Source organism: Anthonomus grandis, chromosome 2, assembly GCF_022605725.1.
Source record: "Anthonomus grandis grandis chromosome 2, icAntGran1.3, whole genome shotgun sequence".
Classification (NCBI taxonomy): domain Eukaryota; kingdom Metazoa; phylum Arthropoda; class Insecta; order Coleoptera; family Curculionidae; genus Anthonomus; species Anthonomus grandis.
Window position 1 is genome coordinate 19364297 of NC_065547.1, and position 60948 is coordinate 19425244.

Below are 60948 nucleotides of genomic sequence, written 5' to 3' on the forward strand. Positions count from 1 at the left end.
CAGGTTAAAGAAAATAGAACAATAAATCATTACAGCATTGTCCGATCTGATTCCAATTTAATTTTTGAAGTTCATTTAATGTACTGTAAATTATTTTTGAAATTTTTCCGATGTATTGTTTTAAAAAAAAAAATCATATTTCACACTATTACTGTTATCTATTATTCGAATATAATTTAAATTTACTATTTTGCATATACGAGATAGCCAAATCATGTTTTTTACGGTTTGAACACAACCAGAGTTAAGAAAATATAATAACTAATAGCGCTGACGATTGTTCCGATTTAATTTTAATTCAATTTTTAGATATAATTTGATTAACCCTAAAAGATTTTTGAAAATATTTTAATTTATTGTGTTTAAACAAAATAGTCATATCTCACTCAATTACGGTTATCTATTATTCAAATTTATTTTAAAATTAATATTTAGGTTTTACAAGATGATCCAAATGATCCTTTTTAAGTTTTGGACATTACCAGGTTAAAAAAAATACAACAATAAATCATTACAGCATTGTCCGATTTGATTCCAATTTAATTTTTGAAGTTCATTTAATGTACTGTAAATTATTTTTGAAATTTTTCTGATGTATTGTTTTAAAAAAAAATAATCATATCTCACTCTATTACGGTTATTAATCATTCACATATAATTTAAAATTAATATTTAGGTTATCAAGATGACTCAAATGATCCTTTTTAAGTTTTGGACATAACCAGAATAAAGAAAATCGATTACTATTACCCATAGCTATTGTTCCGATATGATTTCAATTTAATTTTTAGATATAATTTGTTTAACCCTAAGTAATTTTTTTAAAAATATTTTGATGTATTGTGTTTAAAAAAAAATAGTCATATCTCACTCAAGTACGGTTATCTATTATTCAAATTTATTTTAAAATTAATATTTAGGTTATACAAGATGACCCAGATGATTCTTTTTAAGTTTTGAACATAACCAGGGTTAAGAAAGTAGAACAGTTAATCATTATAGCATTGTCCGATTTGATTCCAATTTAATTTTTGAAGTTCATTAAATTATTTTTAAAATTTTCCTTATGAATTGTTTTTTAAAAAAATAATTATATCTCACTCTATTACTGTTATCTATTATTCGAATATAATATAAATTTACTATTTCGCATATGCAAGATAGCCCAAATGATTGTTTTTTACGGTTTGAACACAACCAGAATTAAGAAAATATAATAACTAATAGCGTTAACGATTGTTCCTATTTAATTTTAATTCAATTGTTAGAATATAATCTGATTAACCCTAAATGATTTTTAAAAATAGTTTTATGTATTGTGTTTTAAAAAAATAGTCATATCTGACTCAATTACGGTAATCTATTACTCAAAGTTATTTTAAAATTAATATTAATATTTAGGTTATACAAGATGAGCCAAATGATCCTTTTTAAGTTTTGGACATAACCAGGGTTAGAAAATAGAACAATTAATCATTACAGCATTGTCCGATTTGATTCCAATTTAATTTTTGAAGTTCATTTGATGTACTGTAAATTATTTTTACAATTTTTCTTATGAATTGTTTTTTTAAAAATTTATTATATCTCACTCTATGAATGTTTCTATTATCCGAATATAATTTAAATTTACTATTTCGCATATACAAAATATCCAAACTATTTTTTTTGACGGTGTGAACACAACCAGAATTAAGAAAATATAATAACTAATAGCGTTAACGATTGTTCCGATTTAATTTTTAGATATAATTTGATTAACCCTAAATGATTTTTAAAAATAGTTTTATTAATTATGTTTTAAAAAAATAGTTATGTCTCACTCTATTACGGTTATTAATTATTCAAATATAATTTAAAATTAATATTTAGGTTATCAATATGACTTAAATGATCCTTTTTAAGTTTTGGACATAACCAGGGTTAAGAAAGTAGAATAATTAATTATTATAACATTGTCCGATTTGACTCCAATTTAATTTTTGAAGTTCATTTAATGTACTGTAAATTATTTTTAAAATTTTTCTTATGAATTGTTTTTTAAAAAAAATAATTATATCTCACTTTATTACTGTTATCTATTATTCGAATATAATTTAAATTTACTATTTCGCACATACAAGATAGCCAAATGAAGTTTTTTACGGTTTGAACATAACCAGAATTAAGAAAATATAATAACTAATAGTGTTAACGATTGCTCCGATTTAATTTTAATTTAATTTTTAGATATATATATTTCACAATATTACTGTTATCTACCATTCGAATATAATTTAAATTTACTATTTTGCATATACGAGATAGCCAAATGATGTTTTTTATGGTTTGAACACAACCAGAGTTAAGAAAATATAATAACTAATAGCCTTAACAATTGCTCCGATTTAATTTTAATTTAATTTTTAGATATAATTTGATTAACCCTAAATGATTTTTGAAAATATTTTGATGTATTGTGTTTAAAAAATAGTCATATCTCACTCAATTACGGTTATCTATTATTCAAATTTATTTTAAAATAAATATTTAGGTTATACAAGATGACCCAAATGATCCTTTTTAAGTTTTGGACATAACAAGGGTTAAGAAAATAGAACAATTAACCATTATAGTATTGCCCGATTTGTCTCCAATTTAATTTTTGAAGTTCATTTAATGTACTGTAAATTATTTTTGAAATTTTTCTGATGTATTGTTTTTAAAAAAAATAATCATATTTCACAATATTACTGTTATCTACCATTCGAATATAATTTAAATTTACTATTTTGCATATACGAGATAGCCAAATGATGTTTTTTATGGTTTGAACACAACCAGAGTTAAGAAAATATAATAACTAATAGCCTTAACAATTGCTCCGATTTAATTTTAATTTAATTTTTAGATATAATTTGATTAACCCTAAATGATTTTTGAAAATATTTTGATGTATTGTGTTTAAAAAATAGTCATATCTCACTCAATTACGGTTATCTATTATTCAAATTTATTTTAAAATAAATATTTAGGTTATACAAGATGACCCAAATGATCCTTTTTAAGTTTTGGACGTAACCAGGGTTAACAAAGTAGAACAGTTAATCATTATAGCATTGTCCGATTTGATTCAAATTTAATTTTTGAAGTTCATTAAAATATTTTTAAAATTTTCCTTATGAATTGTTTTTTAAAAAAATAATTATATCTCACTCTATTACTGTTATCTATTATTCGAACATAATTTAAATTTACTATTTCGCATATGCAAGATAGCCAAATGATGTTTTTTACGGCTTGAACACAACCAGAGTTAAGAAAATGTAATAACTAATAGCGTTAACGACTGTTGCGATTTAATTTTTAGATATAATTTGATTAACCCTAAATGATTTTTAAAAATATTTTGATGTATTGTGTTTGAAAAAAAATAATCATATCTCACTCAATTACGGTTATCTATTATTCAAATTTATTTTAAAATTACTATTTAAGTAAAACAAGATGACCCAAATTATCGTTTTTAAGTTTTGGAAATAACCAGGGTTAAGAAAATAGAACAATTAATCATTATAGCATTTTCCGATTTGATTCCAATTTAATTTTTGAAGTTCATTTGATGTACTGTAAATTATTTTGAAAATTTTTCTTATGAATTGTATTTAAAAAAAAAAAATCATATCTCACTCTATTACTATTATCTATTATTTGAATATAATTTAAATTTACTATTTCGCATATACAAGATAGCCAAAATCATGTTTTTTACGGTTTAAACACAACCAGAATTAAGAAAATATAATAACTAATAGCGTTGGCGATTGTTCCGATTTAATTTTAATTCAATTTTTAGATATGATTAACCCTAAATGATTTTTAAAAAAAGTTTTATGTATTATGTTTAAAAAAAATAGTCATACCTCATTCAATTACGGTTATCTATTATTCAATTATAATTTAAAATTAATATTTAGGTTATACAAGATGACTCAAATGATCCTTTTTAAGTTTTGGACATAACCAGGATCAAGAAAATCGATTACTATTACCTATGGCTATTGTTCCGATATGATTTAAGTTTAATTTTTAGATATAATTTGTTTAACACTAAATAATTTTTTAAAATTTTTCTGATGTATTGTTTTAAAAAAAAGTAATCATATTTCACTGTATTACTGTTATCTATCAATCGAATATAATTTAAATTTACTCGTTCGCATATACGAGATAGCAAAATGATGTTTTTCATGGTTTGAACACAACCAGAGTTGAGAAAATATAATAATAACTAATAGCTTTAGTGATATCTCCCATTTAATTTTATTTCAATTTTTAGATATAATTTGATTAACCATTAATAATTTTTTAATATATTTTGATGTATTGTGTTTAAAAAAAATAGTCATATCTCACTCAATTACGGTTCTATTATTCTAATTTATTTTCAAAATAATATTTAGGTATACAAGATGACTCAAATGATCCTTTTTAAGTTTTGGACATAACCAAGGTTAAGAAAATAGAATAATTAATCATTATAGCATTGTCCGATTTGATTCATATTTAATTTTTGCAGTTTATTTGATGTACTGTAAATTATTTTTAAAATTTTTCTTATTAATTGTTTTTTAAAAAAATAATTATATCTCACTCTATTACTGTTATCTATTATTCGAATATAATTTAAAATTAGTATTTAGGTTATACAAGATGACTCAAATGATCCTTTTTAAGTTTTGGACATAACCAGTATAGAGAAAATCTCTATTACGGTTATCTATTATTCGAATATAATTTAAAATTGGTATTTAGGTTATACAAGATGACCCACATGATTCTTTTTACGTTTTGGACATAACCAAAGTTAAGAAAATAGAACAACAAGAAGTTTATTTGATGTACTATAAATTATTTTTAGAATGTTTCTGCTGTATTGTTTTTTTCTAAAAATAGTCATATCTTACTCTACAACGATTATCTATTTTTGGAATATAATTTATAATTAGTATTTAGGTTATACAAGATGACTCAAATGATCCTTTTTAAGATTTGGACATAACCAGGATAAAGAAAATCGATAACTATTAGCTATAGCTATTGTTCCAATTTGATTTCAATTTAATTTTTAGATATTAATTGTTTAACACTAAATGATTTTTAAAAATATTTTGAAGTATTGCGTTTAAAAAAAAATACTCATATCTCACTCTAATACGGTTATCTATTATTCAAATGTAACTTAAAAAATAGTCTTATCTTACCTAAAAATAGTCATATCTTACTCTACAACGATTATCTATTATTGGAATATAATTTATAATTAGTATTTAGGTTATACAAGATGATCGAAATTACTCTTTTTTCGTTTTGGATATATCAAGGGTTAAGAAAAAAGGACAATAAATCCCTAAAGCAATGTCCAATTGGATTCCAATTTAATTTTTGAAGTTCATTTGATGTACTGTAAATTAATTTAAAAAATTATTCTGATGTCTTGTTTTTAAAAAAAATTGTCATATCTCACTCTATTACTATTATCTATTATTCGAATATAATTTAAATTTAGTATTTCGCATATACAAGATAGCCAAATGATCTTTTTTACGGTTTCACTGAGGATCATTTGAGTCATCTTGTACAACCTAAATACTAATTTTAATTATATTCGAATAATAGCTAACGCTATTAGTTATTGTATTTTCTTAATTCTCGTTATGTTCAAACAGTAAAAAGATCATTAGGCTCTCTTGTATATGCGAAATACTACATTTAAATTATATTCGAATAATAGATAACCGTAATAGTGTGAGATGTGACTATTTAGAAAAAATAAATCAGAATAATTTTAAAAATAATTTATAGGACATCAAATGAACTTCAAAAATTAATTTGGAGTCAAATCGGACAATGCTATAGGGATTTATTGTTAGGGATTATTTGTTCTATTTTCTTAACCCTAGTTATGTTCAAAACTTAAAAAGGATCATTTGGGTCATCTTGTATAATCTAAATACCAATTTTAAATTTTATTAGAATAATAGGTAACCGTAATAGAGTGATTTATGACAATTTTTTTAAAACACAATACATCAAAATATTTTTAAAAATCAATTAAGGATAAACAAATTATATCTAAAAATTAAATTGAAATCAAATCGGAAAAATAGCGTTAGCTATTGGTTATCCTATTTTCTTAATTCTGGTTATGTTCAAACCGTAAAAAGAATCATTTGGGTCATCTAGTATACCCTAAATACCAATTTTAAATTACATTTGAATAATAGATAACCGTAATAGAGTCAGATATGATTATTTATTTAAAAAACAATACTTTAAAATATTTTTAAAAATCATTTAGGGTTCAACAAATTATATCTAAAAATTAAACTGGAATTAAATCGAAACAATAGCTTTTGCTATTAGTTATCGTATTTTCTTAATTCTGGTTATGTTCCAACCGTAAAAAACATCATTTGGCTATCTTGTATATGCGAAATACTAAATTGAAATTATATTTGATTAATAGATAGCAGTAAATGCTATAGGGATTTATTGTTAAATGTAAAAAATCATAATTTTCTTTTATTCTTTCGGGGAAAAGATAACAATTAAAAGGTTTGTTTAAATTAACGGATACGTTTTCATCGGTATTTTTGTAAATGTCTACGCGGGCAAAACCGTTTCTTGCGGTACATATCGTTTCGGGCACGTATAAATTATCAAGAGTACCTTCAGGAATGACAGCATCGACAAATTCTTGTATGGTAACAGGAATTTTTGCACTAAGGATTTCGTGTGCATTTATCGTTATCTTGAAACTTGACTCAGGTTCACGATATTTAAAGGGTAATATAAGGTTTCGAGTTAGATTAATGAGTTGTTTATTAATTAGGTCGATATTGAGATGAAATCGAGTTAATTCTTTTAATCCTAAAATTCCATCATAAAATTCATGAAAATCATACAAAATAAATGAAATTGGTTCATTTGTTTTTAATTCGTTAAATGCTGGTAAATCTGCTTTGAAGAGAGTTTCTTTTTCTCCTACACCTGTTTTTAATTTTGAGGAAAATTGATAAATTCTCTCTGGGAAATATTTTTCAGCAATTGAGGGTCTTAAAATGGAAGTATAACATCCAGTATCAATTAGTAATTTCATAGGTGGATTTTTTATTTCTATATAAAATATAGAATATAAAATAATATATTGCCTATTATTGGTTGTTTGAGTGTTTCATAGTATTTCATAGGTTATTTTTGAGGATCTAAAATCGGGGTTTTAGATCGGGGTTGAAAATTTTAATTTTCACAAGATGTTTGATTTTCTTCTAAATCGCAATTTTCAATTGGGTCAATATAACCTAGACAAATAGCATTTTCATAAAGGTAATCTGACTGATAATCTGATGGATCGTATTGAGGATCATCATATTCATGATTTTGGAAGTCTTCATGATTCGAGTTATCTATTTGGAAGATTTCTTGAGACCTAAAGTTTCTATTAGAAGGATCTCTGGGTATCGTATAACTATCGTATCGTATGTACGAGTTGACATGGGCTCAGGTTTATTTTTTGGCCTGTTGGTTTAAACACGATCCTGGGTTTTCCAAATATTTCGTTTGTTGGAAGGGGTCTTTGAGGTATGTATCTTGGTTGAATAGGTATTGTGCCTCTAGGAAATGTTGAAGAAGAATTTTGTTGGAAATTTTGATTATTTTGAGGGTTATTTTGTCTATAATATTGTTGTTGATTATAAAAATGGTTTTGTTTATGTAAATTTGTAAACTGATTTGAATTATTATATTGATTTTGATTAGCGTTATTTTGGTATTTGATGATTTTATTCTTTATTATTGGTGTTGACTTTTCTTGAATAGTTTCTAAATTTAAAGTTTTAGCCAACCTAGCCGCTAATACGTCTATAATGTGTGGTTCACTCATCAATTTTAAAGTTTCGTGCCTGTTAAAACTGATTTGTGCTAGTTATTAATTTGTACTTTTAACTGAATAAAAGTATTTTTATACTTTTTAACGGAATAAAAGTATGTTTTTATACTTTTAACGGAATAAAAGTATCTTATACTTGAAACTAATAAAAGACTAAATATATAAAATCTGGTAATATTATTATTTTAATATTAAATCTTTTAAATCAAAATCATAAATTGTCATACACTTTGTATTCAAGACAATTAAATAAATCAAAAATATATTTTTCAAATCCAAAAATCATAAATTGTCATACACTTTGTATTTTAGACAATTAAATAAATATAAACTTAAAACTACTTTCCACTTGCTCAACCGGAGAAAGAGAAAGGATCTGAGAGGATTGGGTACTTACCCCTCGACGGAGAGATGTCAACCTTTTCCTACTCAAGGTGAATCTCCGTGTCAGCCACCTCTTCTCTGTGCCTTGATTGCCAAATGGTGTCTCGACTGTTCTTCTTCCCGTGGTAGACCACTTCAGGGTTGATTCACAGCTTCGACGTTCGTTTGGAACTGAAGAGTTGAAACTCACGATTGCAGTTACCACGGCGTCCCGATGACGTGAATACTAGATCACACAAACTGCTCCAATCCTACTGACTGCACCAGTTATGTTTCTTATCGTGCGAAGCACGTTTTAAAAAACAGTTTTTATTTGACAATAAGTACAAGCAGCAAGTATGGTACAACGAAGATTAAGGCATAAGGCCGTTACATGATATTATATAGACTTAAACTAGCAAATACAGCGAAAGATAATACAAAGCAACGTTAACATAATAGTAAGCAAATATATATACAGAGTGGTCAATATTGTGGCCATAACTAATGTTTGGTAGTCTTTTTTTCGATAACTGTTGACTTTAGGTATAGGACATGATGTATGAAACATACGTAGAATTCCACGCGAAATTAAAAAATGAAATAAAAAAAGGTGCTTTCATTTGAAAAAATTAAGTTGATGGTCGTAATTTATTTTTGAGCAACCCTGTATATACAAACTTCACGTACAAAAATGCGTAACTTGAAATAAAAATCGACGGGTCCGAGCGTTTTTTTTTCGAACACACCCCTGAATTTTAAATGAACTTAGACATAACTTTTAGGATGCACTGTATGGTATCCATTACAGTGAGAGCCAAAAGTCCGGAATAAATTCATTTAAAATTCAGGGGTATGTTCAAAAAAAAAACGCTCAGACACGTCGATTTTTATTTTTAACTGCGGGTTTTCTTACTATAATTTTATGTATACAGGGTGGTCCAAAAATAGGTTACGACCATCAACTTCAATTTTTGAAATGGAAATACTTATTTTTTATTCCGTATTCTTAAAGAACAGAAAATTCTAGACATATTTCATGTACAATTTCCTATACCTCTATCTTCATTTGTTTTTGAGTTATTGACAGTTGAAGATCGGCATATTTGCACTTTTGACATGTTATAAAATCCAAACGGTTAGACATAGACAAATGCGGTTTTTCACTTTTAATCGAAGCTTTTTTAAAACCATCTGTTGACACTAGCTAGTAAGTGTCAACAGGTACTGAGAAATTTACGGTTGAATTTCTAAAAAAACATTCAAAATATTAATGTATTTAATCAAAAGTATTGTATAAACTTTGAACAAAAAGAAACTATTCTAATCTAGACCGAATTAAATATTCAAATTGAGCCCCATTAACTTCTTGACAGTAAGCGAGTCTTGATTCGAATTCTCTCAGAACGTTGCGTATCATTTCTTGAGGTATTCGTTGAATCTCATTTCTTATATTATTTCTCAATTCTTCTAAATTGTTGGGTTTATTTACATACACTCTATGCTTTAAATAACCCCACAAAAATAAGTCAAGTCGGGGACCTAGCAGGCCACTCCAATTGACCCCTTCGCCCAATCCATCGACCCGGAAATACCTCACTTAAATATTGGCGCACGGCTCTGCTGAAGTGTGACGGCGCGCCATCTTGCTGGAACCAAATTGAAGCTTCTGGAATATTGGGATTATTTGCATTTGGAAACATCAAACATAAAGCGGGAATCAGTTCGTTCCTTAAGAATTCCAAATAACGTTGACCTGTTAAGGTACCTTCAAAGAAAAATGGACCTATGACTCTGTCATTGATAATGCCGGCCCAAACATTCACAGATTGAGGATATTGGGTATGAGCTTCAATCACCCAATTTGGATTGGAGGAAGACCAGTAACGGCAGTTCTGTCTGTTCACTGTACCATTGAGGCAGAAGGTCGACTCGTCAGAAATATTCTACGAGTAAAAAGACGGTCGTTATGGCAGACATTCATTATAGTTTCGCAAAACTCTAATCCACGATCTGTATCATCTTCGTTAAGTTCGTGGATTAATTTTAATTTATAGGGATTATATTTTGCCTTTTTCAAAATTCTTCTTAAAGATGTTTTTCCAACATCGTTATCTAGTGCTGCCTGTCTAGTCGGTGTATGAGGATTTTCTTCAATGGACAAAACAACATTTAACTTCTTTTCCTCGGAAATTGAGGGACGACCCGATCTGGGTCGATCTCTGACCTGACCTAATTCCCTAAATTTTCTTTCTAGTTTGCTAACGGTAGACTGAGATATTATCTTATCAGGATACTTGGTATTAAACATTTCACAAACCTGGTGTTGGGTCCTAATGCGATCACCACATCCTATCATAATTAGTATTTCTATTCTCTCAGTTTCACTTAACTTATTCATCTTTTCAGGCAATATTAAATTTTACAATAAACAAGGATAACACTGCTTGATACCTGTCACTTTAAAAAATGATGACAACATCATTGCAACAATGGATGAAAAAACACAAAAAACAAGGTTACCTTAGTAAGGGTGTTACATAGTTGCATGAATTATTGTATGTTAAGAAATTCAACCGTAAATTTCTCAGTACCTGTTGACACTAACTAGCTAGTGTCAACAGATGGTTTTAAAAAAGCTTCGATAAAAAGTGCAAACCGCAATTGTCTATGTCTAACCGTTTGGATTTTATAACATGTCAAAAATGCAAATATGCCGATCTTCAACTGTCAATAACTCAAAAACAAATGAAGATAGGTATAGGACATTGTACTAGAATATGTCTAGAATTTTCTGTTCTTTAAGAATACAGAATAAAAAATAGGTATTTCCATTTCAAAAATTGAAGTTGATGGTCGTAACTTATTTTTGGACCACCCTGTATACATAAAATTATAGTAAGAAAACCCGCAGTTAAAAATAAAAATCGACGTGTCCGAGCGTTTTTTTTTTAACATACCCCTGAATTTTAAATGAATTTATTCCGGACTTTTGGCTCTCACTGTATAAGCTCCAAATATTAAATTCAAATGAAATTCGAATAATAGGTAAAAGCAATAGGTTTAGATACTCGATTTTTTTTAAACACAATATATCAAAAAAAAATTAAAATTATTTTGCATATACCAAATAAACTCTAAAAATTAAATTCAAATTAAATGTCAACAATACCTAAGCGGTTTAGTTAAATAAGACATCAAAAATTTTAGAAAATTATTTAGCATATACCAAATGAACTCTATAAATTAAATTAAAATCAATTGGCAACAATTGCTAAACGGAAACGGAGTGAAATCAGTTTCGCTGTTCAGTGCAGGAAGACTGCTTTTCTGTATCATCTTCAACCACTTTAGAGTTTCTGCACCAAGAATAAAATAGGTTATTAGATTACTAGGTTTATTGTGGGTAAGGCACCTTAATGGTGCCCCTCCACTGCGACCCTAGGTCTATAGTATCTCTCTCACTCCTAGATGTTCATACTTCCTCAATCAAGCCCGCCCTCTTTAAGAGTTCGATAATTTGACTGGGAGATCTTCAAAGAGAGATCAAAGAGATTAAGAAATATTTTCTTATTCCCAAGAATAGAACAATGGAGCATCAATTTCCTTAATTTCTGTTGGTTGATTATAGCTCAGATTTGGAAGCCTTTATTAGCAGCAAACTTTAGAATGAAAACAACTTTTCAAGGTTGCTAAAGGTTTAGATCTTACGACTTTTTTGCGAAAATTAAAAATTATTTATTAATTAGATTAAAATAAAAATTCTTGGGAGGGATCAGGTGATTAAGTTGAATTATTTGCAAACATTGGTTATGGCATCAGTATGTTACAGCAGGTTTCTTATAAATCCGCAGGTTATTAGGTTTTGCCTCTGCTCAGAGGAATCTAGGTTTTTTCCCTTATAAAATTGAAGACTTTGAATCTATAAAATAATTATTCAAAGTCGTAAAACTTTAGTCCAAGTAAAATACAAGAAATCTTTCGTCGTCATTTAAAAAAAAAAGATGAGAATTTAGAAACTACAAAATCTGTACGAAATTTTCTCTCACAACACAAATAATTTCAGGTTTGATCCAAATGTTTATTTAAAGTAGACTGATATTGATACTGCCAAATATGCATTTTATACAACACATAGGTACATTATCACCTATAGCAGATCGTAGAGGTCAAAGAGGACCCGAATGAGTCGATTCGCCATCGTGCACAACAATTGAAGTTGTGCCCATCCACTTTGTGTAAGATTTTGCGGCAAGATCTTGGCTTGCGAGCTTACAAGATCCAACTGGTGCAAGAACTGAAACCGCGTGACCATTATGCGCGCCTTACGTTCGGTGAATGGGCGAAAAACAGTATTCAGCTTGACCCATTTTTTCAATCCAAAATTTTGTTCAGCGATGAGGCTCATTTTTGGTTGAACGGCTTCGTCAATAAGCAAAATTGCCGAATTTGGAGTGGAGAAAATCCAGAAGCTTTTGTTGAGACGCCCTTACATCCATTAAAAGTCACAGTTTGGTGCGCTTTATGGTCAGGAGGAATCATTGGCCCATATTTTTTTAAAGATGATAACGACCAGAATGTTACAGTCAATGGAGAACGTTATAGAGCCATGATTACCGACTTTTTTGTTCCCCAGTTGAACCGACTTTATATGGCAGGGCTTTGGTTTCAACAAGATGGTGCAACATGCCACACAGCGCGTGACACTATCAATTTATTGCGGGAAACATTCCATGATCGCATAATTTCACGCAATGGACCTGTGAACTGGCCTCCATGATCGTGTGATCTGACACCCCTGGATTACTTTCTTTGGGGATCTGTGAAGTCACATGTCTTGAAAGATAAACCACAGACGTTGGATCACTTGGAAGCAAACATTCGCCGCGTTATTGCCGAGATACGGCCCCAGATGCTTGAAAAAGCCCGATTACGCTACATTCGAACCAGCCGTAACGCTCATATGCCCGAAATCATTTTTAAGCACTAATGGCATAACAATATCTTTTAAATAAAACCAATACCATGTCAATAAATTTTTTTTTATAGTTTTATTTCACTTCAAATTTGTATACCTCTCAAAAAAACACTTTTTATAATTGAATTAGGTGCCACCTGGAATTCGAACACCTTTGCAAATTTTTGCAAAATATCTGTTGTAATGCTGATAGTTATGTACACAATTATGCCACCCTATATATAATATTTTGCTTATGTATATGCTTACTCAGTTATATTGTATTTCATGCTTTATTTGCATTATTTAGTCTATATAATCACTTGTTATATTAAGTTAAGGTAATCTTCGTTCTTGCTTAGAGTACACTGTATCGCGGCTTGTCAAAATAAAAGTTTTTTAAAACGTTATTAACGTGATAGGCAACATAACTGGCGCAGTCGGTAGGATCAGGGCAGTTTTCGATTGAGATTTGCACGTCATCGAGAGGATCAATTGTAAAAACGTGAGTTTTAACTCTTCGGTCCTGATTACCAACGTGGAAGCTGAGATCAAACCTTATCAGAATCTCTGTGAGACGAGAGATCAGTGAAAACACCATTTTGGCAGCACGTACACAGCACCTTAGCAATGCGGGGTTTCAACTGATTGGAAAAAGGTAGGTGACAATTTCCTTTCAAACCCTTTCCCTTACTTTGGATTGAGCGAGTGGAAAGTTAGTTTTAAGTTATTATTAATTTAAACATTTCATTTATTTATTTTTATCTTAACTTAAAGATAAAATTATTTTCATATATTTTATCTTTACCAATTGGTAAAGATAAAATAATGTTTCATTCATTCATTTCATTCAATAATGTTCAATTGAACGTTATTGAAATTACCATTGAACTTTCTTTTGCGCAAATCCTATTGGAATATACTCTCTCTTAATCGTAAAGGAAGAAAGATTCAAATAATTTATTAGTATAATTAATTTTAGAATTGAGTTTATGTTATTTAATTAATAACATTATTTTTATATTACTCTATGAGTGAACCAAACGTTGCGCATTAGCTGAAGAATTTTTCAGAACACTTAAATTACAACAACAAAATTCGCATTTAGAAACATTTACTGAACAATTCGAATTATCTAATACAATGACTACTAGACGATCAAATTCTATAAATTACACTTTTCTAAAAATGTATGTTGATACAATTCACCCTTAAATGGTAATTCTAATACTCTTAACAATTTCATTTCTGCCGCAGATTTTCTATGCGAAACATATGATAACCAAGAAGATCCTATTTTAAAAAATTATCTTATTAGAACTATTAGAATGAAATTAATTGACCGTGCACTAATATTAGTAGGTTGCCGTATGGAATTATTATCCTGGGCAGATATTAGAAATGCTTTATTAGATTGTTTTGGCGATAAACGTAGTATAGAATGCCTTGAACAAGATTTGTTTGTAGCTATCCCAAATAAGAATGAACAACCGTTAGATTTTTTCAAAAAATTAATAGTTTTGATAATAATCTTATGACAGCTGAAACAAAACTTATTCATCTTAGACAATACGATACTATATGCTTAAGAACATTTATAAGAGGAGTAAACAACCCCTTACAAAGTATTATCCGATTAAAAAACCCAGATTGCATAGAAACCGCAATGACAATGATATCAGAGGAAGAAAACTTACGTTATACACAAAATTTATACGAACCATTTATACCGATAAACCATAACAAACAACCAACATTAATGCACAAACCACCAGCATATTCACAGAATAACTCGCAACACAAAAATTATAATATACAATATCCAAATCAAAATAATTTTAGAACCCTAAATAATAATTTTAATCAACAACATAACTATAGACAGAATTTTATTCCACCTAGTTATCAGAATTTCAATCAAAATTTAAGTTTTCCACGAGGTCCAGTTCCAATACAACCTAGGCCAATGCCTCAGAGACCTCTTTCAACCAATCAACAAGTTTTCGGTACCCCAAAGATATTTTCAAACCCACAGGTAGAACACCCCTTGATAAATCTGAGCCAATGTCAACCAGAGAAGAAAAAGAAATTCATTTCATTCTGGCCCAAGAAATTTCATTTCACAAGAACTTTTCCAAATGGAAAATAAAAATCCAGAAGAAAATGTCACAACCAATTACCACCCCAGTGAAGGTAATGATGATTATTATAGAACTAATTTTGAAAATCCTTATGAGACAAATTCTTACCAAATAAATGGAAATAACCCCTGTACATCAAATGACGATTTGGAATATGAAGCAGAATATTCACATGATACTATTGACATAATTGTACCTTAATTTAATTATACCAGAAACGCTCTGCACAGCAGAAAATGGTTTTGCACGTGTTGATATTCAAAATAACACAGATGAAAATATTACTGTTGAATTAATGAGTCCAATTGACCGTAAAATTTTACCAGATTACAATAAAATAATTTCGAATTTTTTCACCTAGACAATTTAATTAATAACAAACCCAGAAATATCCCATAATAATTACACTACATCTAACAGAAATCTTGATATTACCCAATTTATAAGACATGATCATCTTAATAAAGAGGAAAAGTCAAAAGTGTTTAAATTATTCAGAGAATTCTCAGACATTTTTCATAAAGAAACGAAAAAACTATCATTTACAAACAAAATCAAACACGAAATCAAAACACATGATGAAATCTCAATACACTCAAAATCATACAGATATCCTTTCATACACAAGGAAGAAGTTCAAAAGCAAATCAACAAAATGCTGAAAGATGCAATTATAAGACCCAGCCAAAGTCCATGGAGTAGTCCAATATGGATAGTAAGTAAAAAACCTGACGCAAGTGGAAAACAAAAATGGCGAATTGTCAATGACTACAGAGGAGTCAATTCTAAAACAATTGATGACAGATACCCTCTGCCAAACATCAATGATGTATTAGACAAACTAGGAAGGTGTACATACTTTTCCACCATCGATTTATCACCAAATAGAAATGGCATCAAACTATTGAGAAAACAGCGTTCACAGTGGAAAATGGCCATTATGAATACGTAAGAATGCCATTCGGATTAAAAAATGCACCAGCCACCTTTCAGAGAATCATGGACAATGTACTGAAAGATATTCAAGGAAAAACCTGTTTAGTCTATATGAATGACATTATTGTCTTTTCAGCAAGCCTAGAAGAGCACATAGAAAACTTGCATCATGTTTTCCTAAGATTACGAACGTCAAAATTGAAAATTCAACTTGATAAATCTGAATTCCTAAGAACAGAAGTTGAATTCCTGGGATATGTGATAACGAAAGACGGAGTTAAGCCGAACCCTAGAAAAATAGAGAAATCGATCCAGAAATTCCCGATCCCGAGAACACCAAAGGAAATAAAATCATTCCTAGGACTCTTAGGTTTCTATAGACGCTTTATAAACGGATTTGCGAAACTAACAAAACCATTCAAAATGCCTAAAGAAAGGAGCAGTAATAAAACACACCCCTGAATACATATACAAGGCTTTGAAACGTAAAAAAGTTGCTATGTAACGATCCTATACTACAATACCCAGACATTAGAAAACCCTTCATTTTAACCACAGATGCCTTAAATATAGCTGTTGTGGAAACACAACCCATTTCTCTCAAATTATTAATCCTATCTCTTAATCCTCTTTTTCGTTGATTTCTTTGTTTTGTTGTTGTAATAATTGTCACGCTCGCTACCGGCCCCTCCCTGAAAAATCTAAAAATAGATCATAAGCACGGAAAAGATGCAGTTGCCCGCCACTCGCTCTTCGGGTGTAATAAATCTCGGTCACTTGTCCCAGTGACACATTTTTTCTCATTCTCGTTTAGCGGTTAAAAGCCAAACTCGCAATAGAGTAAATACTCATAATAAAAGCAACTAAATACTCTAAAATTTCTAATACTAATTCTATTCTAATACTAAATACTCTAACTCTTAAATTTCTCGCTCTCGCTTAATCTCGAAGCTAAGTCTGTAAACTAGAGTTAATCAGTAATTACGGTATTGTGTGCAATGTGCAGTAATATAAACTATTAGATTATAAGCAATTCAACGCTCTTTTTATTCTTCCATTGAACCAGCGCAATCCCAGTAATGTTTACTCTAAAACATTTGATCCTTCGACCGGATAATATGGAAGAAAATTGTTGCAATTGCTTATAATTTCTAAATCTGTCTTGTGTTGTTCCCGAGAAGCAACGTTTTGACTCGCCGCTGTGCTAGGCAAATGAGTATGAAGTACAATAATTACTGTTGTATGTATGAAGCCCTGTTTATGTTATGGTTGCTGCCCTTCGACATTCCATTTAACTTATGGGTATGACTCTAGCTCCTGTTGTTTGTAGAAGACAGATAAGTATATACAAACTTTCTGAACTGGTGAGTGTTTTTCACTAACATCTATTTAAACAAAAACAATAAATAAAATACTTTTTGGTAGTGACTAAAGTGTTTGTGCTCGTTTTATTTTATTCTCGTTGACTGTTAAGTAAATTAAAGTGATCTCAATTTTGGCCTGGCTCTCTACCAGGACCGTATTTAACAAATTTGTTAAAAAAGTTATATTTTTATTTTTTGACGTAACTCATACATAAATGCATGTACATATTTAGCTTTAGTGGATATTATATAGTATACATTTAGCATATAGAAATTTAGACTAAAATTGTGTAGTTTCCTGGGGGTATTCTCACTCTTATAATTATAGGTCTAGCTCTCGGTTATAGGTCTATGTAAATAATTTTAGTTACTACCATAGTAAGTTTGTTATATTTTAACACAAAATGTCTCTTGAAAAGTTAAAAACTGAGCGCAAAAACAGCAAATCTGGTCTAACGAGAGCCATAAATTGGTTAAGTAATAATCAAGATACAATCACTGATATTAGTCAAGTTCAAATTCGTCAAGAAGGTTTAAAAAAACATTTTGATAGATATAATGTGGCTCAAGACCAAATTGAGGGTTTTCCTCAGGCTTCTTCTACCGAGGAAGATGCTGATAAGGAAAATAGGCTAGAAACTGAAAATAAATTCTATGATACTCTTGCTCAATATGAAAATTGTATTAAAAAATTGTCTGTTTCAACTCTACAAAATGTAAACTTACCCCAGGATACCTCACATAGAATTGCAGGTGTAAAATTACCCCATTTTACCATAGCGCCCTTTAATGGTAACGCTGCCCAGTGGCACTCTTTCTATGAACTGTTTGACTCTTTAATTATTCGAAATGTTAATTTATCTAATGTACAGCGCTTTTTCTATTTAAAATCTTTCTTAAGAGGGGAAGCTTTAAAGTAAGTAGACTCATTGCAAGTAACTAATGAAAATTTTACTACCGCTATTGACATTTTAAAAAGTAGGTATGAGAATTTTAATTGTATTGTTAATGCTCACTTTAGTTCTCTCTTAGATGCTCCTAGCCTTTTTAAATGTAACTCAAAAAATCTTAGAGAATTTTTAATGAACTGTAAAACAAATTTAGAGTCATTAAAAAATTTAAAGCTAACAGAATCCCAGACATATGAATGTTTGTTAATTTATATACAGTATATACAGTATAGTACACGTAGACTGTTCGAGCAACAGCGAGACATTGCAATGTTGCCGAACCTTGATGAATTTTTTGAATTTTTGGATAAAAGGTGTGTCATTTTGGAAAATTTATCAAGCTCTGAAAGTCATAGTAATAGAAGGCAGGATAAGGTTTCTCTTTTTGTGAATAAGCAACAACATTCTCAAATAAATACTTTCTTATGCCCCTTTTGCAATAACAATGGTCATCGAATTTATTCTTGCCAAAAGTTTATACACTTACCCCATTCTGAAAAAATAAAATTTGTTGACTTGAAAAAACTTTGTCCAAACTGCCTCGGAACAAAACATTCAATAAATGATTGCAGTTCTACCCACAAATGTGCTGAGTGTAATAAAAAACATCACACAATTTTACAGAATTACCTCGACAGAATAGTCAAACCAATAATAATTATCCACCCCGACTCCAATATCATAATAATTCTCGAAACAATGTATCTCGTATGCAAAATGAGACCTCTCAATGAACAAACAGTTCAACCCTCTTTTGATAATCAGGTACCCTGTAGCTCAAGTTTCTCTGCCCTTTCCACAAAGAATACACAAATTCTCCTAGCCACCGCGCAAGTGACTTTGTACAATAAATATAATGTGCCTATCCAGGCCAAAATATTACTGGACAATGGATCTCAGAATTCATTTATCACCTCTCGTTTAGTAAACCAACTTGGATTCAAACCCCATAATCAAACACTACACATATCTGGAATATCGCAAAACAGTACTATATCAAGCAAAATGATAGATATTGTTCTTTACTCTAATGTAAGTCAAGATAAATATTTTAAGGTATCTTGTGCAGTATTAGATAAAATAACCCATCAACTTCCCCAAGTTTCAATCCAGGTTGATAAGTTAAAAATACCTAGTGATATTTTTGAAAAACTCGCAGACCCTGGATTTTTCACTCCATCTGATATAGACATACTGGTTGGTGCTGACGTTTATTATTCTCTTTTGTCCAGGGGTATTCTTGAGTTAGGTACTAATTATCCTACTCTACTGAACACGCACTTAGGTTGGATAGTAGACGGTAATGTACCACTATGTTCAGCGCTTCATTTACGCTCAGAGTTACAACTCTCACGTTGTAACTTTTCTCAAGAAATTAATTCTCCTTCAAACTTAGATTTAGACAACAGCCTGTGTAAATTTTGGAATACTGAAAACATTTTTGAAGATATTCCCCTTGCACCTGAAGATGAACAAGCAGAAGAAATATTTGTTTTAAAGACTCAAGTACTAAAAAGTGGCTCCTATCAAGTTGATATCCTCCTCAAGTCGCCAGCTGAGCATCTTAAATTGGGTGACTCATACACTATTGCCGAAAAACGATTTTTCCTTCTTGAAAAGCGGTTTCAAAAGCTTTGTTTTCTCGTTATAAGCAATTTATAGGTGAATGTGTCTCTCTTGGACATGCGCAATACATCCCTCTCACTCTCATTACTCCAAAATCTAAAAGCAAATATTTCATTCCTCATTTATGTGTCATTCGTGAGTCTAGCGCGACCACGAAGCTTCGAGTCGTATTTGACGCTTCCTCTAAAAGTTTAACAGGATATTCTTTGAATGACGTAACACTCAAAGGTGTTACAGTTCAGCCTGAACTGTATGACATCTTATGTCGTTTCAGAACCTTTAGATATGTCTTAACCACTGATATTGAAAAAAATTACCGTCAGGTGTCAATAAACCCTGAACACAGCTTTTTACAAAATATTTTATGGAGAGATAACCCCAAAAATCCTATTAATAAGTTGCATAGAGCTCTCAACGGTAACTTATGGAACCAATTTTGCGCCCTTTGTTTGCACTCGCGTGTTAAATGAAATTGCTCAAATCAATTCACAGAAATTTTTGAGTCAGGTCTCTGAAAAAGTTACTCACAAGTACAACATGAACTTTGATGACACTCCTAATAAAGTATTAGGTTTGAAATGGTATCCAGTTGAGGATTTACTTTGTATCTCTACGCCCCAAGTCCCTCAGACAGATCTCTTAACAAAAAGAATGGTTTTGTCGACTATTGCCCAATGTTTTGATCCATTGGGTCTAGTAAATCCTGTTATTGTCCAAGGAAAAATTTTGATGCAAATTCTTTGGTGTAAAAAGTTGGGACACAATTATCACAGATGAAATTATCATATCAAAATGAAATGATTTTATTAAACACATATCTCTTCTTCAAGGTTTAAAAATTTGTCGGAATTTATTTCTCAATAAAACTATCAAAAATGTTGAATACCATGGTTTTGCAGATGCCAGCTTAGCTGCTTATGGAGCATGCATATATCTTCGTGTTATTTACTCTGACAACACGGTCACATGCAATTTGATTTCATCCAAATCAAAAGTTGCTCCGATTAAGAGTATTTCACTTCCCAAACTTGAATTGTGTGGCATCGTTCTATTAGCTAAGCTTACTCAGAGAATAGTAAAGAGTTTTGAAAAGAATCTTAAATCAAAAATTACCTCTATAAATCTATGGTCTGACTCGCAAATAGCTCTCGCTTGGTGTAAAAGTCACCCTAGTAGGTGGACTGTATTTGTAGCTCATCGAGTATCCCTAGTTCAGGATCTTACTTCTGATTGTGTGTGGCGATACATTAAATCGTCCGAGAATCCAGCAGATATGTTATCTAGAGGACTATTTTCTCAAGACATTTTAAAATCTGGATTTTGGTTTCACGGGCCAAAGTTCTTAAATTCGATGGATTTAAATTTGAAAACCTTTGATACTCCCTCCAAAGAAACTAATCTTCCAGAAGAACGAAAGGTTAATTTACACGTAGTAGAAACCTTTTCGTCTCGACAAAGTGGATTCTGGCATGATTTGTTTTTAAAGTTTTCGAGTTTTTCTAAGCTTCAACGAGTAATCGCATACATTTTGCATTTTATTCATAACTCCAAAAATAAATTAAGTAGATCTGATGGCGCTCTGACAGTCACAGAACTTAGTTCGGTTCTTCAACTAATAGTTCAGATACTTATGAAAAAATATTTTTCTAAAGAAATCTGTGAGCCTAAAAGTAATAAGCCTCTCTCTAACAAGAACTTAATTTTCCTAAAACCCTTTGTGGACTCTTTTGGCATTCTAAGAGTTGGTGGTAGGTTGGATTATGCTGAAGTCTCTTACGATCAAAAACATCCAATCCTTCTTCCAGCAAACGATTATGTCGTCTCTCTCATGCTTTCACGTGAACATAAACGCTTAGGTCACGCTGGGCCGCAAAACGTACTCTCCAATTTCAGACTTAGATTCTGGCCCTTAAATGGCCTGCGCCAAATTAAACGCTTAATTAGGAATTGCACAGTCTGTTTTCGATTCAATGCCCAGACAAATCAGCAAATTATGGCTAGTCTCCCAATAGAAAGAATAACAATTTCACGACCCTTTCAAAAAGTTGGTGTAGATTTTGGATCCTCAAGGCTTCGAAAAGCCAATGTTATTAAAGGTTACATTGCTCTATTCGTGTGTATGTCCACAAAAGCCGTTCATCTTGAGATTGTCTCAAGTTTATCTACTGAAGCCTTTCTAATGACATTTAAACGAGTTATTTCTCGAAGAGGCAATCCCACAGTTGTGTTCAGTGATAATGCAACCAATTTTGCAGGCGCAAGAAATCAATTAAGAGAACTGTACGAGTTTTTCCGAATTGACAAACAATATGATGCTTTGAAGACGTTTCTAACTCAAAACGAAACCGAATGGAGGTTTATTCCCCCTCGATCTCCTCACTGGGGAGGTATCTGGGAGTCCGCCATTAAAAGCACAAAGTATCACCTATACCGAATTATGAAGAATTCTCAGTTTACGTTTGAAGAGTTTAGTACTATTCTTTGCCAGATAGAGGCTATTTTAAATTCTCGGCCGCTTTGCTCTATGTCTAACGATCCCTCTGACTTCTCATTATTGACCTCTGGTCATTTTTTAATAGGTACGTCCCTAACGGCCTATCCTGAAAAGGACTTAAAGAAAATTCCCGAAAATAGACTCTCTTTTTGGCAGAGATGTTCACAGATTCAACAAATTTTTTGGAAACGATGGACTGTAGAGTACCTAAATCGTCTCCAAAATCGACCAAAATGGTTTAGGTCATCCAAAAATCTCGAAGTTAATGATTTGGTCCTCCTCAAAGAGGATGAAACTCCCCCTCTTAAATGGCCTCTAGCTAGAGTGACTGAGGTTATGAAGGGTGCAGATGGAAGAGTCAGGGTGGTTAAACTCAAAAGTACTGACGGATATTATACCAGACCTATCACAAAGGTCTGTCCGCTACCCGAAGAAAACGTTCAAGTTTCTCTTACTGAATCTGATAAATAATAAATTCCTAAATTTTTATTCTTGCTCTCATTACTCTATTGGTCCTTCGAGTTAATGTTACTTTTTATAGTAAATCTCTTAATTCTCTTTTTTCTCTTTTTGCTTTGTTTGAAGCTAACAGCTTCAACTCGGGGGCAGAATGTTGTGGAAACACAACCCATTTCTCTCAAATTATTAATCCTATCTCTTAATCCTCTTTCTCGTTGATTTCTTTGTATTGTTATTGTAATAATTGTCACGCTCGCTACCGGCCCCTCCCTGAAAAATCTAAAAATAGATCATAAGCACGGAAAAGATGCAGTTGCCCGCCACTCGCTCTTCGGGTGTAATAAATCTCGGTCACTTGTCCCAGTGACACATTTTTTCTCATTCTCGTTTAGCGGCTAAAAGCCAAACTCGCAATAGAGTAAATACTCATAATAAAAGCAACTAAATACTCTTAAATTTCTCGCTCTCGCTTAATCTCGAAGCTAAGTCTGTGAACTAGAGTTAATCAGTAATTACGGTATTGTGTGCACTGTGCAGTAATATGAACTATTAGATTATAAGCAATTCAACGCTCTTTTTATTCTTCCATTGAACCAGCGCAATCCCAGTAATGTTTACTCTAAAACAATAGCAATAGGAGTCATATTAGGTCAAGGAAAAATAGGACAAGATCTTCCAATTGCATAGGCATCTAGAACCTTAAACCAAGCTGAATGTAATTATTCGACGATAGAAAAGGAAGTTTTAGCCATAGTATGGGCTACGAAACATTTCAGACCTTACCTATTTGGCAGAAAATTCATAATCATTACAGACCATAAACCCATGCAATACCTCTTCAACCTAAAAGAGCCAAACTCTAGAATGCTACGATGGAGATTAAAATTGGAAGAATTCGATTATGTTAAGTCCAATACAAAAAAGGATCCCAGAATACAAATGCTGATGCTCTATCCAGAATAGAAATTAACATGATTCTCTACTTGGAAGCCCTCGAGACATCACTGAAAAAATCGATCAATACATTGCAAATGAAAACGCTACTTTAGACGATTTAGATCAATTAACAAATCTATTTAACCCTGCTTTTGATCTAGAACCAAAATCGAATAAAATTAAAATTCTTTCTGATATACAAATATTACCCCCTCGTGACCAACGTGGAGACACTATTCACTCAGCAATAGTTGACCCAATATTAAATATACCTATAAGAGAAAATTGTTTAAATACCTACAACCATCAAGTTCTAATTACTCACAATACAAATAAACAATATTGTGCCTTTAAAACAAAACATTTTGAGAACAAAATCAGATATCACCTAACTTTGACTAGCAACTATGTAAACGAAATTGTATACTTTTTCCGAGAATATATCGATCCTAAAGTTCTACACTGCATATTGAACAATCTGAAATTGAAAATTTAGGAAATAAAATAGGAGTAATCATATCTAAAACATTTAAACATAACTCTTAAAATTAATAATCTCCAATACATTCTTAAACGATATAGTAAACGTAGAAATGCAAACGAATTGAATAAATAACCATCACGAGAAAACTTGCCACCGAGGTATTAATGAATGTATGATGTCACTGAAAAAATTATATTACTGGCCCAATATGAAATTAGACCTCACCCAGTATATAAACAATTGTGACATATGTCAACAAGCTAAGTATGACCGCCATCCTCCAAAAATAGAATTTTCACTAACACCTACACCTAGAGAACCTCTAGAATCCATCCACATGGACACTTTCCAAATTTCTAACGTAAAATTCCTAACTATAATAGATGTTTTTTCACGTTACGCCCAAGCTTACCCCTTAAAACCTAGTTGCAACGCAATTACAGTTCTAGATAATTTAGCAATTTTTATAAGTCACCATGGACTACCTCATCAGATTACCTGTGATAATGGCACAGAATTTAAAACTTCCCTATTAATTGATTTTTGTAAACTTCACAAAATAAAAATTCATTCCACTACTTATTCATTTCACTATTTATGCGATAATAGGTTACAACCTCTCTGTACATAGTGTTACTAAACAAAAGCCCTTTGATGTCTTAAACGGACGTCCAAACGCTTTAGACCCTTTTGACCTAACTGATGAGATTATATTAAATAAATATGTTAATGATCGTAAAGACCGATTAAAAATTATCTATGATGAAATCTATAATCAATCTCTCAATACGAAATTACGTTTAAATGAAAAACAAAATAAAAATAGAGAAACCCTCATAGATATCCCATCAGGATCAAAAATCTATGTAACAGATAAATCCGCTTCAAGAACTAAAGATAAAGCGCATACGAAAATAGAATACGTTCAAGAAGATACCGGCAATAAAATCATTAATTAAACAAGAAAGTTGCACATACATCTATGATACAAAAACCTAAAAAACACTTTCTTTTCCCTAGAAATAATGAACCTCCTGACACTTCAGAGGAGCTTCGCAGTTCTCTTACAAGTATTATCGACAACAGTGATAGCGACTAATCCTATTATAACCCCAATCAAATCCCCTTTATTCCCATTTCATCTAGAAAATGTAAGAATTATTGAAAGTAAACATACTTTCCTCCATTATGTAGAAATTAAACCATTAGTTATAGAACTTACTAAACTAGAAGATAATTTTAGAATTTTAATTGCCGCTTGTAATGAAACAAATATTATTAACGCTTTGCTTTTACATCATATTAAAACATTAGATATGCTTAAACATGCTAGCTACTTTATTAATGAAATCAAAACTAAACTTAATAACATTAAACCACATAGCCATGAAAAACGAGGTTTAGGACTCCGTGATGGAGAAAGATATGACAAAGCAATTGAAGAATTACGCTATAGTCAAAATACATATAAAAAATAAATAAATATGCAAATATCATTAACAAAAGACCTAATTAATAGTTACAATAACACCATATATACATTAAGTAAAAATCAAAACTCTTAAAAAAATCATGTTGACCTTTTCAAAAAACAAATGAATAAAACAATTAACGACCTTTCTATATATTTAAAACTTCAAAATACCATAAGTCAATTAATTATAAATTGCCAGAGTTTTATTACCTTTCTAGATAATTTAGAAGATGCGATAATGTTTGCTAAACACTGATCTACACCAATATCAAGAAGAGGCCTGCCCATTGATTGAAGACCTATATGTCTGTCAAAATGCCCTAGGACCCCAAGTGGATGACTGCACTACGTCCCTCATAAGAAAAGCAGAAAACCTAAACTGCAAGCTGCTTAAAGTTAACGTAACTACCCCTATTATGCATCCCATAAATCAGCAATACGTTCTAGCAATTCCTACTAGCACCAAAATAAAAGCACAACAAAGGTGCCAAAACAAGCAAATGTTCTTTATTGATACACCTAGTTTAATAGAAATACCATATAAATGCGGTATAAGCTTGCTACGATCACAATTCTGGAATCAAGAGGATATCCTGAGAATCGAGGATAATATCGAGGATATACTCGTGAAGTAAATAAGTCCTTCACACCCTGACTTTCGGCCCCTATGGTTAATTGCGTCAACAGCAGTTAAGTTTTCAGAGAATGAGTTTGATATGCATCCGAACCATCGTTCACCGGGAGCCCTTGGGACCAGGGGAGCGGGGGATTGTTTTCTTTAAATTTCGTGGTGTATAGTATGAATAAAGAGACTACGTTTTTATCTTATTATCATTATTATTATTATCACGAGGACTTCATATAATTACAATCGAACTTCATTACAGGTAACTTCGTTTGATTTGAACAGAGAACCTATAAGTCAGTAGCAATGTAATTAATGTGGATGTCTTTCTTGTATTTCTAATTCAATTAAAAGAAACAACCTCCATTTTGCCTGGCAGCAGCATCCTCTCTTGCCTAATAAGAAACTTGGCGACCATAGCAAAATCGGAACACATCTGCAAGCTACAAAAAAATGCACACAAAGTATAAATACATTAAAAATAAGTAGACTACATTTTTGAAATATAAAAAGTGGTCAAAAATTGTTAAAGCCAATATTATAAACGTTAACACAACAAAACTCATTCAGATTACTATAAACATTCCCAAGAAGAAAACTGCAGACCCTCTTCCGAAATAGCTTAACGAACGGAGAAAAGCGCTGTTTAATGTGTTGCTTAGCAAATGATTACAGATTTTAATGCTTTTATATACGATTAATTTGTTAATCAAGGTAGAGTGGGGAATTTGTAATACTATATTAGCAGTACTATACAGTCTTCTCCTTTCAAAACAAAGGTGATCCATGTTTTCTTATTCCACTAATGTAACACAAATCTAATAACACACAAAACCAAAAAGAGAGTGCGTAAAGTGCTGGCTACACAAACACCACTTTACCATGAAAATAAGTAAATTAAATTCAACTAAATTAAGAGGTCTTTGACAACTTTTCAGGTATTCTTATATTTTACAAATATATTTATCAAAACTTAATAATTAATACAAGCTTAAACTTAATTAAAGTTATTTAAATTTTCAGTACGAAGTTTACAATATGTAAAATATCTAAAACAAGAGTACTCGTGATACTAAATCTCTTTTATTCTAATTGATCAATTTTTTATGAGAAAAATATTTTTATAATATAATTTAAAAAAAATAATTTAATCGAAGAAAATTTGATCGTCGAAAATCCTGCAAATAACTTATTACCACCTTAAATTCTAAACAAGTCAATTTAATAAATCCAATCAAAAATCAATTAAATCAAAAGATTCGTCAATAATTAATCGCGACATAAATTTTACATTACTTCATTTTCAATCCGATAACATTCCTCATTTTGACGGTTATTCCTAATTACCATACAGATTAATATCTAATATTCTGTGAAAGAAATAATTAAAAAAAACATTAATGCGCTGGGAAAAACGTGTTTTCCATTTTATCTACATTACATTTGTCTTTTACTAAAAAAAATAAAAAATCATCAATCCAAATACATACTATTATGGGACCTGATCTCTTCACTTAATATTGTAGCTCTCCTATCTATAACATATTACCTATAGCCGTAATGAAATATAAAACTTCAGGCGAGAGGTTTTTAAAATATAGTGCTATTTTCCCTTTAAATTACTTATTCCAAGCTATATTGTTCTAGTATTAAGCTATCTGATTATTTCTTAGTTTTCTGTTAATAACAAAATCTAGGGCACAAAACTTCCAAATCCAATTAATAAATAGGAAGCGTGAAAATATGGCAAAAGAAAAAGGGCTATGTGCCTGCAATTTTGTTTATCTAGTGCGCATAAGTATAGTTCAGTTCAAAGATCTATTAGAATCTTTGATGTGGCGCGAATAGTCCGTGTGCCGGTGTTGCTTGTATTGTCACATGGCATGCATGTTTAAATCGCAAAATTCTATGTGGAAAGAGTCATAAAGTAATATTTGATTTGTAAAATTTGACTACATCCGCCCACGTACTATTTTGTTAGACGTCTGACTTCAGTCACTCAAGCGTGAAAATTGCACAGGTTCGGCCCTAAAATTTATTTGTATTTAAAATTTTATGATTCTGGATTTTTGGGTTTAGTTTTATAAAGCTAGAAATTTAGGATAGTTGATAGCAAGATAATATTTAATTTAAAGATAAGATTTAAGTACGTAAAATCAGTTTAATCAAAAATTTTAGTTTAATAAATTAAGAAAAATTTTAATTTAATTTAATGAGTATGAGAGAATAGGTGGTACAAATTACTTACTAGGCCCATTTATTCTTTGGATTAAGGCATTAAAGATTTACCTTTTGACACAAAAGGGTAAAATGTTTTGGTTTGTCTTTAAACTTTATATATTTCCTTTTTTTGGGTATTGAGATTTATTTTTATTTAGTGGTTATTATTAACGGGGATTTCGGCTGCCACATTTAATATATTATTGTTTTTTTTTAATTTCTCTATATTTAGTACCAACATCTTTTGATAAAAAGTAATTATGTAGTCAGAAAAGTGGAACTATATTTTTTTAAATAAACTTTTACATTAAAAATCATCTAGCTGTCTATATCTCGTGTAAAAGACACAAGTTTTACTTATAAAAAACACACTGAGAAAAATCCTGAATATAATATTTATTAATTTGTTTGCCTCATATTTAGTTATTGTGCATAATAGGAGAGATTAGATGAAAATTAACAAACATAAATGCTTATACTAAAGACTAAAAATCTTATACAAAATACTAATTTTAAGTATACTGGATCCTAAAACTACGGCGAGGATACTAAATACTTTTATAAATTTAACCACCCATTTGAATCTGGCCCAAAGAGATAAAACAATTTTCTAAACTCTGTTTTTTGGCTTTGTTCTTTAGGTTCTTAAGGAAACAGTTTCTCTGTGGCCGCTATGGATTCTAACTTCATCTCACACTGAAGCATATGAATACTAAAACAGATTTAAAAAGTGTACACGAGAGGCAGAAATAATATTTACATTTAATTAATAATAATAAATTTACAATTTTTTTTTTTTAAATAATTACAACTCAAATGTAAAATAGCCTTTTTTCTTTCAGTGAATTATAAAAGAAGTAGTCTTGTTTTTCTGGTACAGGACAAGTGTGGCAATAACTGTAAAAAAAATAATTAAACTGGTTTTATAGTGTCTCTGTAAGACAAATCATGGACAAAAACCTGTAAAAACCAAAATTTTAAACTTGTTTTCTTAATAAAAACACTGTTTTTCTTACCATAGGAAAAAAGGGTTTATTCCCAGAGAATCGAGGAAGGGGCAGACTTTTTTGTGACGCCGAAGGACAAACAGGGGCAGTAACCTAAAAAAAACAAAACTTTAAACTTGTTTTCTTAATAAAAATATGGTTTTCTTACTATGGCAAAAACAGGACTTTTTCCCAGAGAACGGAGGAAGAGGCAGACTTTATTGTGTCGCTGGAGAACAACAGGGCAGTAAGCTAAAAAAAAACATAACTTTAAACTTGTTTAATTAATTAATAAAAATATGTTTTTCTTACTATGGCAAAAAAGGGACTTTTTTCCCAGAGAATGGAAATACATCAATCATAAATGTATCATACCATGTTTCAGCTAAATAATATATGGATCTTTCTTCCTCCCAAAATTTTTAAATTTTCTCTAAATATTCTATATGCCACCTGACAATTCCATTACAGCAGCTTTTTTGTTAACCATCTTAAGCTTAAATCCAAGTTTTATCAGGTATCTCCGCAAGGTTGAGACTAAGAAATATTTGTCCCTTGCCGATAAGGTGTCCTTAACCATCTCTATGGTCAGAACCTCGTTTTTGTATTTAGAATACACAACTTCCCTTAGCAATTTGGCAATATCCGTGTCAAATCCCTTTTTTTTCTGTCTCTTATCCCTTTTTTTACAAAATAGCATATTGTACTATAGGGAATCTCTGTTAAAAACGCTGTTTTTTTGTAAAGCACTTGAATCATTTGTGAACTGAGAATCATGCCTTAGATTGTTATAGACAATTAGATAAATTTATTTGGCGTCTGTATTTAAACAATAAAGTTTTAAAACTGCTTGACTTTCTCCTGTAGCTTCTACTTCCCCTGCTACTTTTTGCTTCCTCAATACTAGACAATGAGCTATCAGAACTATGTAAGTCTAAATCACTGTCCAGTCCACTCTTATTGTTTTCATCACAAATGTTATTGTCTTTCTTGTGCGTCCACGGTCTCCATAAGCCCGCACAAACACTTTCCTCTTTATTTGCCAAATTTTCCTGCCTATTTTCCCAGGATCGAAACATTTTAAGGTCTTAGGTATAATACCAAAACAAATCCACAAACACACTTCCTCACAGTAAAAATTGCAAAAAATTTAGACGAATACAGGACAAATTCTCCACTTGCGTGTAAAAAGCCAAACCGGCAAAACCCATCAAATAATAATAACCTCACAATGCCCCCCTTCCCAACTATTAAAGATGATAGATCCATCCTTAAAGATCTCTTTAAAAACATGACGAAAGTAATACAAAAACAGCCCAAAAATTAATTTGAGTACGGCCCCGTAATCCTGAAAATCAGTGGGATAGAGAGATACACAATCACTTGCACAGCTTGCAGTAGGAATCGCCAGAACGCAGGTGTTTTATCTTTGTTTAATAGAGTGGCTAAAAAGAGGTGAGTGTCTGTGAGTGCTGGAAGTGTTTAAAATATTTTGTAATATGCTTGGATTTTAGTCCGCGGTCAATTTTTTGATATTAGTTTCTTTCTAAAAATGGTCATTTTCGAAAGAAAAATAAAAAATAGTGTAAAACATGGGGTTTTACGTATATTTAAAATGATTTCATAAATAAACTATATAAAATTTTGCCATTTAAACATGTATATCATGCGACAATAAATACGACATAGGCGCACGAGTTACATCCCTACTATAGCTTATGCCAGCACAATTTACCACTACTTCTCTATTCGATAAGAATAATTGTTATAAATATAGGTGAGATGCATTGTATAAGGTTTTTTTATTTTCAGTTCAAACCGTTACTGTAATTTTTGTCTGTATTTGTCTAACTTCCAAAAATATAAATGTGTTACATTATACGAGGTATTTCAAATAAAGTTTGTTTTTTTTTTAAACTTTGATGCCCTCGGCCCAAACGTAACTGGCGGGTAGAATTGTGAGACGTTTTACGACGCCGTATACGTGAAAAAACGGGTACTTTCAAGAATTTACTCAAAAAGGGTCCTAAGACGATTTCAAGGTGAAGCCTAGGAGTGAGATAGTGCCGATCTAAGGCGGCTTTTGGGATATTTGGAAGACATAAGGAGAGAAAGTGCCGATCTAAGGCGGCCTTTTGATCAACCAATCACCGGACGACGAGGTAGAAGAGAGTGTCGATCTAAAACATCTATCCAGTCATCCAGAACATCGTTGGACGCCCTTGGACCGAAAAGGCAACAGATAGAAAATAAGGATCTTGAGCTTTAATAAGGAAGTCACCCCAACTATGAAACTATTAATTCTTACCATACTGAAAGTTTTAACATTTTTTTTGTTATAAATATCCACTTTGCACGAACAATTTCGATTGTATTTTTAACTTGGTTCCTGCAAATTGAATATTTTATTTTTATTAATTTTATTTGAAAATATTTCTATAATTATCGCAACAAATTATCAAAGGCATATTGATAGCGGTATTATGTAAATATTTTTGACATTGTATTAACATATTTTATATTTTAAAATTTATATCTATCGTATGTATATCTATATCTATATATTTTATCTATATTTGTATCTATTTTGTACACCTAACGTATGATTTTTCTTTAAATATTTTATTTGCGAATTTTCGTATGTTCCTTATATACTTTTATTTATTTTTGGTATTTACACTTCTAAATATTTTTCGAAGTTATCTTACTTCAAAACTTTTTAAAAATTGAGGAACAAAATATTTTCGAATTTGACGAAGATTCTTTAGTCGAATCTTTAAACGTTTTACAACTAAAAGAACAAAAAATGGCTCCACCCGATAATCAATTATTAAGATATCAATCTGATAATATTCCTAAATTTGATGGAAATCCAAAAAAAACAGATTTATAAGCGCTGTGGAAAATTTACTAAAAGCTTTTCAGGATATTAATAATCCAAATGCATCAATTAATACATGTCTTTTTGACACAATTTTAAGTAAATTTACAGGCAGAGCAGCCGAATTAATTGTCTCACGTAGTGAATTAAATAGATGGTCACTAATAAAGGAAGTTCTATTAACCACATTTTCTGATCAAAGATCAATCGATTGTCTAATCCAAGATTTGATTAATTTAAAACCAAATAAAAATTAAAACCCAATTAATTTTGGCATGAGAATTCAAGACTCTCGAAGCTTGCTTTTTTCAAAATTAAACTCTAGTAATGATAATGCAGACACAAAAATAATTAAAATAAACCATTATGATGAATTTGCATTGAAAACATTTTTAAATGGCCTTCCGTACAATTTACAATTAGTAAATAGATTAAAAAACCCTGATTCACTAGAACAAGCTATGGCATTTGTTAGAGAAGAAGAGAATTTTATTTATTTTAAAAATGTTCAACATAATTTTAATCCTAATAATATAAAATAACAGAGATACAAATAATACACAACAAAACAATAAACATCAAAAACCTCCAGCAACTCATAACACTATTAATAACATGTATACACCTTACATAACTCAATATAATAATAATTAGACCATACTTGCAACACAATCAACAACCCTTTTTACATAACAGATCCAATTATCAACAAAACATGCCACAATACCAACCAAAACAGGGCTATCATAACCAAAACTTTACTCAAAATTTTAATAATCAACAAAGATTTCCTAGACAAAATAATATTCCTTTTCAAACTAATCAAAGATTTGGAACAAACTCCCATCAATTAGCAAGATCAAATTTTAATAAAAAAACAGAACCTATGTATATATATGAACTACTAGTTCTGGAAATACTGTATTAAATAATTTTAGCAAATCAAAAATTGTTTCTTAACAATTATATAATCAAGGGGTATTACAATGAAACCCCAAACAGTTTGTTGACGATAACCAACAACAAAACGACCCTAATTAAGACTTATACTGATTACTATTAATTATACTGATTTAAATTTAGAGATAAATAATAATAATGAAGAATTTTATCAAGAGCCATATGACCCAAATAATATCAATAATGCTCAAAGTTATTCAGTTAACTCAGATTTTGACTATCAACAAACTTTTGATTATCCTTGTCATAATGAAAATTTTCCTATGACGAGCCAAACACCGAATGTGACGTAATAACCCTTAATAACTATAACACTCAGTTACCATATATCTTTATACCAGAAATCAACTATAATTTTCTCCTAGATACAGGTAGCACAAAAATTGACTTTTAATGATTTTTTAATTTTAATTTTTAATGCTAGTTTTTGACCCCCCTGTATCGTTTTTTTAGTTAAATATTAAAACAGTCTTTTAAAGTGGTCCTTCCTCTCAAATAAAACCAAAACTAACCAATAACCTGCCATGTTGCCAAATTTTCAAAATTTTTGAAAAATTAGTTTCTGAGATATCGATCGCGTCTATTCGTTGTGAGACATCCTGTATAATAGAGCCTAGATGTATTCAACAAATTAAAATCCCAGTAAAAACAACATACCCCTCTCAATATGGTATTTTACCTTATCAAAAAACAGATCATGTAGAAATTCCAGAATGCATTATTAAAATTGAAAATAATTACGCTTATACAACAGCTTTAAACCCAAAAAATGACCCTGTAAGTTTAAGATTTTTAGGTTATATCGATATCGAGCCTATTGACCTTACTGAGGTAAACTTTATTGACTACCCTGTATATGAAAACAAATATGACCGTGAAACTAATAACAAGTTAAGAGCCAATTTAAAAAACATAAATTTACAGCATTGTAACATTGAAGAAAAAAATCAAATTCGTAAACTTTGTTTAGAATTTAAAGATATTTTCCACTGTGAAGATATTTCCCTATCATTTACTAATGCTACTAAACATGACATAAAGTTATCAGACGAAACCCCTATCTTTACAAAAACCTATAGATACCCGGAAATCCACCGTGAAGAAGTTAAAAATCAAATTTCAAGCCTTTTAGAACAGAATATTATTAGTGATTCTGATTCAACTTGGTCATCCCCTATTTGGATTGTACCCAAAAAATTAGATCAATCTGGAAAAACAAAATGGCGCATGGTAATAGACTATCGCAAATTAAATGAAAAAACTATTACAAATAAATTCCCTTTACCGAACATTAATGAAATTTTAGACAAATTAGGAAAAGCTTTACGACTTTAGATCTTGCTAACGGATTTTATCAAAATCAAATGCATGAAGACGATATTCCAAAAACCGCGTTTAGCACAGACGTAGGACATAAATTTCAATTTTTACGAAAAGAAGTTCAATATTTAGGACACATCGTAAGCAAAGATGGTGTAAAACCTAACCCCGATAAAATAAAAGCAGTAAAACATTTTCCAATTCCTAAGACCACTAAAGACATAAAATCCTTTTTAGGCTTAGTAGGTTATTATAGAAGATTCATCAAAGATTTCGCAAAAATAACAAAACCAATTACTAAATGTCTCAAAAAAAGACTCAAATATAAAGCATACGCCTGAATTTAAAAATTCTTTTGAACACTTAAAATCACTTTTAATTAATGTCCCAATTTTACAGTACCCTGATTTTTCTAAACCCTTTTTATTAACTACTGATTCAAGTAATTTTGCAATTGGTGCCGTTTTGCCACAAGGGACAATTCCCAATGATAAACCTATTGCCTATGAATCAAGAACTTTAAGTACTTCTGAAACCAGATATTCCACCATAGAAAAAGAATTATTGGCAATCGTGTGGTCATATCAATACTTTCGACCTTATTTATACGGACGTAAATTCTCTATCTATACTGATCATAGACCTTTAGTATGGCTTTTTAATTTGAAAGAGCCAAATTCAAAATTGGTTAGATGGCGTTTACGTTTAGAAGAATTTGATTACCAAATTATCTATAAAAAAGGTTCCCAAAATTCTAATGCCGATGCCTTAATCCCGAATTCATCTAATCAATAATCCAGGCGACAACAATGAAAATATTTTAGACTATTTAAGAAATCTTGCTGAAAATCCAGTAGATAACGAAAACAATGAAAGACACTGAAAATATACACAGTTCTAGTCATCAAAAAATTAATGTAATCTCTGACGTGCGAATTCAGCCACCCGTGGTAACTTTTGACTCAATAGCACATAGTAATCATGCTGATATGGAAAACAATAGTCTAAGCATTGCTGCCGACATAATAAACAATAAACCTTTACAATATCTTATAAAAAAAAATCTTTTCATCCAGATTTAATCGTAACGATACAAAACCTTGGGAAAAATAAAATATATCATGTTGAATTACCAACAAACAGAGGAAAAAAAATTAAAAATTTTATTCGAGACTACATGACATCAGATAGAACATGTAATATTTATTTTTATGATCAAGATCTTATACCTTTATTTAACGACGTTTATTTAACACATTTTCGAGGCTTTAAAATTACTCAATATACCAAATTGGTCAATAATATCTTAGAAAAAGAAGAAAAACAAACCACCGTGGAATAGAAGAGACTTATTCTAGACTTGAAGATCTTTAGTATTGGTTTAATATGAAAAAAGACGTTACCCAATATATCAATGATTGTCATATATGTCAAACTCAAAAATACAGCAGATTTAAATATTATGTTCCTTTAATTAAAACTGACACAGCCAGTAAACCATTTCAAATGTTACATATTGATACCTTTATTTTTGAAGGGCAACATTTTTTAACAATTTTTGATAAATTCTCAAAAGATGGACAAGCATATCCATATGACAAAATGCAAAAGCGGTATGTCACAATTTAGTTAACTTTTTCTCATTTTTCGGATGCAATTTTTCAAAAATTACTAAAAACTCAAAAAATAAAATTTCATTTTGGCACAACCAGGAGACCATGAATCGAATTCCCCTGTAGAAAGGTTTCATTCAACATTAATAGGACATCTCCGTATATTATAACAAAAAGATAAAGATAAGTCAGTTAGTGAATTAATGCCTTACGCAATAATTGCATATAATAGTACGAGGCATAGTACTACAAAATTTACTCCACATGAACTCGTATTAGGTCATACAAATTCTCGTGATCCACTTGATTTAATATCAACGACGTTTTACTCTGATTATGTCACGTTACATAAAGAAAAAGTTGATGCACTGATAAAGAAAAGGAGAGAGTTTTAGCGAAAACCTACGTAAAAGGTGACGAAACTTTTGAATTTAAATTAAATCAAAAGGTCTATAAAAAATTATATCCCAGAAATAAAAATAAACCAAAATTTTCAGGTCCTTTTACAATAATTGAAATTCTAGATCGCAATCGTGTTAAAATAAAAAATGTGAAAAAACCAGATAAGATGGAAATAATACATATTAAAGAACTAAAAAGACCTCTTGTTACAGATGATCCTTCGTCTTCGGCGAATCCCCAAAATACCACAACTTAAATAATAACCCTGGAATTTTACCCTACAAGATAGGAAACGCTCAAAAGGTAACCAACCACTGGACATTTATTGAAATCTTTGACTTGACAAACTTAACACAAGAATATTTTGACATTTGTAGTAAGTATAATCAATTAAGAAAATACATTTATACCTATCCAACTTATAAAAATGAACTAATTAATTCATTTATAATAACAGATAATTTAAAACAAAAAATTAAAGGACAAATTGACCAAATTATCCCTGATAAAAAACGTGAAAAACGAGGTCTAATAAACGGATTAGGCGGTATAATAAAAAGTCTAACAGGAAACCTGGATAATGACGATGCTGAAAGAATCCTAAGGTAAAATCAAAATAATCTTAAAGAATCTCTAAACCAACAAATGACAATTTTAAGCAAATCAATAAATTGCCATAAGTTTGCCAAATTAAATGAATTTCATAATGCAATCTTAAATATTAATGATTTTTTGTCTGAATTGCAATTAGTGAAAAATCACTTAAATTCTGAAAAACTATCCTTCGAGCCTTTAACAGAAACTATATTATTAATAAAAAATACATTAAACATCAGACGCTATGTCAAGAAAACAGAAGTAATATTCATAATAGGAATTCCACTAGTCGAACAAAATAATTACAATTTATACCATCTATTTCCTTTACGCACAAGAAATAGCAATAACCACTTTCAAATAATATAAATATATATTTCAAATAATTTTAATATTTTGTTTAGATAAACAAAATATTAAATATTTAACGGCGTTAGATAAACAAAATATTAAATATTTAACCATCAAAACAATATAATAGTTGCGATTAGAATCATTGCATATTCTAAACAGTTGAAGTAATTAAATTCGACTAGCTGTGGAAATAGATTACGTTTTGTTTTATGTTTTTTTACATATGTAGATGGGTAATAATGTTATCTTCTTTTTAGGCATAAGTCGTAACCCAGAAGATAGGCTTAAATGGTACGATGAGCTGGAAAAAGTGGAGAATGATTCTTTGCTATTAGGAAATAATGATAATATTATTTGCCAACGTGACATTAGCAAGAATGGAACAGTAACAAATATAGCGCTTTCTCAAACTATTGAGGAGGACTGCAAGTTTTCTTTTAAAAGATTAACAACCTAATACCAATGTGTAAGTTTTATTTTGATAGATGGCTTAAATAGACAATCTACTTCAGCAACAATACCAAATATTGATATAGAGCAGCTGGAAAATAATAAGACAAGGGGTATTATCCTACTGATGATAGTGACTCAGACGCTATCGCCACTTTTATCATATTTGATCTCGCACTTTTATCATAAGCTGAACCTGGTACTTTCGCAGACCAACTCGCAGGACGTCAGCGAAAACGGAAAGAATACACCGAACCAAATCTTTGGAAGAAAAATTACCGAAAATGGAAAAGAGCAGCTGGTCAATCATATGTTGATAGAAAGGGTATTGTGCGACCAAGAAAACAATTAAAAATAATTCGTTGTGCGTACCGGTTCTCCTGCAAAAACATAACTAGTGAACAGCAACAAACCTTACTCGAGGAATATTGGAATTATGCCGATGTTACCAGAAAAAAGGATTACATTTGTTCATTGATCAAAGAAATGCAATAGTCAATGTCAATAAAGATTCGGAAGTCGACAAAAAAGTAAGCAGAGCATATTTCTTACCAGATGGAAAAGGAGAAAATATAATGGTTCGTGTTTATCTCTCATTTTTGTGTGGAACTTTTGCAATTTCTAAATGAATAGTCAACAATCTTTTTAAGTTTAAAAGAATCCTACTTAAGAAAAGATAAAAGAAAAGGAACAGCAGCCCATAATGCAACTCCAAAAGCAAAAGTGCAGAAAGTGCGTCGTTTCCTTACCGATATCCCTATAGTACCTTCGCATTACTGTTGTAGACAACGGAGTGCGCGCTTATACCACACACCTGATCTTCCTATCAGAAAATTGTATGAACTTTATAAGGAAGGAGAAGCCTTGCAGGAGTCAAGTACCGTATTTTCCACAGAATATTTAACGACTTTGAGCAACCACTCGCGATATTTCAACCAACGAAAGATCAGTGCTCCTCCATATGTAACGAGGCAGAACGTAAGAAAACAACTGAGACTGACCAGAACTATAAACATCATAGGCAAAGAAAGGAGAATATCGCAATAATGAAAAGAAAAGACAAGAAAGATGCAGAGAATTCCGAAACAATGTTTTAGGCTACCCTTTATTTATAGGCTGCGCTAACTTTTGCTCGCGATACTCAAATTTATTTTTCTAGAAAGCTTTCCCTTATGAACTTTACAGTTTATGATTCGGAAAATAATGGCAACTATGGGACGATACCGGAGGAAAAAAAGGAAGTTCAGAAATTGATACGTGACTATTAAAGTATATTCAAAACCTTCCAAGGGAAATTATACATAGGTATTTGCCAGCAAACACAGTAGAAAATAAAGGTCTTATTTCACCAGAAATTCCTTTTATTATGACGACCGGTTTCACAATATCATCGCATCATCAGGTCGAGGACTAAAAGTAAAAGACACAATTTACATAGATACTACGCTTATGAAAAATTGGTAAAATGCTGAATAAAAACGAATTTTAAAGCGTACTTACATTGTTAAAAACGAGATTTGTCAAAACAAAACAAAAGCACATATAAAACGGTACAGTTAAAATTAAACGAGTAAATCTTATCATAAGATAACAAATAATACACTTAGGTTTAAAACAATAACATCTAAAAAGCACCGTTACAACACAATAGACAAAATGATCTAAAAACTATGATAACCGCCATTCAAACTAATCTGACCAACAGAGTCATCTATATCTAGTTTTCATAATTAAAAAAGAACATTTTTTGCAAACATTGGTAGAGACATCTGTTTAACAGTTTTTAAAAGATATTTTAAAGTTACTGTGGGTACCGCTATCTAGTACCCATTCGGTTATATGATATAAAATATAGATTTCTTTGTAACGTTCTTTCTTTGGTGAAATAAGACCTTTATTTTCTACTGTGTTTGCTGGCAAATACCTATAAAAATATATCCCAGAACATGGACACCGTTCTCCAAACTGGAAATTATACACATTGTACTTTATGTGGAAACATGCGGTGGCCAAAATCGCAGTAAAAATGTATATGCTGCTTTACTTTATGCTGTAAATACTATTAGTGATTTACAAGAAATTGACCTAAACATCATGGAGAGCGTGGAGAGAGAAACGTCATAGCTACCTCCAAGCAGACAGCATCCATGCGACCATTGAAAGAAGCAGAAAACACAAGAAACTGTATTTGAACACGTTAAATTCAATAGCACCGACATTCAATGTAATTGAGTTGAACTAGTCAACAAATATACAAACGACTGTCGATTATCTATGGCCAAAAAAATGGACTTACTAAATCTCATCCGCAAAGGTATAATTCAAGATTCCTTTTCTTTCTTTAATAATTTACCTTCAGCTCGAGGAGTCAGAGGCCAAACCGTATGGAATCTGTATAATAAAGAAGAAAACGTTAACGGTTTTGGCGACTTCTTTGGAGAGGGAATAATAGCTAAAGCATATTATTTTCCCTAAATGAGTTATTTTTGTTATTTTTTCTAAGACTCTTGTTTTATTCTTAGTGATATAAGAACACTAACAAAATAGTTTTTGTTTCGAATAAACTTAATACGGTTTCCTGCTGTATTTTTATTTCGAAAATATTACTTTATTATAAATAACTAATAAAGTAAAGATGTATGTCCACTTTATGTATTGAATCATTCTTGCATATGTGCTATGTCCAACAATTTTGTTAAATAAAAGCCATTTTGCTAGTTTACGTGACTCCGTGTACTCCTCACGTAAAGTAAGTTTTAAAAATATTCCTAAAACATTAAAGTATTACAATAACAAACGAACATCGTATTAGTATCTTAGTTGTTCAAGCTACAAAACAACGATGGACTTGTTTTTTATTTGTGGAGATAAGAATATTGCATTTACATTTGACACCCAGTAGTATAGTAAACACGTTCCTGGGACTGGCTTTTCTTTAAATCTTCTGAAATTTCTCAAGACATGGCAACAGCGCATTAGCATTAGCGTGGCAACACCGCACCACAACTATCCTATTAATTATTATGCATTCCTAAACCGCATTCCTTTTACTTAAAGGTCTAATTACCATACTAACGGGTTTTATTATTTACGTATGCTAATTAAATGATTTACATGTTTTTTTTTTGTCCAAGAGCTCATTTTTTTCATTGAGCCTTGGGAGAGGGACTTTTTGAAGACGCTCGTGAACCAAATATCGAAATGATGAATTGCTATTTTTTTAGCAATAGCACGCAGGTTGGTTTTTTCCCCCAACTACTACACTGACACCAAGATGGTCCATCGTCCGTGTTACGTGTAGGTGACATAATACTGACCCAGTCGGGTCAGATTAAGTCTAAAATTTTGTTCCTCGGGGGCACTTTCTTATTGTAGACGGACTGCATTCCTTTCGGTCAATGCAACTATGTTATTGTTATTATGTAATTGTTCACCACGAATACGGTTATCGGTAGAAAACTGGTTTTATTTTTTATTTTTTTACTGAATTAAATGGAAATAAAAGTCGGTATTATTATAATATTAATTTAATAAATATCTTATTAAAGTAAACGATTTACATTCTGAAATTGTTGTTGTTGTTGGCTACCTAAAATACAGCATTTTAGTTAATATAAATCCAAATATTATTATAATAAACATTTGTGTTACATACATGTAAATATTGATTATCTCTGGCGAACCTAAACTATTTGTTTGTAAACAATTAGTATTTTGATGTTTAACGATTGATGATGCAGTACAGTATGAATTTTCTTGATCTAATTCTCCACTAATAGCTCTCCATTCTTTATTTTCCAATAGAGTACCATTATTGAAACGAAGTCTTAGCTTATAATAAAGGTATGAGTTAATATATGTATTAAAATGGATAATTAGTTTACAAACAATTATTTTTTATATTATACGTAACATAATAGTATTGTAAATAATTAGATATTATTTATGTATATGACAAAAAATAAATAAATTATGCTACTCCAGATGATCCGAAACCATTATCTGCACGTTCAGTTTTTTCTAAAGTTGCAACTTCTCGTAATTTCGGAAAATAAATTTTCTCACATATTAGTTGAGCTATTCGATCGCCAGACTTAATGAAGAAATCTTTCTCAGAATGATTAAATAGGACTATTTGGACTTCTCCGGTATAGTCACAATCAATGACACCACCTAAAAAATTAATCGATGTTATTAAATATTAAAAAGCTTAATGTGAAATATTATTTACCTCCTACATCAATACCATGATTTAAAGCCAAACCAGATCTTGGTGCTATACGACCATAAGATAAGTGTTTCAAAAACAGTCAAGTAGAAATATTTTTATAAGTATACAATTAAATTATATATCCCCAAGATAACGTATTGGTCGATGCAGAGTTTACATTTCTTTTGTCATCATTATGTGGAAGTGCAATTTTTCTTTGGCTTATTGTAAACACTTCATGTTTTTTAGATCGAATTAGATATTCTTTTGCATATGTTTGATTGTGACTAAACAAGCAGTTAAAATAATCTTCGAAAGTGATGTTATTTAATAAAGCTTTAGTAATACCCTTCGCTTTTTTTTACTTCATCGTTATGTATTTTAAATGCGTACATTTTCGACTTTAAACCAACAAATTCACTCATTATTTTACCGTTATTCTCATCTTCCATTATCCCTAATATTTTTTTATTAACCAATGGTATATTATAAACATTATTTGGCGGATAATCAGAAGTGTCAAATTTGTGAATATCCTCTTTCATATGTTTATAAATATCATCAACATGAAAATGGTAAATTAGAGAATCAGTGTCTGTATAGAGTAATTTTGCAGCATCATAAAATTTTGGTTTTATATAATTATAATGAAAATCATATAAAATCGTTTTAGAAATTTCTAAAATACTAAAAGCTAGATAAATCGGTTTATTAAATTTAACATTTACACGAGACAATTCTATAATTGCTAAGTTTTCATCGAAAATTGTCAAACTATGAAAGTTTGGTTTTGAAATTAACGTTTTTGCTCCAAATCTACCATCCCATGAGGTTACTAATTTTACATCTTTATATTTTCTAACGTTTTCCATAGTTTTTCCAAATACCGCATTATTCACTCATTTAAAAAAGTTTCTTTTCAAAATCATTCTTGCTTAATTTTCTCATGTCAGTATTAAGTGTTATGTATGATTTTAACCAAGGTGATTGTCTAAAAGCTAACACCTTATGTATTTTTATTACTTTTATACCCAATTGTATTGCCTGTTTTAAATTTCTATAATGTATAATATAGTTTTTTTTATTATAAAGGGTTGTTAGTAACTTTGGCTGCCGGATGGTTATTGGAAGAGGTGGAACTAACTTTTCTGCACATAAAGGTAAATCTTTATGAAGATTATGTAAGTTTTGAGGGTAATCTAAATCTACTTCAAGAATATATCCTGCATCAGAATCATCGGGTGTATTAATAATAGAATAATAATCAATTGCTTTAAGCCACCTAAACTCACCTTGCGGTAAGGCCTCACACATAGCGGTTCCATATAAATTGTTTACATCAAAGTACATTAAATATGATGGCTCTATTTTAGGATCATATTCTTTTCCCATATATTTATTATTTGCTTTTCCGTATCGATTACTGTGAAATTCCTCCTCTAATTCCTCTTTCTATCATCATTACTTTATCTATATCTGTAATTAATTCTAAGGAAACCTGAAAGATTAAAAGGCATGCATCATATGCTAATCCAGGTGCAGTATATGATCTTAAGCATTCTAAACCATATGTTATAAAACAGACTTTTCTGAAATTTTCGAATACATCAGCTAATATTAATACATCAGTTTTTAAATAAATTTCCATGTATTGTCGTAAATTTTTAATTTTTAATTTATTCCAAACATTAATAGCATGTGCATAATAATTGTGTGAAATACTTTTTTTTTAATTTTACTGTAAAATTTGGTGGCAATGGGTGGCAGTTATTGATCATTTAATTTTTCCCAAGAATCTAGATATTCGTATGGAAAAACTTCCTTTTTTGAAAGTAAATTAAACTCTTCATCAGCGTTTTTATTATACATTTTTCAGAAATATTTAAATAGGAACTTAATTCATCTAGGCTGCTAGGCATAAATCTAAAAAAATCCAGAAATGTAAAAGAAAGACTAGTATTTAGAATATATTTTGTAAAAGATATATATTTTTCTTTATTGACTGGTAGTAATGTTACTTGACCAGGTATCGCTGTAGCTAATTTTTTAATTATAAAATGCCCGTCGTAGCCTGAGATATTGTGAAATATACAAGGAATCATATGTTCTACTTTATAATTGAGATTACAAGAATTATGTGAAGCTCCCCTATATTAGCCCGTAAAATGACAATGATCTCTAACCAAATCAATCATCACCAGAAAATGGCTTTAAACAAATGTGGCAATTAGTTGATTTATAAAATAATTGATTTTCTAAATCAGTTAATGGTATCATAGATGCTGTACGATTAAATATGAGGTTTAACTGTTGAGCCAGGTCGAATAATTGCCTACAAAACCAACTGATACAATCTGAACCTGTATACATATCAAATTTTGATAAATTATTATCATAAATACAAAACAAATACTAAACAATACTGCAAGGTGTATGTTTTTCATTCTTTCTAGTTTTTTCAGTTAATAACGGATCCTCAAAATTCTCCAATATACTTTCAATGTAGGCATAAATAACAAATAAAACTTGCAATTTTTTTTTGAAACGTGTAAATGATATTGTTTTTTCATTTTCTAATGGCAACGTTATTTTGGTTTTATTATTTATTTTTTTGCAAGTGAACATATGCTGATTTAATGTTTCACGTGAATAAAAACGGTTTAAACATCTATCGCAATAAAACTTTTGATTTCTTTTTTTTGATTTCCACTGCCTTGTTTTGCCAATCGATTTAAATTTTTAATTAAAGCAAAATGGAAAACTGATTTAAATTTATAAATATTTTCTGATATACTATAATTACCATAATCATTATCATCTTCATTTTCATGATCAGCAGACAACATTAATAGATTTACTTTAGTTAAATATTCAAAATTACTTAAACAACTTTAACTTTTTTCTATAGAAAAGACATTTACAGAAATATTATTCATCTTTTCAAATTTAGGAATATCTTTTAATTTTATTGGGAAATCGATTTCATCATATTTTAAAATATCTAGAAAATCGGGATAGGATGAAGTTCTGCTAACATTTTGACTTGAATTACATGGATGAAGTGCTGCTACAATACACCAAAGAAAATAATAGGGATCTTTGTTTTGAATATTAATAACCCCTTTTGTATTTTGAATAAATTTGGGCAATGTAATATAAGTAGACACACCTACATTAATTGGTGTGTAATTATTCAAATTTACTTTTAGGTGTAAAATTTCATAAAGAGCCCATCCAGAATTGTCAGTCTTGTTAAAATATTATTTTTAACATGATCACTATACCACTGCTTTAAATCGGTGTTTTGGTCAATAATTCTATTTTTTGTAATAAAGTGTTTCAAGTCAGTTTCTCCAGTTTGTGGTTGTATAAAGTTAGCTAAAAAAATAACATTTCTTTCAAAAGGGATTTTTTCAACTCACTTCTAATTTTACAGCTAAAAGATCTAAATGCTTTATTTAAAAAACTTGGGGATTTTTAATATGCAAATCTATTATAGCTCCGGTTCTTATGCGACTCTTAAAACATGACTCTTTTCTAATATTAGTCTTAGATGAATTATATATATAAAATTTAAAAAAATATATATTTCTATTTAAATATTTGAGCCACTTACAAAAATCATTCTCTGTCTGTACTAGCCTACTAACTTTTTCTTATTTTTTCATTAATTTCTGCACACTTATTCGCCATTTTAATTCTGCTGCGATAAATTGCCTTTTACGTACTATATGAAACTATGATTATTATTTTAGTGTTAATTACTGCTTTATTTATATAAGCTGGTACACTAGGTGTGTCATAACCATTCTATTACTAATTTACATAAAAGACGTTGCGCAAGGTAATCCACATGCACCGTGTGACACTCCTCTCCTTTGCTTTACCATATTTTTTTTTCTTTGAATTTAAGTATAAAAATGAGTAAAGAAAATGACACATTATCCTATCTAGTTTATAAGAAAAATATTGTGAAACAAAAAACCTAAAAAAGTGGCTTTAATTCCTTCTACTATATTATTTAAAAGTAATGATTTAGCAGAATTAACACTTGAGACATTATATGTTATCGTTAAACATTTATTCAGGTAGGTAAAATATTTTATATTCTACTTTTTTTTTTGTATAAACAAAATCTTATATTTAGATATGGGGTCAAGGGAGTTGAAAAAAAGATCATGTTATGCTCAAATTAAATTACACACCACGTGACGACACAATCAAAATGAAATTGGGGGAACTTCCTGCGTCGTACGTCAAATTATTGGTAGACACGGAGAAAGAGCTGATCATTTTAAAAGGTGCGATGAGTAAATTTAAATTCGATTTGAGGCCGCAAAAGGAGGAGGAGGAAAAGTTGATTGGCTGCAATGGTGGTGGATGTGAATCATCAGCAGTGGCGGTAAAAAAGAGAAAGATTAATATTTTGAAGAACAAAATTATCTTACCGTTTACACCTTCATCTTCATCATGATTGACAGCATTTCAGGAGGTTTGGGATGTTGATGCTGAAGATTTTGAAAGTCAAAAATTTTGCGTCTTGTAATCAGAATTATTTTGTAATAAATAGATATTTTATATTATTATTATTATTACAGATGTTTTATTTATTTATTAACAATCCAGTCTCTCAAAATATACACGTTTTGTTTGGCACATCTTAAATTATTATATATATGTTTTTTACAGTGATATTTACGACCACTTTGCCTAATAAGACAACTTAAACAGCCTAAATCTAATAAGTCTATAATATTATTATTTGGAATTATACTACTTAGCCACATTTTTTTGTCAAACCTTTAACATACACTGCTTTATTCTTTTATTATTATAAATAAAGACCTTCTAAGGGTAGGTAGTTTGCATCAGTGAAGTCCCATGGTAGTCCAAGTAGATTTCTCGTTATACAATCTATTTGTTTTCCTTCCATTGTGGCACTGGAATGACTATTATCAATAGATTGAAACCAATGAAATGGAAATGGAAATTTGATAAAATGAAGAAAAATATTGTGGCGTTAACTTTACAGTGTTACTATTTTGCCAAGAATTTGCAGACGGTAGCTCAGAATTATTGGAGGCTTGGGATTGTTCGAAGGTTCACTTGAAATCTCATTACTGGCTATTAAAGAATATAAACTTGATTATAACTATTAAATAAGAGGGCGCCACTTAGTTTTTTTTATAAACGAAAGAAAACTAAGAAAAATACTTGGTATATATGTAGGTTTCAATGAACAATTAAATGACCCTGGATAAAGTAGATTTAAAGAGGCAAAAAAATATCTTAACAATAAAACCAAATTATATTTACATCAAAGATGTAAATATAAGTAATACACCTCATGTTCTAATCTGTTAAATGTTAATAATTTATTATGAATTAAAATATGAATAATGTTGATATGATTAAAATAAGTGTGACAAAAGTAACATTTAAATTATGATTACGCTTCTAGGTAGATTTCAGCACTTGAAAAATAAATTGCAATTATTAAAGTTTTTTTTGTATATATTTTTAGTACGCAGGGGAAAGTTCATGAACCTTTTTACCTAAGGCATATCAGCCTTAACCGAGTTATATCTACTTAACTACCAAAAAAGGTACTGAAAAATACTGAACAAAAAATAACAAAAATTATAGGTAAGAAATTGACGTATTAAATTATGATGTTGATTAAATATTTGTAGCAATAAATTGAAATTAAAGGTATATTAATAAAAATTTAAATAGGTGAGACAAATCTATAGTTAGTAATATTTAAATAAATCGAATAAACTGGCCTGTATATTCCTCCAAGAAATGAACGGCTAGCCTTCAAAACCGAGGCTGTGAATGCATGCCATTTGTAGCTTAGCTATCCAGACTGGGAATCTCTAATACTAGCTCTAACTCTGGCTCCAGCTCCACCGCTTTCAGCAATTTTCCGGGGAAATCAAAAGCCGGCAGCCATCAACAATTGAAGAAGAATAAAGAGGAAAACGGAAAAGTAAAACCCTAAAACAACGGTTGCCATTGTATTTACTGTCGATAAAAATTAATGGCGTTCAAAATGAGACACACTCACCTTGCTAAGTTTCATTATCTATCCATTAAAATATTGGGCATCCTGCACCAGAATTATGAATTAACGGTTCCCTAAAGGAACAAGATTAAGGACTATAAATTACAAACCATATTGGCCACTTCCTGCTTCACAAACTTCGGAAATAAAAAACTGGCCTTTTACGTGCGCTTCTACCAGCAACACGGGAACAAGTCCTCGAAAAATGGACCAGTACCGACTAAATCATTCCCGACCCCACCTATCGCCTGAGCTGTCAATATCAGCCAATCAGAGAAAACATTAATTAAGACCAATCAGAAGAGTGACGGACCGTCAACAGAAAGCATGGATAATTAAGCCAGGAGAGTGATGCGTTACAGTAGTAATGTGTCATTGATAGTGTGAATTTTAAAAAAATATGAATACAAGAAGTTGACTGAAATTATTAAAATATTGAAATTAATAAAAATATAAATGGAGCGTTAGTGAACATAAGGAGTGGAAAAATAAAACGCTACAATATCTCCATTTTCCAAATTAATTATAGCAATTTCCTTACAAAGAAAAGGACTTTTTTATATTAAAAGCCTTGAACGTCTAAAATATACATGATGCTAGCTGTTTCCCTTGGACAACGTGTGTGTTTCTTTCACTGTTTCTTCTATTTAACTGCAGTATTATAAAACATACACAATTTATACAGGAAAGGTTTCTTATTTTTTTACCTTATTAAATAAGGTATATACATTGAAAAGAGCACACATACAAGGTGATCGAGAGTGATGGAAACAAAGCGGTTTACTCTTTTCTCTTTCTACTGTTTTTTTTTTCTTCTTCTTCTTCTTCTACATATTTAATTTCCATAATCGGTTTCATTGAATACCTTTCAATATATTTACACATTTCACTTCCTTTTATATAAACTTTTTAAATATGTTTTCTTATCTGTTAGGTTTTTAATAATTTCTGAAAATTCATAAACTGTGGTATATCCCTCATACCAAGGAATACAGTGTTGATTGATCATTGTCCATTTTGCCTCCTTAATCACCGGCTTGGATAATTGATCCAAAGCAAATGGTGGTTTAAACACAAAATGATTAAACTTTTCTCCGTCGTAGGCAGCCAATTCTTTGGGAAGAAATTTTTGGTTTTCCTGTTTAAAATCCTGAACATCTAATATGAGAAAATCCATATTTTTTTCTATTCAATGTGTGTGTGTATAATAATTATACTTGTTTAACTATTTTTGTAAGAGGATTATAGGTTAAGATACGATCGTAAATCACTAAACAGTAAGCGGTGGTATCTTTTTCTAGATCTTTATTTAACTCAAACTCGATTCGCATCGCAACCGGACCCTACTGTATCATTTCCTTTTGATGCATACAATTTATATAGGAAATGGGCGCTTTGGTTTTAAATTCTCCGGGGGTAAACATAGATTTATCAATCTTTGAATAATAATACACAGACTGAAATTGTGAATACATTTCATAAATAGTTGCAAATTTATTTTGACCTATATTCAAATTAAGGTCTATGTAAGAAAATCTTTCCGAGTTTAGAGTTTGTCTAGCTAAGGAAAGGTACACCATCTGTTTCAAAGCTGCGCCAAGTTTTATCCCCTAATAACGCGCGATTAATGGCAGTAGCGCGCCTTTTTTTAATTTTAATTTTAGAAAAGTTAATTTATATTATTTTAAATAATGGTGTATTGTGTTTTGTTTACATTCGTTAGGTGCGCTGCTTAGTCTGGAATATGAGATAAATTAATATTTAAATTTTCCTAACTAAAATTTAAAACAGCTTGTTGGCTGCCTCTCTGATTTTGTGCAAAGCATAGAACAAATAATTAACAAAATTAGAAAAATTATAATTATCTTATTATCAGGATTAGGATATAGAAACCCAAAAATAGACTTCGAAAATAAGACTATAAGAAAAGATTTCTCAAAAATATAATTTTATACGAATTTATTATTTAAATACACATAATTACATAATTCGGATAAGTCCTAAATTATGCATCGCACATGATGGTAAATAATAATAAATTGGGTCGGCCAAAGCACCTGTGAAAAAAATATTATAAATAATTCTTAAAAGTTATAAAAGATAATTCGTCTACCTGTTTTTAAAAAATGACCTCACTGAAAGATATAGGTAGCTATTTTTTTAATTGAATATTATTTGAACCATTAACAAGTCAAATTTCCTTGTATTTGTTTTTAAAATTGTATAATAAGTAGGTATATTTTTAACGATTTAGAAATTGTTTCTGTTATACCTTAATTTTCCCCATTTTAAGTTATTAATATTTTTACAGCGCCAATTTTGACCGAATAGGTTTTAAAACTGTAATAATAATTTTATATTTTATTTAAGCACTAATATATGTCGGCGCTGGCCAATAAATTAGATTATAAGTTGTGTTTAATAGTTTAAGAGAGGCCCGTTTGTTTATGTCTGGTTTTCAGGTGGCTCATAAATTAGATAAGTTTTGATTATTTTTACTGTCGGCTGAGTTGGACAAAGGGCACACTTGATATTTTGAGGAATGTCAAGGAGAGTGGAACGGGGTCGGATGTTGGTATAAGATTATGAAAAGAATAACATGAGCAGAAGTTAGTTATTAACGAGATTTTGGGTTGAAAGCATTGGCCCCGGATCGCTAGTTCTTTGTTAAACTCGTATCGTCTTATTCTGTTGTAGAATTAGTGATTTTAATTAAGATTAACCATAGTTGTTGTTTACGTGTAGTTTTGTGTCAGTTAAAGTACACTATTAAACTAATTAATTAGTGTTTTTGATGTTTTATTGCTGAAATGTCTTCTAACAATAACAATTTTAATGAGGATCTGACATCAGAAGTGGGATTGCCCCGTCCAGGTGAGAATGTTCTGTTGAATGAGGAGAATTACACAGACAATAACAGCGTACCCACCAGCCAAGTTGAGTTTTTCCTTCGCAAAATAATAGAAATGCAAGATTCTAGTGCACCTGCTGTTAACACTGTAACAAGTCCTCAAATTCAACTACCAAGTTTTGATCCAAGTTCAAAGGTTGCTGATCCAGAAGGCTGGTGTTGCTTAATAGATGAATTTGTGAAAATGCAGAAGTTGTCTGGAATAATGTTAGTGACGAGCCTATCTTGCGCATTAAAGGGCGAGGCAGCAGATTGGCTTATTCGTTGCAGGCCAATAGGAAAAACCTGGGAAGATATACGGGCTGAATTTTTATCAACTTTTTCCAAGCCTACTGACATAATGGAATTATTTGAGGAGGCTGTAAATGGCCGGCAAAATACTTCCAGTGAAATCACTTTATTGGATGAAGGGTTGCATGTTTTACGTTTGGCACAGCATTTAATTAAAACCTGTGAAAACGAAGAGGCTCTAGCAACATTATTTGCTTGTCATGTTGTTGGAAGTAGGTCTGAAATGGTGCGGAAACGATTGCAATTAGATCCACCAAAAGACCTTAAAAGTTTCTGTATTGCCCTTCGTGGTTCAACTGGTAAACGGCCGGCGCTAGTTCGACCTGATCCTCATATTAGCTCGAAGCGGCGTGCCTTTACCCCATTGGACAAAAGCGATCGAAAACATCATACAAGTGTCACAGCTGTGGAAAATTTGGACATAAATCGTATGAGTGCCGAACCAACACAAACATGCCGTCTACGTCATCTGCAAGTAAACGAGTGGAGCCGAGAACCAATGTTGTTAGATGTTTTACCTGTGGTGGTCCTGGGCACATTTCAACCCATTGTCCTTAGAAGGAAAAGGGTACAGGTAGCAAACCAAAATATCTAGAGAAGCGAGTTAATTTATTGGAGGTGGAAGTTTTACCACAAGGGGAAATGAAGCTGATAGATGGTAAGATTGTTGCTTTTCTTTTTGACTCGGGATCTGACTGTTCATTGATAAAACATAGCGTTTCTCTCTCATTAAAGAAAATATCAAAATTGTAATTGACATGTATATGCATATTTTAGTAAGCAGACTTCTGAGATAGAATCACGCTATCATTCATATGAGCTCGAGACTTTGGCCGTTGTTAACGCTATTAAACATTTTAGGCACTTTTTGGTTGGAAAATATTTTACTGTGGTAACCGATTGCAATTCCTTGAAAGCTACAAAGAATAAAATTGATTTAACACCCCGAGTTCATCGATGGTGGGCATTTTTACAAGGGTTTGACTTCGACATTCAATATCGTGAGAGCACTCGAATGCAACATGCTGATTTTCTATCACGCAATCCTTTACTAAATCCTGATGATAATGTCAAAGTATCACAGAAATTTGTTAAAAAAATTCAAATTTTGGAAATTCAAAAAGATTGGCTTCAAGTTGAACAACAACGAAATACAGAAATTCTTCAATTAATCGCCAAATGGAAATCCTGCGAACTAGCTCCTGATTTGCTTAAAACATATGATATCCAGAATAATCTTTTACTTAGAAAAATAGAAAGAGAAGGTAAATCAAAATGGCTTCCTATTATTCCTCGTTCTATGGCTTGGTCCGTCATTAATCATATTCATGTTGATTTAAAACATTTAGGTTGGGAAAAGACCTTGAATAAATTATATGAATTTTATTGGTTCCCAAATATGTCCAAAAACGTTAAAAAGTTTGTTGACAACTGTCTTATTTGTAAAGCATCCAAAAATAAATCTGGCCCCACTCAAATTCAACTTCATTCAATTCCAAAAGTTCCACATCCTTGGCATACTATTCATATTGATATTTCTGGAAAATTAAGTGGGAAAAGTGACAGAAAAGAATATGCATTGGTTATCATAGACGCCTTTACAAAATTTGTTCTTTTATACCATATTTCTTCATTAACTGGAAAACAAGCTGTTGAATCATTCCGAAACTTTACGTATTTGTTTGGAGCACCATGTAGGGTTATTTCCGATCAAGGCAAATGCTTTACAAGTTCAGAATTTAAAAAGTTTTGTTCTGATAACAAAATTGAACTTCATTTCATTGCACATAGTGCAAGTAGGGCTAATGGCCAGGTCGAACGTGTAATGCAAATTTTGAAAAATGTTTTTACTGCTATTGAGACTGAAGAAACAAGTACGTGGCAAGACAGTTTAGGAGAAGTCCAATTAGCTTTAAATAGCACAAAACATAAAACTACAGGATTTAGTCCTGCAGAATTATTATTTGGGGTAAATTTTCATTCCTTAGAATTGAGTAAGTTAGTTCATCAAAGTTTGAATAGCATTGATAATAATGTTTCTCTATCAGATATTAGAAGAAAAGCTAGTGAAAATATCGATAAATCGGCTAAAATTGATTCTGCTAAATTTAATAAAAATAAAGCTAAAATAAGGCATTTTGTTATAGGCGATTTTGTTTATGCAAATGCAATGAACGAATGTTATCAAAATTAGACCCTAAGTTTAGGGGGCCGTATAAAATAACCAAAGTTTTACCAAATGATAGATATGAGGTAGAGAGAGTAAACGGGAAAGGAGGTATAAGTAAATTTGTTCATGATCAATTGCGGGCAGTACCAAGTGGTCAAGAACAAGAAATGTTTGATTTTAATGATTACGAAAAAAAGATAAGGATGAGCCAGTGTCGGCGAATAATTAAGTTTAAGTTATTTGAAGTATTTCAAAATAATTATAAGATTACATTTGTTTTAAGGTAGCTCTTATTGACTGTATCGTCATCATACGATACCATTTTAAGTAATTCTATGTTTAGAAAGATTGCTGCGGTAATCAATGGCAAAGTATTATCATGCTGCGGTATGATAATTGTGTATCAAATTTATTATTGCGATGGCTAATACTGCTGCGGTGGTACAATTTGTTATGAGAATGAGAGAATGATTCTTTAAGATAAGAATACTTAACCTTATTTACTAAGGGGTTGTTATAAGTTAATTGGAAGTGTTTGTCAGGATGGACAAGCGGATGAAGTGATAAGAGATTTTTTTTGGGTTTCAGGTGAAATTTAAAATAGCGCACGAGGACGTGCGACATGTCAGAATGGCCGTGTCGGCGCTGGCCAATAAATTAGATTATAAGTTGTGTTTAATAGTTTAAGAGAGGCCCGTTTGTTTATGTCTGGTTTGCAGGTGGCTCATAAATTAGATAAGTTTTGATTATTTTTACTGTCGGCTGAGTTGGACAAAGGGCACACTTGATATTTTGAGAAATGTCAAGGAGAGTGGAACGGGGTCGGATGTTGGTATAAGATTATGAAAAGAATAACATGAGCAGAAGTTAGTTATTAACGAGATTTTGGGTTGAAAGCATTGGCCCCGGATCGCTAGTTCTTTGTTAAACTCGTATCGTCTTATTCTGTTGTAGAATTAGTGATTTTAATTAAGATTAACCATAGTTGTTGTTTACGTGTAGTTTTGTGTCAAAGTACACTATTAAACTAATTAATTAGTGTTTTTGGTGTTTTATTGCTGAAATGTCTTCTAACAATAACAATTTTAATGAGGATCTGACATATATTATGTAGTCTTGGGCGCTCTCACAACTTTATTTGCTAATTTAAATTTTCATGTTAGACTAAAAATTACTTCTAAGAATACAAAAAAAAATATAAATAAACATTAGGTATTTATTGTCCATATAATACTGTTGAAAAAATACATAATATATTTACATAAAAAATAAGTATTTAATCGGAAGATGATTCAGACGATTTTACCTCTTCATCCGTTAAGATATTATAATCATTTAACCAATCGTCGTCAGATGAAGAAGTGTTGACAGTGAATTTTAAATGGTCCATTATCTAATATATGTTCTTTTTGTATTTGAAGATCTTCATATTTTCTTACATGGTTACAAATTTTCACCCACTCTTCCTTTGGCAACTCTTGAAACCTTTTATTTGTTAGAGCCTCACATCAGCCAACTTAAATGTCACATTGTGGGCTGCCACCCAGTTTTTGACCAAGGCCCATTTTTTCAATTGGGTTTAACTCCGGATGATAAGGCGGCAGACGAAGAACTTTATGTCCATGTTCCTCCAGTAATGCATCTAACTTGTAAACTGGAGGATAGCGGAATTTATTGTCAATAATTATTTTGTATAATTCTGGCTTTGTCAATTTCTCATCACATGGAATATTTCTGTCATGTAGCCATTTAAGCATATTTTTTTAAGGGATCCCGAAGTAATATTTGGTTCCATAGTAACATTATGGTAGGAGGCATTATCTACAACCAAAACGGACTGCTCTGGCAAATTGGGCAAAAGTTGAGTTTGTACCCACTTCATAAAATTTTGGTGATTTATATCATCGTGGTAGTTTCCGCTTTTAGCTCCTGAAAAAATTATAAAGTAATATAATATCCAAATGTTTTGAACTTATAAATTTAATTTACCTGATTTAAAAATAAGCATTCCATTTGGAATGAAGGCATTTTCTCCTCCTGCATGAACAATAATTAATCTGCGTCCTTTTGAAATTGGTTTTTTTTACCTTTTATTTTTATTATCTGACCAGGTTTGGTTTTGGGTATGGTTACTATGAATATAGGTCTCATCTGTATATACGATATTTCTTCCCTCGGCTCGATATTCTTTTAATTTTTTTAAAAAGTTGATTCTTTTTAGTCTAATATCATAGCTTTTCATAAGGACACTTCGATTGTCCTCAGTTTTTCGCCATCTGTAAGTAGAATTCGTTTAAGATATTAGTATAAATATTGTAAAACTTATATATACATATATTTTTTTTAATATTGACTTTCATACTCATATTTTAAATTAAAGATATTAGGGCCAAGCCTGTATAAAGTGATTACCTAAATCCAACAGATCTTAATAGTTTTCTTAATGTCTCAGGTCATCCAGAGAAGTTAATCTGTTTGTCTTTTATTTTCTGAAGTACTCCTAAAATTTAAAAAACAACAATATATAAATACATTTGACATGAATTTGAATTCTAAGTACATACCTCTTAGAGTAGGAGATCTTTTTTTCTCAAGTCAGCAGGCTGTGGTGTAAAACCGTCCAAAGGTACATGAACCATCGCAACCTATAAATTTTATAGTCTATAGGGCCTCAATTGATTAGAACCCCTTTCTGATCAATGCCACTCTATTAAACTGTATTATTATTAGAGTGTAAAAGAAATTAAACTGATTTTTCTTCAAATTTATCCATTAACAGTTCATTTAAATCTGTGATCTCATCCTGGTCAACAAACCACTACATGTGCACCAATACGCCTATCAGGCGGGCAAATCCACGGATCTGGCCCTACACCACCTCGTTAAGAAGGTGGAGGGCGCTCTGGGTAGTGGCAAGGCCTGTCTGGGTGCGTTTTTAGACATTGAAGGGGCGTTCGACAACACCCCTTTTGCATTAATCTGCCAAGCACTCGAGAGCCGCGGCTCAGAACCCTGTTTGGTTAGCTGGATAGAGGCCATGCTCTCGAAACGTCATGTATCTGCCCAGCTCAACAACGAGATTGTCGAAACGTTGGCGGCTAGGGGCTGCCCGCAGGGAGGAGTATTGTCCCCTACCTTGTGGTGCCTTGTGGTCGACAGCCTGATAAATCTTTTAAACAATGCTGGCCTATACACACAGGCCTACGCTGATGATCTGGTAATCCTTTGCCCAGGGAAAGACGCCGTCTCAATGCGGGGCCCTATGATGAGAGCCCTGCGTATGGTGGACACATGGTGCCTCTCGGGAGGTCACAGGATTAACCCCAAAAAAGCAGAGCTCCTACTATTCACGAGGAGACGTAACTCTGGCACGCCCCCTGTTATATCTCTAGGTGGCGTGCAGCTGCATTACTCCAGGACAGTTCGATTTCTGGGAATCAAGTTGGATCCCAAACTCTCCTGGCACGATCATGCAGACACCAGAATGAAGAAGGCCACCTGCGCGCTATGGGCCTGCAGGCGGGCTTTCGGCAATACCTGGGGTCTGTCTCCTAAGATCCTCCACTGGATCTACTCGCGCATTGTGAGACCTCTTCTCACATACGGGGCTATCGTTTGGTGGCCATGTACTGAGAAAGCGAAAATTCGCGCACAACTGGACAGAGTCCAACGTCTTGCATGTCTCAGCATAACGGGTTCCATGCGAACGGCGCCAACTAGAGCGCTTGAGACTCTGCTGAGCCTTCCGCCTCTGGACCTCGTTGTGCAATTCGAGGCAATGAGGACTGCGTACAGGCTATACGTCCTCGGCGAACTACGTGCTGGCGAGACCGGTCACGCAAAAATTTGGTCACGGGCCATACAGGAATGTCCTCTCCTTCTGATGGGCAGTGACTGCATGGCTCCAGTGACTGTGGACTGCGAGGGATTCGTGACGCATATTGCAGGCAGCTCGGAGTGGCAGCATTCCAACAGACCTGCATTGCTAAACAGGGGGACCATCTGGTACACAGATGGCTCCAGAATGAATAACAGAGCTGGATCAGGGCTTATTGGTGGGATCCCACATACCAGTAGGGCATACTCGCTGGGGGAGCACGCCACTGTCTTCCAGGCCGAAGTATTCGCTGTATTAAAATGCGGCCAGAAAATCCTAAGCTGCGGACACCGCAATACAGTCGTATCAATATGCTCGGACAGCAGAGCTGCCATTAAGGCTATCACGGCCGCAAAGGTAAGCTCCAAGCTTGTACTAGAGTGCATAAAAGTCCTGAAAAAACTGGTACAGGTTGGATGCAGGGTCCAGCTCGTCTGGATACCTGGCCATGCAGGTAATGAACAAGCGGACTCTCTTGCCAGACTGGGATCCGCGAATGTGCCGATGGGGCCGGAACCCATAGTTGGTATCGCCAAATGCGTTGCGGTCGCATCAATGAAGGGTCTGCTGGACAAGTGGACCCACCGAAGATGGACTGAGTCCCCTGGTATGAGACAGGCCAAAGCGCACATAGGTGGGCCCTCTGCCTTTCTCACCAAAAATCTACTACGCCTAAAAAGACGCGAAATTCGGCTAGTGACAGGTCTTTTAACTGGTCACTGGCACTTAAGAAGCCATCTCCATACTATCGGTATTGCGGACAACCCGGAATGCCGATGGTGCTGTGAGGAGGATGAAACCGTTGACCATGTAGTCGGGGAGTGCCCAGCACTCACGCGCGCCAGGTTCAAATACTTGGGTAACACTTTCAGTGTACCGAGCGACTTTAAGTCCTTCAGACACCCTAGAAGACTTACGCCAGAGAATTATAAATGAGTGTCAGATGATAACACCTGAAGTTCTACAAAACGTCAGGCATCGTTTTGAGCAAAACCTGTATTCCTGCATGGAAGTAGGCGGGGCACAATTTGAACATTTAATAAATTGACGTAATTTAAATAAACTTGTTTTATTTAAAAGACACAAAAGGAAAAGGGTAGGTATTTCTTATCTCTCCACTTTTACTGGCAGTAAAGATTATATTTCTTGCTATTTTTATATCCACATGATATCCATCAGTCACTCAGAAGTCACCATTTAAATTCAGAGTAAAAAGGCCTTCAAAATAAGGAATGACACGACCCCTTTTTCTATTTAAGATTTAAGGGGTGCTTTCAACCCCTCGTAAAGGGTTCCAGGTATTAGGGTGGCCTCTTAATTAATAAGTGACCCCTTTGAAATTAGGACTTCTTTATTCTTTCAAAAATATTATCCAAAACAGAGTTCAAAATACCTTTTTCATTTTCGCTGTTTGTACAATTTTGACAAGCTGTCATACCCGGATAAAAAATTTTAGCCACTTCAAATTTGACAGTTATATTCAGAATTAAAAGACCTTTAAAATAAGGTATCACACGACCCCTCTTTCTATTTAAGATTTTAGGGGTGATCCCACCCCCTCGAAGAGGGTTACTGGTATGAGGGTGCCTTGGTAAGGAAAAGTTGTCCCCCTCGAAAATAAAATCGACGTGTTTGAGATTTTTGTAAAAAAAATTATATTGATATTAATTATATATATTGGTTATGATTATAACTTATTAAATTTTTACTACCATCACTTAAAAAATATTTAATAACTTCTTCGGGCGGTCTTAAATTTCCAAAACTATCAAAATATAGTATTTGTCTGTTTTTTAATATATGATGTTGAAGGGTGGATGTCTTATCCTGTTCCCATCATCCAAGGGGACACAACAAGACTGAGTTGTGTCTAATTACTAAGGACCAAATCCATATGATTAAAAAATAAAACAACACTTGTACAACATAATATGTACACATTTAATAAACAAATTTTACTCTTAGGTTTTCTTGCATTAACTGAGCCTCCATTATATATATATTATAAATAATTTTAGTATTATGTTAGTAGTGCCTTGTTGTTGAGTGAAGTTTAAGAAGCAATGTAAAGAAAATGTTGTACAGCCAACAACAATGCACTACTAACATAATACTAAAATTATTTATAATATGTCACGTAATATATTATTATAGATATATTATGCGAATTACAAGGCCGCAAATTTGCTTCCTTTCCATAACTTGAGTTAAACGAATTAATACGTTTAAGTATTTAGGGCACAGAGAGAACTTTATCATTAACAGATCACAAAACCAATTTATATAAGAGACAGGGCTATATCATTAATTAAAGCAACTTTTCACATTTAAATTTTTCTCACAAGGGCCATTTTTAAAATTGACACGTTGTAAAACCAGAGCAGAGAGACCGGGCGGCGCAACTTTCGTTCAACAACAACTACATACTACGACTGACGGACTGACCCAATTTCTTTCTCCCCGATCAGTATCAGGTGCGCTGTCGGCTCGGTAATCTATTTTTAGAGTTTAAAGCGTTGTTGCAAGTTTGTTTAAATTGCAGGTTCTTTACAGAAAGGAAGTTAGTAAAGTGGTGTTGGAGTGGTGTTGGAGTGGTGTTGTGAGTTTTCACAACAGATGTCCAATGTGTACCAGAACCAATACTATTACCTAAATTAATAATACCACACTCTATTTTAGTAATTACTCTAGGCATTTTATTACGCATAAAAATACCCCTAAAATGAGGAATATTTAGTTTTTTTACATACTTTTTTAAATCTAAATTTGGTAATGGTTTATTATTGTGAGGTAGTAAATTTAACAGTTTTTTGACTTTAAGTATAAACCATAACCCTTTTTATACGATTTTAAATAAAGACCGCTTCCTTTTTTTCCAATGGCTATGGCTTCCATTGCAC

The 60948-nt window shown here is 31.5% G+C and overlaps 1 protein-coding gene and 2 long non-coding RNA genes across 3 annotated transcripts; 2 read left to right on the plus strand and 1 right to left on the minus strand.

Moving 5' to 3' along the window:
* The first annotated feature begins 18095 nt into the window (after positions 1 to 18095).
* Positions 18096 to 23232, plus strand: LOC126750120 (uncharacterized). Its single transcript, XM_050459627.1, has 2 exons — positions 18096 to 18483; positions 21167 to 23232. The coding sequence occupies exons 1-2, from the start codon at positions 18096 to 18098 to the stop codon at positions 23230 to 23232; spliced, it is 2454 nt and encodes an 817-aa protein (XP_050315584.1).
* Positions 23233 to 42033: 18801 nt separating this feature from the next.
* Positions 42034 to 46489, minus strand: LOC126750723 (uncharacterized). Its single transcript, XR_007665805.1, has 3 exons — positions 46349 to 46489; positions 44025 to 44230; positions 42034 to 42695 (listed from the first exon to the last, which is right to left on the minus strand). It is a non-coding gene; the product is annotated as an uncharacterized LOC126750723 (long non-coding RNA).
* A 176-nt stretch (positions 46490 to 46665) lies between these two features.
* On the plus strand, positions 46666 to 47327 carry LOC126750428 (uncharacterized). Its single transcript, XR_007665723.1, has 2 exons — positions 46666 to 46820; positions 46880 to 47327. It is a non-coding gene; the product is annotated as an uncharacterized LOC126750428 (long non-coding RNA).
* Positions 47328 to 60948: the final 13621 nt, after the last annotated feature.

Excerpts from the sequence above, each read along its gene's own strand:
- LOC126750120 (XM_050459627.1), top strand. The coding sequence starts at position 18,096 with ATGTCTCTTGAAAAGTTAAAAACTGAGCGCAAAAACAGCAAATCTGGT. Across the intron at positions 18,484-21,166 it reads TACCATAGCGCCCTTTAATG|ATGCCAGCTTAGCTGCTTAT; the intron begins GTAACGCTGCCC and ends ATGGTTTTGCAG.